This window comes from Nannobrachium achirus (assembly GCF_963921795.1).
Source record: "Nannobrachium achirus genome assembly, chromosome: 14".
Classification (NCBI taxonomy): Eukaryota; Metazoa; Chordata; class Actinopteri; order Myctophiformes; family Myctophidae; genus Nannobrachium; species Nannobrachium achirus.
Window position 1 is genome coordinate 31,347,483 of NC_137821.1, and position 55,758 is coordinate 31,403,240.

The 55,758-nt window shown below is 43.3% G+C and overlaps 2 protein-coding genes across 2 annotated transcripts; one reads left to right on the forward strand and one right to left on the reverse strand.

Annotated features, from left to right (window-relative positions):
- Nucleotides 1-16,563: 16,563 nt before the first annotated feature.
- Nucleotides 16,564-44,748, forward strand: LOC308298606 (active breakpoint cluster region-related protein; the record flags this gene model as incomplete). The annotated part of the gene is made up of 21 exons (XM_080742249.1): nt 16,564-16,650; nt 18,420-18,524; nt 19,677-19,982; nt 20,354-20,461; nt 20,701-20,755; nt 21,211-21,263; nt 21,771-21,908; nt 23,511-23,632; nt 24,572-24,734; nt 25,093-25,215; nt 25,324-25,399; nt 26,852-26,947; nt 27,195-27,230; nt 27,366-27,463; nt 28,045-28,155; nt 28,942-29,108; nt 29,895-30,034; nt 31,449-31,583; nt 32,837-32,942; nt 43,770-43,932; nt 44,641-44,748. The coding sequence occupies 21 exons, from the start codon at nt 16,564-16,566 to the stop codon at nt 44,746-44,748; spliced, it is 2,496 nt and encodes an 831-aa protein (XP_080598375.1).
- Nucleotides 41,647-42,522, reverse strand: LOC308298607 (E3 ubiquitin-protein ligase MARCHF5-like; the record flags this gene model as incomplete). Its single annotated transcript, XM_080742250.1, has 1 exon — nt 41,647-42,522. One exon carries the CDS (start codon nt 42,520-42,522, stop codon nt 41,647-41,649), a length of 876 nt encoding a protein of 291 aa, XP_080598376.1.
- Nucleotides 44,749-55,758: the final 11,010 nt, after the last annotated feature.

Below are 55,758 nucleotides of genomic sequence, written 5' to 3' on the forward strand. Positions count from 1 at the left end.
CGTGCGTGCGTGTGCACATTGTAGATCAACTTCATAGCAGTATTAAGTGGTCCATCTATGTTTTTTATTAATAATAAAATCTGCAAAGTAACAAGTAACTGAGGCTGTCAAATGCTGTATTTATAGTAGAGTATATGTAACAAAAATGGAAAGTAGAGTAAAAGTACCTCAAAATTGTACTGTAGGTACAAGTACTTGTATATACTTGAGTAAATGTACTTAGTTACTTTGCAGCACCACAGAACAGCCAATGACAGACAGGCCTTTAATCACAGCTGTCTCAATCAGTAGAGTGGAGAGGGACATTTATAGATATTTGTAGTTTTAACTCAGAATATATACATCACAAAGCTTAGATATTTGGATCAAATCAGAGAGCAGACCTGTGTGAACGCAATGATATAGATAGCATATCTGAAGTGTGAACACTGCAGCCACAGCGCCTTAACATAAACATGGGTCTATTATCCTTCTCTCCACTCACTAAACCCATTGGAAATGCATTGGGTGCTTAAAGTTAAACATTTTATTTTTTTATATTTATACTACAAAACATTTCAAAACCAAAAATACAAGCACACGTGTCCTCAGTAAGCTGAACACATAAAAATTTGAATGGTGTTGAAAGGTGTAAGCGTTTAAGAGATGAAGCGCGCCAAAGTTTTGAGGATACTGACTAGTATAGTATAGAAATAAATAAATAATGAAGATAACATACGTGTGCTCGCCTTCCAGGCGAGCCCACAATTAAGATAATAATCCAGAGGTCATGAGGAGAACCAATCTGATGACAGACTCCCCGTGCTGAGGATCACAGTGGCAGATGTCAGACTAAAACCTTAAAGGTGGTGCCATAGTTTGTACTTTCTATTTTGTATGTGTCTATGGAGTTAACATTACTCCAATAGACCCCCAGGTGTGGTTATAATATGCAAATATGTCTTCATTGTGTATGTTTGGTTATTTCCTGAAAGCTGAAAGCGTCCGAGTCTAAAGGCCCAACTGAAATGAACAGATAATGACATCATAACATCCCCTCCCATTTTTACCATTACACAACACTGTGGGTTAGCAAATCCTCAGCTGGGTCACCACCAGAGTTAAGGTCTGTTAATCAAAAGTACTACATTACACATTACTTTTGACACACACACACACACACACACACACACACACACACACACACACACACACACACACACACACACACACACACACACACACACACACACACACACACACACACACACACACACACACACACACACACACACACACAGCCGCGAGGCAGAGAGCGAGAGAAAAACAGAGAAATGGACACACACAGCTTGCGACTGCAAATATGCGCGATGGAGCTCTATATCCTATATGAGAGGTTTAACTTTTTAGCACGGCAACCAGCGCAAGGCATGCTGATGGGCTTTAACTGGACACAGCTTTAAGTTTAATCATGGACATTGCCTCGTGAAAGACAGCGTTAACACATTTCATCCGCGGTTATCTAATATTAATTAATAACTAGAAATACTGTTCCTTCGAAACAGTGTGGGCTCGGTTCCAACCCAACAAATAGGATACTTTAAGGTACTGTAAGGTACAGTACCTTACAGTATTGTACTGTACCTTACTATACTGTACTGCACCTTACTGTACTGTACTGTACTGTACTGTACTGTAACTTACTGTACTTTACTGTACTCTACTGTACTGTACTTTACTGTATTCTACTGTAACTTACTGTACTTTACTGTACTCTACTGTACCTTACTGTACTGTACTCTACTGTACCTTACTGTACTGTACTGTACCTTACTGTACTATACTATACTGTACTCTACTGTACCGTACTGTACCTTACTGTACTGTACTCTACTGTACCTTACTATACTGTACTTTACTGTACTCTACTGTACTTTACTGTACTCCACTGTACCTTACTGTACTTTATTCTACTTTACTGTACTTTATTGTACTTTACTGTACTCTACTGTACCTTACTGTACTGTATTGTACTTTACTGTACCTTACTGTACTGTACTCTACTGTACCTTTCTGTACTGTACCTTTCTGTACCTTACTGTACTTTACTGTACTCTACTGAACCTTACTGTACTTTTACTGTACTCTACTGAACCTTACTGTACTGTACATATTATATGTGTTCTAGATCTACATTTTTGATTCTGTGTTTGGGAACCAGCAACTGTCAAATGGACTCCAACTGTAGTGGAGTATATTGAGTGCATATACTGTAGGCTAACAATCCCAGATCACATATGTCCTCCACTATGTCTATAACCAAGGCGTTCTTCTATGTGGCCACTCCAGACTGAGGAGTGGAGCATGGCTTTTATTGTGTTTGTGGATCTGACTTGGAAATGCATTGGTTTTGATATCTCCCTGACAACCAACAACAACCACTAATATGGCTGACTGTCCCTGCGGGCTCTAGGATATATGGCTATGGGATTTACATCCCATCGCCCGGACTTGATTCTTGATCACAGCTGTGTAATCAGTAGAGTGGAGAGGGACATTTATTTATAGTTTTAACTATAACTATAGTTTTATACATCACACAGCTTAGACATTTGGATCAAATCAGAGAGCAGACCTGTGTGAACGCAATGATATAGATAGCATATCTGAAGTGTGAACACTGCAGCCACAGCGCCTTAACATAAACATGGGTCTATTATCCTTCTCTCCACTCTGGGGACCCATTGGAAATGCATTGGGTGCTTAAAGTTAAACATTTTTATTTTTTTATATTTATACTACAAAACATTTCAAAACCAAAAATACAAGCACACTTGTCCTCAGTAAGCTGAACACATAAAAATTTGAATGGTGTTGAAAGGTGTAAGCGTTTAAGAGATGAATCGCGCCAAAGTTTTGAGGATACTGACTGACTGATAGATAAATAATGAAGATAACATACGTGTGCTCGCCTTCCAGGCGAGCCCACAATTATATTTGATTGACCGTGGCTAAAACCGCCAACCGCGCACCTCTAACGCGCAACTATAATTGCCATTACCCTGTATTGCACCATTAACTTATGGGTACAGAAGTGTGGGTCATGACCGTAAGAATAAGGTTGCGGGTACAAGCGGACGAAACAAGTTCTCAGACAGGTGGCCCTTAGGGATGGGGTGAGAAGTTTATTCACCCGAGAGAGACTTTGAGTAGAACCACTGCTCCTTCGCTTGGAAAGGAGCCAGCTTATGTGGTTTAGTACGGATGCCTCCCAAGCGTCTCCCTAGGGAGGTCCTTGAAGCCCATCCCACTGGGAGCAGTACCCCTGGCTGACCAAGGACCAGATGGAGGATTACATCTCCACACTGGCCAGGCAACGCCTGAGGAACCCACGGGAGGAAGTGGCCAATGTTGCGCAGGAGAGGAACACTGGAAACCTGTTGGAACCGTTACCCCCTAGACTCGATTTCGGATAAGCAGTTGAAAATGGATGGATCTGCGCATCAGTGCGGCTGCCGAGTTCATTAGCAACCCCCTCCAGAGACCACGCTAATGAATTGGTGGAATATGTCAAAGTAAAGCAGAAAATGGGAAACATTTCAATGAGTTTATTGACGTTAAAGCAGTAATTCAGCTAAAAGCGTGGAATAAAATGCAACAATGAAAACTGTTCAAATGGTCAATACATGTAATATTACAGCATACAATTACGGATCCTGTACCTGTTGAGGATTCATACGTACCTGGTTGTGAAGATGTGCATGTTCCGTTGTCCACCTACCTCCTAAAATGGAGTCTGAATTGAAGACCTTACAGCTAGAGAGAAAGGAGAATTGTACAAACTTACCACCTTACAGCTAGAGAAAAAGAATTACAAACTTACCAGACCAACTGATAAAAATAGACTTTCTTAGAGATTGCTCATCTCGCATGACAAAACATGTGTTGCATAATTTGCAAAGCCTTGAAGATCAAAGCACGGCAGAGCTACCCAGTTCATATGTTAAGCAACTGACCAGTGTAGTTAGTTCACTTACCCCAAAACAAAAGACCAGGAAAAATTGCAAAGGGAGCTAGAAGCACCTGCTCTGCAGCAGAAGAAAAGTGAAATGAAGGAAAGTGAAATGCAGAGGCATGTGAACAAGTTGGCCCATACTCTGGACCACAACTCGCCACAAAAGAAATGGGGCACCAGCTCATTAAGATGATGCAACCTGGCACAAAAGGTGTTGGTATAAAATGCAAAACGAACTGTTCAAATGGTTGTTATACTTACCTATATAGAAATGAACTGGGGGTTCTGGAATGGAAGGTATGTTTACCCCACACTTACCCGTCTCTGTGATGGGTCCTGTACCTGTAATTATGATTCATACATACTTTTAAGTGAAGTAGCATAATGGTGGCACTGCTGAAATGATGCCACTTGTACAGCTATGCCAGCCACTCGATCAGCAGGGATATTTCCAGAGTGAGGCTGAAACTGAGAAACCTGTTGACAATTGGCAAACACAGCCGGAGGACATAGGTGACTGGGGGGGCAGTTGAATATTTTTAGATTACTTACCCGACAGTGGAAACCAAGTCACATACTTACCTGAGAACAATCAAATGGAGAACCTGTGGGAGAAGTTGGAGCAGAGATCTCGCCACACGTTTAGCTGTGCCGCTCATTCCACGAATGACCAATGCTTACAAGCTGTACCTCTTTGTAAATGTGACTAAACAATAAAGATAAAAGACCATCTTCCATCCATCCTCAACTGCTTATTCGGAATCGGGTCGCAAAGGTAACAGTGCCATTGATTTCCAGTGTTCCCTCTCCTGAGCAACATTATACACTTCTGCCTTGGGCAGTTGCTACCACCCATCAGAGAAAACTCATTTTGTCCGCTTGCAACCGCAACCTTATTATTTTGGTCATGACCCACACTTCATGTCACAAAGCCAGGTGACAGACACAGACTCGTACACACACAGCAAACTAACATACTTACAAAGCTATGAACACTGACATTGTTACACTGATAAAATAAAATAAAACATTTGTAGCATTTGTGGCATTGGTGTAATTTTTCGTAACTTGTGGCACTTGTAGAATGTATTTTGTGCCATGCTGTTATTTAGTGCTGTTCAACGATTAAATATTTTAAGCGCATGATTTAGCGATTAAATTGCTAAGTCATCAGCTTCTATCAGTTCAAAATGTAACCTAGAGGGAAATCTTTCAAGTATTTCGTGGCCCCATTAACTCGGGAGTGGAAAAATATGCTGGCTTTATGCAAAAGTGTGTTAATTATTAAAAAAATCTATAAAAAAAAGCTAAATAAAATAAATTATAACGGTATTGCATTGAACAGACTGCAGCTGATGGGTATAAGGATCTGCTACATTTTCTTAATGATTACTGTTGTGTCCACATTTTACGCTTTAATATATTGTAACAAAAGGGATGGACCTTGTAGCCAATATAGCTGATATTGTAGCCAATGTTTGGCCATTTTACTTTTGAGACAATTAGCCTACAGTAGAGGTATTCATAAAATAATGAAAATGTCACTTTAGAAATGTGCAGATACCCTGTATTCTGTATGTTGGTTTGTTTACTGTTGAGTGAAAAAATATTGCACATTAAGCTACGCATCTGGAGCCCTCCCCTCAAAGATTGTTGAGATAATAATGTAATTGTTGAGACAATAATGTTGAGAAAACAATGTCTTAAACTATGGGTAGGCCAAATGGCTATAATATATGCAATTAAAATAATTAATCGTGATTAACTGAGTTAATTGTGATTAAATTAGTTAACAAACAGCCCTAGTTTTATTTTTATTGTGCAGCATTTTGTGCATATTTATTTATACAGTGGGAGGTTGTCGACTCAAATCCAACACTTATTTCCTTTATCTACAGGTCATCTACCCCCCAGTCCTTAATAGAACAAAGATTTGATATATAGAATAGATATAGCTAAAGCTGCAGCAAAGCTATCCCCAAATAAATGTAGTTACTTACCTAAGCTACAAGCTACATTGCAAAAGTAGCTTGCCAAATCAACACTTTGTTTCCTGCTGTATTAAAATGTCTTAAGTCCTTAAATTGTCACTTCACTGTCATCTGGGGATCCCCCTGGGGAGGGGGGGGGGGGGAGGGGTCAGACGTCTTGAATGTCCCCTCAATATTGGGGACTCTATTGCAAATCACAGGTCTATTTATGTTTTTATTTTTCCAACCGTGATGGGCAAGCCATTTGGAAAATGTAGTAAGCTACATTACTAGTTACTCTGATTAAGCTAAACTACACTCCAAGCTCCCCCCCCCCAAAAAATGGCAAATCTCTGTAACGCTATACTTAGAAATGTAGTTAATCCATGTAGTTTAGCTACTTGTAGCTAGCTACTGCCCATCACATATTAAGTGGCAAATTACATGACAATGCCTCTCAGGCGAGTTTATGGAGTAAGGCAAAAGTAATTTAAGTAGTCCAACTAATTACTTTCTCCAGAGAGTAATCAAGTTAAGCAAGGCATTATTTTCAAAGGTAATGTGTAATGTATTACTTTTTTGAGTAACGGACCCCAACTCTGGTGGTGACCCAGCTGAAGTTAGCCACACCCACAGTGTTAACGGTAAAAATGGGAGGGGATGATATGATGTCATTATCTGTTCATTTCAATTGGGCATTTAGACTGAGGCCTTCAGCTTTCACAAAGTAACCACAAATACACAGGGAAGACATATTTGCATATTATAACCACACCTGGGGGTCTATTAGAGGAATGTTAACTCCATAGACACATACAAAACAGAAAAAGTACAAAACTAGGCACCACCTCCAAGGTTTTAGTCTGACATCTGGCACCCTGATCCTCAGCATGGGGAGCCTGTCATCAGATTGGCTTTCCTCATGGACCTGTGGATTATCATCTAATAATTTATTTTTAGGGTTTAACGATTAGATAAGACTACAGACCTACATAGAAAACTGTGGATTATAGTAAAGCATTACAGTGAAGCAACTTTTGAGGACTAATGGTTGAACTTTGACACTTGCCGATACCCTGCACCTTAATCTTCATGTGCATGCACTGGTACTCTTCTTGCGCCAATGTCTGGGAACGTATGCCAGCTGCTGTGCTCATTTACCCTTCTTGGAATGTCATGTACATAAATGTTAAATAAATGGATGAATATGCTATGTGTAAAAATGTATGTTGTGACCATGTTATATACAGATTTCTTCAAAATCAGCATTATTTATTTTCTAATCACCCCGTTTTTTAATTGAAACCAATTGTTTGAATCATCACAAGGCTTCTTCATCTCTATGGCGTTCTACATTCCGATTCGTCGGAGTGTATGCCTCAATGAAAGGCAAAAATATGACAGATTTATATTTAATACGATTTAATTCAGTTGGGTGTCCGTGAATGCTGATAAGTATGCCTGGGCTTGAGGTGCCAATCCTATCTAACTGCTCCACCTATATACCACCCGAAAGCTCCAGGCAAGTGTATTGGCTGAATCCTCAGGGCTTACGCCCTGAAAAACTCAGTACTTACGCGTCGCCGTGATATGCCCAAGATGCTCACTCCCGGGGTACGGAATTGGGGGACCGGTCATGAGACCACAGACATAACACAGAAACCAGATCAGTGTTTCCTGCAATCCCACCCCAAATCGACTAGTGATTTGCATGATACGCCTCATAGATCACCAATCTGGCCTAGTACCGGGAACAGGCACCGATTTGACCAGCGGTGATTTATGATATCATACAATGTAGTGCGGTGTAGTGCGCCTAAACACTCAATCCCTCACTTTCAAAACATCCACTAACTAGTCCACTAGTCTAATACTTACCTGAGGCTCCTCTTCAATACTATCTGAGTTCCACAGTTCCATCGCTCACACACACATTTGTTGCACACCCATCGGAGCACATCATCAGCATTTACAAAACACCAACTGAATTCAATCAGATTAAATAAAATCTGTAATGAGCTTTACAAAGGCCCATTCTTTCGACGCGGCTAACCTGCAGATGCGGGTGAGTAGCTAACCTGCCGACGCGGGTGAATGTTAACCTCTATGCCTAAACCTAACCCAAACCCTAACCTCAGTAACCGTGACGCGGGTGAGTAGCTAACCTTTCGACAACCACCGTCGGCGACGCCAGTTGCCGAAAGAATGACACATCGAAAGAGCAAGATTTCTAGGGCTGGGTGCAATAACCGCGGTTTTGTAATGCATTCCGCGCAGTGTTGAGTTCATAACCGTGAATATACTGTTATTTCTTTTTATATTTCTTGATTAAAATGCATTTAAATTTGAGGTGGGAGGGGTGAAATATACCTGTTTTGTATGCTTTTGAGTGTGTTGTGAAAATACCAATAAAGAAACTTTGAACAAAGTGTATTTAAATGTATTAACATTTCTTGTTTTCATTCAAAACAAATTTGGGGAGATACCACGATACTGTCGTTAAAAAGTGACTTATCACCACAATAACTAAAAATCCATACCGCTCCAGCCCTAGAGATTTCCCCTTACAAGATCGCCTATTTCCACTATTATTCAAGTTTCTTTTAGTATAAAGTTTTATACAATATTATATCTGCATCTACAATATATATGTATCATATCAGCCTTGTGCAGCTTTGATTTACAAAGCCGAAAGTTATCAGTTTTCCGGGGTTACATGATAGTCTGAGATGCTGTACCGCTCTGGCTTTCCCAATACGACAGGATTTTCCCAGGCCCACCTCTTGGGGCCTGCTTATGGCTGAGGACTCTCGTCTGGCTCAAGGTCCACTGTGGGGTCAGCTTACGGATGAGGACTCTGTCATCTGGCTCAAGGTCCACTGTCAACCGGAACCCCTGGAGAACCATCCGCCATAGAGGGCTGCCTTCCTCTGAGGTCAACCAGGACCCCAACAGGACCAGCCGCTGTGGAAGGCGGCCTTCCTCTGAGGTCAACCGGGACTTCAAGAGAACCAGCCACCCTAAAAGGCTGCCTTCCTCCGAGGTTAACAGGAACCAGCTGGAATGCTGCCTTTCTCCGTGGTCAACAGGAGGGGGCGCTGCAGTTTAAAAAAAAAAGAAATCCAAAAGTCACAAAAAATTAAACAGTTTGCACCTAATCAGCAAAAAAAGAATTCTAAGACCTAAAAAATGCTAACTAGCTTCATGTAAGGTAAATGAGTGTTATCGTAATGCTATGGGTTTAGGTGGAGTCTGAAAAGATGTGTCTTCAGTCCACGGCGGAAACAAACTTGCATGCTTTAACGCAAGCAAACAGTCTAGAGATGATCAGACAACTGAGGGCAGAGCTCATAGCATTGTGCCCACCTCACTCTCCTGTGTCTCAGAACAGACTGACTTCAAATATTCAAACTGGAGCCTCTCCTTAGTGGCACCACTCCTTATATTTATGACATATTCAATATTGAAAATGGGTGGTTCTCCCCTTTAAAGTAGGGTAAGTGATTTAATTTAAGTTTTCATGTAGGGTGACAGGCAGAGGCTTTCTTCCAATCATTCGTCCAACCAAGTGGGGGCAGACCTTGGTGAGTATAAGGCCCGCCCCACTCAACTATGATTGGAAGACCCCACTCTATCCAGATTGGAGGAAAACCTACCTGCTTTTTTCTCCTCATATGGGATAAGGCTATGGGCCAAACACTTAACTTGTACTAGTAGAACAGACTCATTGTGTTATTATTTGAATTAGATGAAATCACTTACACTACTTACCCCAACTTTAATAGCTTATCTACAAGCATTACATTCAAAGTAAATATTTTAGATTTAAACCCCAAAAAACAAACCAAACAAACACATTTCAATCAATCTGAACCACATGGTCACTTTTACAATTCACAAAGTCATTCTGTCACAACCATTAGGTTTGATCCTTGATCAGGTTAGGGGTCTAAAAAAACATTATAAATAATGTGGTTTAAGTATGAATTAAAGCTGTTACCCATTTGGAATATAGTAGTTTGTGTAAATGTGTTCCTTAGATGAGGGCTAGTAGGTGTACAGAAAATGACAAACCACAATATTGTAGATTTATTTTCTCTTCTTGCAAGTTTTTATAATTTTTTTATAAATGCAACACAGTGAAAATAGACCACGCCACCCTTTAGTCAATCGGAGTTCCCAGAAGTTTTTTTAGGCTGAGTTAAAGGGAACTCAATGTATAACTAGTAAACGGGGACTTTAAAGGAGTAGTTCACCCCCAAAATTTGGATGGGACCCAGATGCATTTGGGTACCCATTTGGAATCAATGGGAGTACACTTATTGTAATCAAATTTTTGTCTTATATAGGAATGTTACAAATACATTTTTTTATGGAACTCAATTCACCCTTTGTTAGCCTTCTGGTTGGTCCCTGACTGACCAACCAGAAGGCTCTATCTGCCTTGTCCCGCCCTGGTTCCACCTTTTTTATGTTGAATTACAAAGGGTGAATTGCCATGGCATAATAGGAAGAAAAAAATCATTTTGGGGGAGGTACTACTCCTTCAAAAGGTTTCCTCATCAGGGTGTCAAATGAATGACCAACAAGTGTATAAAATCATAGTACAATGGTACTGAATCTTTATTTAATACAAGGATTTAGGAGAGCATTAGAAATGGAGTAATATAGCTTTTATCGGAACACATTATCTTGACTTGGGCAGTCCAGAGGACTATACAAAATGAGTTGCCGCACAGCAAGTGGACAGGGTGTGCCAATATGTAGTTCTAGAGCGGCCATTTCTTGGGTCAACACAACCTTACACAGGTGTAAGGTGTTACACGAGTAGAGCATTACTTCTATGCCAATCAAACAATTCAAACACCTGTGTTTGACCTAGCTCTGGTCCATAGTGTTAGTGGAGTTCTCCCTAACGCTATGTTCCTCTACCTCCGTATTCCTTGGCAAAACGGAAAACCCAGCCGTCTGGTCCGAAAATAACAAAAACTGTTTCGCCCCTCACCAAACCAAAGGTATCAGTGGACAGTTGAAAGCTTACTCTACTTAGTGGATGCGGTCTGAGCCCCCCACCACACGATTAAAATACATTTCTAGGGCAAAATGAAAAATATTCTACCAGATGGAGACTCGATTTCTTCTAGTTTTTCACTATTTGTCGTCGCCATCAAGGTGCCAACTCACTACTGCCGCGCAGGTCAGAGGACCGAATTACACGGAGCATTAGTCCCACTGGGTGTTATTCAACTCTGCGACGTTGGAAGCGCTGTTTCGTCTTCAACCAGGAAGAGCGTCTCCATCTGGTGGAATATTTTTCATTTTGCCCTAGAAATGTATTTTAATCGTGTGGTGGGGGGCTCAGACCTCGTCCACTAAGTAGAGTAAGCTTTCATATGTCCAATGATACCTTTGGTTTGGTGAGGGGCGAAACAGTTTGTTATTTTTGGACCAGACGGCGGGGTTTTCCGGTTTTGCCAAGGAATACGGAGGTAGAGGAACATGGCGTTAGGGAGAACTCCACTAACGCTATGGACCAGAGCTATGTTTGACCCAAAATATGGCCGCTCTAGGCACACACTATAGATGTAATATGAATGAAACCCCGTTTAACACAAACTCATTTGGGAAGCAGCCAGAAAACAAAATACAATACAAATGAGTTTGATGTTATTTATACAAAAAAAATGTTTTGATGCATTGTAGCTAATGGAAGGTATTGTAACCCTAGCTCTGGTCCACTAACGCTATGGACCAGAGCAAAACTCCAGGCATACATAAACAAATGTCCCATTATGTGGATGCCATTTACAAACGCTGCAATATCAAGTAGATTAAAATGCACACCTATGAAATCTAAGGTTAAGAAATCGTACGTTTGCCTACCTGCAGTCCTTCCCTTGCCGCAAATTGCAACACTAGATGTATTTATAATTGGATGAATCTAGGGTTGCAATTCCTCCCATAGGCAGCCAAAGCATCAAAACGTTTTTTTTTGCTATCTGATTGTAATATACAACTTTAAATTCACCTATGTTGGGGCTCGGAGTATCTTCTTTCTATCTGCAAAGAGTTTATTTCATAAAACGCCACCGTAGACATGTTATGAGCTACTTTCTGTCAAGAAATCCGAGCAGACATGGTTTATTTTTTAAGTGATGAACTTCGGAAGCGCTCGTCTCCTATTACGCAGCGTCCTGCTGCCTCCTGCATTATGTAACATTTAGAACCAGCTGGTACACAGGACCGCTGAGTGACTTCCCACAAGCGCTTCCAAACTCCAGCACTTAGAAAAAATAATCACCTGAAGCCAATTTCTTGAAAGTAACTCCTAACATGTCTATGGTGGATTTTGATGAAAGAAACTCTTTGCCGATAGAAAGAGGATACTCCGAGCTTTCCATAGAGCCCCAGCCCCCAACATAGATGAATTTGAAGTTGTTTATTACAATCAGATAGCAAAAAACTGTTTTGATGCTTTGGCTGCCTATGGGAGGTATTGCAACCCTAGATTCATCCGGTTAAAATAAAATCTAGTGTTGCAATTTGCGGCTAGTCCGGCTTCCCCACTCCCCAGCCGTGCGTGTGTGCAGGTGCAGCAAACACTCAATCACCAACAACAATCAACGGTTGCAGCTGTGAACTGACGCTGGCTGAAGTGTTGTTTGTCTGTAGGCCTAGTTGTACTAGCCTGATAAATCAGTCCGCACATTACCACCCCCAAACGTAGTGAAGAGTCTGACGCTTGCAGTCAGGCTATTATTGTGCTGCTTTTACATTTCGTTCTAATGATGGGGCGGGGGATACCAAAATCAGAGGCATGGACGCCCAGGAAGGGTTATCATACAATTTCTCAGTAACAAAAAAATGTCTTTTCCGTTATAGTTTTCTTTATTTTGTTAGTTTTCGTTAACTATAATACCTTGGTAGAGACTGTCTCCTCGTCCACCATCACACACACCATCACAGCGGTAGAAGCAGCTGCCTGCACAGAGCGAGGCGAGCAGAGCGTGGCTGCACAGCTAGGAGAAAAGCCAGAACGAAGTGGCAGAGAGATTTAAATACCCGCCCTGATCAAGCGAGGAGATCATGTGACTGATCACCTGATCAGGGAGACACGTCACCTGCGTCTCATTTGTTGAATACATGAACCAAGTAAGTGGGTTAGCTGTTTCAATAAACCCTTTTGTAAATCCCGCCCCATTCTGCCCTGTTACTATGATGGGACATTAACCCTGGGCAGATTGTTTTTATAGTGGAAGTGGATGGGATTTTTTTTCCCTTCATAGCCTCATTACAGCTATATAAAGTACCAAAGGAAAAACACCTAGGTGATATTAATAAAAAGGGAAGACAAAGGTACAGTAGTTACATTGCAAAACAGGGGGTTTACCCGAAAATATATGTTTTAATTTGTTTAATCCCAGTGGGACAGAATCCTCTTTGCAGATTCTTTTATAGTGGTAGTGGATGGGATTTTTTTTCCCTTCATAGCCTCATTACAGCTATATAAAGTACCACAAAAAACACATCTACGTGATATTAATAAAAAGGGAAGAAAAAGGTACAGTAATTACATAGCAAAACAGTAGTTTTCCCCTGAAAAATAAATGTTTTAATTAGTTTAATCCTCTGGATCAGAGATAGAAAGAGAAGCGCATTGCATCTTGGGTACTAGGAAGAGGACAGAGAGAATGTTTCTCCTCACATAATAGGCTGGCTTTTCGTAATTCTGCCCATTTAAATTATATGTACCCAATCGTGACTCTTAGACCATTGATAAGGTACATGTGAACTAGTTTGTTGAAGCTTATTCGTTATGATGAGCGAGATCGCTTGACGCTTGCCGTCGCTATCACCGTACCGGCCGATCTCCGTGTCGCGCACTGCGGACAGTTGTTGAAAGCCACATTCAATATTCTCCACTGCACAAACTCCACCCCCGATAGCAAAAAGTGAATGTTTTTTTCTGGTTGGCCAGTCAGGGAGTCTCAGGGTCCAATCAGAAGGCTGACAAACGGTCTATTCAGAACCTCAACTCAGGTATTTATTTCAAAACCAAATTCCATATGATGAAAAATCTTTTTCGAGATATTATAATAAGTTATACATTTGCTGAGCCTTGCACGTTGCACCCCATTTTTTTTGGCTCGAAATACGCCCAAAATTGTGTAATTCTTTAGTGCTGGATGTGCTCTAATTTGTGCCGTTGAAATCATCATCATGTGTTTTTATATACCGTATTTATATACATATTTATATGGTTATGAATTAGCAGAATATAGCAGCATTACAGTGGTGTGGCCTACTGAGGGCGGTGTAGAGCAACAGTGCTTAGTACCAGCACAAATTATAACATTTATGGCACAATTCTGTACAAATCCAGCACTAAAGAATGACACCATGTTTTTTCATCATATGCGGTGCCAACTTCACAGAGGTCCCAAATTCCATGCAGTTAGCCAGTCCAGTACAGGAACACAACAGTACTGTCTGTAGCACCTCCATAGCAGTCAGGTGGTATTTTTCCCCACCATCCTCCTATGAGCATCATATCACCTGTAGGCCTACCCTCTTGGGGTCTGGTCATTGATCACTCCCTGGTCTCTCAAGAGAGAATAGTATCAGAGCCATGGAAGGCTAAATCATAAAAGATCAGTCAATGCAATATTATTCCATAAACACAAAGTTGTTTTGTCAAAATATGTTTTGCTTATAGAAGTCTGTAGTCTGTGTATACAGACAGTTTACCTTGTTATTTGTTTGACAGCTCTCCAACATGGATTCAATATTTCTGTCATGCTATTTCATCATTGATTCACAATTGTTTTGCTATCTCGGGAGACACTTGACTTTGACCTTGTGCAAGACATGTAGCCTACCAATTAAAAGAGTTAATAATAATAATAATAATAATAAGTGAACAACTTCTACAAGAAAGTATTAATAGTTATGAGATGCAAGTATTGTTTTTGTAGGATGCAGGACATGTATAATTATTAATTAAATCATGTAGGGCCTAAGGCCTTGGGTATGCTTAGGCCCTTATCATACCCAAGCCTCCAAGTTTATCCCACCATTCCAGAAATGTAAAACCTCCAAAAAGCTGTTTTTACAACACTAAAGGCCCATTCCCACTGGGCCAGATAACAGATAAAAAAAATCTCTTGCTCCAGATATTTTTTCCATTCAAAGTGGATGGTAGATACAGATAAAAAAAAATATTTGCCACAGATAAAAGTATCTGTGGCAAATATCTGTGGCAGATATTCTTTTTATCTGTATACCATCCACTTTGAATGGAAAACTATCTGGAGAAAGAGATTTTTTTTATCTGTTGTCTGGCCCAGTGGGAATGGGCCTTTAGGCCTACTTTCTTTTTTTATTGTAAATGTGTATACACAGTATAAAGGGCACAGGTGCCAGACCGTTTAATAATGCATGGGTGATGGGGAGATTGCATGTTTGTACAGTTTTCACACTTGTGTGCTATGCATGGGGAGGCAATGCTAGAAAGTTACTTTGCTGTGAAAAAAAAAGAAAGAAAAAGAACCGCAAGCCAAGTGGGTTGGTAGTCGCTGTATCAATTCAAAACCTCAACTGAACATATTTGGTATTTATTTCAAACCCGGAACACTCGAGTATTGTCTGTAGCACCTCCTTGTCCTAGCAGTCAGGTGGTATTTTGCCCATTCGTGTTATAACACATCACCCACAAGTGTCTGTACGGACAGGGGAACTATAAAGTGTATCAGAGAAGAAAGCAGTCAGGAGGATATAGCTGGCCACTGCCACCGACACCGATATGTTTTGAAATAGAAGTCTGTAGTTGCATACAGGTTACCCTACTCGTTGCTCAGCGTTTCACACAGACCACAGGATGTCATATTTTCCCTTTTTGTGTCATTACAGAAACAGGAAGTTTTCTAACAACTGTCGTGTAGTCTGCAGTGACATGCTGTCTGCCTCAAGTCCTCACACACCACATCGGAGGGAGCGCCTCTAAGCAATGGATGTGTATCAGGAGGCTGTCGATTATCTGTTATCACAGCAGATACCAGGTGAGTGTGTTTACGTTTGGGGTTGGAGAAAGACAAAGACACGTGTCAACACTTTCTTGTGTGTAGAATCACTAACTAACTATGTATATTTGACAAGCTTACCTCCAAAATGCTACACACATCCACTTGACATGACATTATTAGTTATCTCTAACTTCAAACCTCTGACATTGGAGCAAATTACTTTTCAGCTGTTGTTACTGTGTGTGTGTGTGTGTGTGTGTGTGTATGTAAATAATATGCATGCTCTGTGCAGACTATCTATTTAACTGAATGCAAAAATGGACCCAAAAGGAACCTTGTGGGTGCAATTCTACACTCTCAGAGTTACAGTAAAATCCTTGTGTGTGTGTGTGTGTGTGTGTGTGTGTGTGTGTGTGTGTGTGTGTGTGTGTGTGTGTGTGTGTGTGTGTGTGTGTGTGTGTGTGTGTGTGTGTGTGTGTGTGCGTGCGTGCGTGCGTGCGTGCGTGCGTGCGTGCGTGCGTGCGTGCGTATATGCATATGCATATGCATATCAGTTGAAGTTAATACAGGTTCTGATATGTTGGAGGATGTGTTCAGTGAAGATTCGGTGGCGTGTCTCCTGTCCCCTCTCCAAACAGGGAGCTTCAACTTCCCTGACAGCCCTGTGAGTCACCACAACATGGCGCGTCTTCCCTACAGCTGTCACAGTTGTTTAGAAACCCAGTCTGTTACTTATAGAGCCAGGGTCTTCAACAGGGGGTCCGGGACCACTAGGGGGTCCTCGGAGCTACTACAGGGGGTTCTCCAAAACTTTGTGTGACGGAAACTTATTTTCTCCTTTTTTTATATTAACCACTTGAACCCTAGCGTCCATATTCGGAGAACTTTAGCCAAAAATAGCAGATCTACAAGCGAGGCGTTGTGAGCTGGTAGATCAGCTATTTTCGGCAAAGGGTTTTGGTGTAGAGGGGAAAAAGAGCAGACTAAGTACAGAGTAAAAGGTCAAGTTTATTAGGTAATTACGGCTCAAGTGGTATATATCTGAAAACACAAATTGACATGAATCCAAAATACACGGATGATTGTGCTGTCAAACGATGAAACTATATGGAATATATGAAAAGGTTGTGGGGGTCCCTGCTTCATCTCTCTCAACTAAGGGGTGCTTGGCCTGAAAACATTGAAGACCCCTGTTATAGAGGGTATGCGCATGCATAAAGTGAATGGCAATTCGAGTGGCAAAGTGAGTTTGACGTCGTTTAAAGGGACTACACCATGAATTTTCATTTTTCCAATTTTTATGTATTTTCTTGGTGTCCCACCAGCAACTTCTATCCTCACAAAGTCCTATTTCTGACCATTGTGTCTTTCTCAGTTTATGGGCAGATCTATGTTAGCATGTCTCAGAACGGTCCTGATTGTGAAATGTCAGATTTGTGATGTCACAAGGCCTGAGAAGGAGGCAGGAGGAGCTGGGAGAGGGTTGGGGAGGGGTGGGCAGGCCTGAGAAGGAGGCAGGAGGAGCTGGGAGAGGGTTGGGGAGGGGTGGGCAGGCCTGCTGAGCAGGAGGTGGGGAGGAGTGTGGGGCCAAAACTGGCTCAATAGCGCAGTCCTCCCACTCAGGACAAGGTGGTACTGCAGCTGAAAATGCTCTGAAAGCCAGGCAGAAATGACAGGGGCTCTGTATTCAGGAGTGGTAATTTAGCCTCAAACCTTTTCAAAAACGTTTTTGGGACACAAACAGTGTTATATAAATTATTTTTAAATGCATGGTGTAGGACCTTTAACGTCGTTTAATGCAATCAGATAGGACTTTTCTGTTTGGACGTATGGGCTGTCATGGCCAGAAAGAAGTTTTTTTAGCCTCATTAGGCATGTGATGCGCGTACTCTTTTATCTGTCTTCTTATATTAAAACACATTCAACAACTTTTTTGCACCTTCACTGTTCACTTGTTCAAACGAAAAGGTACATTTACATTTCCTCCAAATCACCCATCAGTCTTTGTCTGTTTGCATCTTGCAAATGTCTTTTGAAATTCACCCAGTCCTAGCTTTCACAATGCCAATGGCTACCGTTGGTGCCTGTTGAGATTGGCACATCTTCTGGGGCAACCTGCCAAGATCACACATGTCACACATGTCTTCTTCTTCTTTTTTAGTTTTACTTAAAAAAAAAAGCCTGCTATGTAGTGCATTTGAAACTACATTGAAGTGCACATCATGGGGTGATCACTGCTTGCCTCCTGTGAATTGTTTTATTTATATTTTTGTTTATTTTCTTTTTATTTCGTTGCTGAGTGAGGTCAGCAGACAAAGTGACGTGAGTGAGATGAAAAAACCTGGTTGAAATCTGCAAATCTCAATAGGCACTAACGGTACATACAGCATTTCAACATATTGTCTTGTGTGTGGCGGTGAATGTCTGATGCAGACCTTGCGTAGCCCAGAGGAACTGCTGGAGAAGAGGCTGGAGGTTCTGAAGAGAATCCTGGAGAGTGAGGAGCTGTACCTGAATGAACTGGACATATTATTGATGGTAACATAACACGAGTAGTGCGTACACACACACACACACACACACACACACACACACACACACACACACACACACACACACACACACACACACACACACACACACACACACACACACACGCATACACACACACACACACACACACACACACACACACACACACACACACACACACACACACACACACACACACACACACACGTCTTGATATAATTTGTCACATTGTAAGGTTTTAAAACATTAAAACTGCTCTTTGGCGTAATATAGGAAAAATGCACTAAAGAATCATATTTGATTGATTTTTTTTGTCTAACACCTTGCACATGCATGAGTGTGTGGTCAGCATTGTGTCACGTAATGTGATTACAGGACTGCCTTCAATGACGCATCTGGTAAATCTCTAGTTCTCTATTGGGCTTAGTTCCTCATCTGTAAAAAACAATATCCTGTTCCAAACCCTCAAATAGCCCTAAACTCATTGCTTATACCATTTTAACTCATCATACTAGAAGCATGCTAGTTCACCCTCGTGTTTGCTTCTCATGAAGTTATTGAATAGAGTGAAATGACTTTAAATCAATTCAAGTCAATGTACGTTGAGGGAAGAACAGTTTTTTCAGGTTGGAACTGGACATGCAAGTAAAACAAAAAGTGCTATAATCATCAATTCTTTATGGCTCTGTGACTCATGGAATGATCTTGCATGGCTGTTATTGTGTGTTGCACAATGTGTTGCATGGTACTATATAGGTGTGTTGCATGGTACTATATAGGTATGTGTAAAGTCTACAAGGTCTCTACTGTGAGTATGCATGCCAAACATTGAGTGGCTTTTGAAGTTTATGAGTGAAGTGTCGATGTTGGTGCGAAATGAGAACTCTTTATTCAAAATGCTCCGTGCAACACTCACCACTCGACTCTCCTCCCTCACCCAGTTGTTCACCAGGGCTCATTTCTGTCTCTCATTTATGTTCTCAATTTCTCTAACTGGCTGTAGTTAGTAAACATTCTTCCCTCTCATCATCACCCATCACTTACCTTCCTCCCTAGAGAGCAATGCCAGTTTCTAATATACTTTTGTTGCCCAGTGAGTTATTGTAAAAGAAAATAAAAGATTTCTGATTCCATCTCCCTCGCTGTTTCCTTCTCCAGCCTCTGAAAGCGCTGCGGGCCTCAGCAGGGACCTCGCAGCCGGTTCTGTCCAGCCAAGACGTTCAGACAGTGTTCTATCAGGTACCAGAGCTCAGGGACCTGCACCAGTGCTTCTACGAAGGCCTAAGAGCCCGCCTGGAGGCCCACACACACGCAGAGCCCGGTCCTGGACCTGAGAGTACGACACACTCAGACATGGGACCTCCTGAGAACTCATGCCCGGGGAGAGAGACTGATTCTGGTGATTGTTTCCGAGTTGGGCATGGAGGTTTTGAGCTTACAGTGGGAGACCTGTATTTGAAAATGGTAAGTTATATGCTGTACTGTAGTATACTAAAAGGTAGTTTTTGAAAATGGCAAGTGTACTAGTATCAAACCCTTGCTGGAAAAAACAAGAAATAATCTGGTTTCAAGATGAACAAAAGCATTTTCGTTTCCTTTTAGAGAATCACAGTCCACTCAAATAAAAGGAACTGTGTGTAAATATAAAAATCCACTGTCACAGACATGGACATAACAGAATCAGTTTCGCCTGGACAAACCACTGACAGTATAAACAAATATTAGTATATGGGGAGGAGTTTTATTAGACTTGAGCCTCACCTCCCTTACATAATGTGAGCAGTTCACTCAACTATTCTGTACTTGACATGGGATGCTTTCATTTTGTTTCCCAGGTCAGCCAGATATGTGTGTATCGTGGCTTCATCGATAACTATGAGAAGGCGGTGGAGATTGTTCGTAATTGCACAAAGTGTGATGCTCGTTTCAGAATACTAGCCCAGGTAACATGAAGTCTAGACTAGAAGAATGAATGCTCATCATTTCACATGTCAATGGCCATTGACATATGAGCCTTATGTTATTTCATCTCACACATTGTTTACATACACACCCGCACGCACGGACGCACACACGCACGCACACACACACACACACACACACACACACACACACACACACACACACACACACACACACACACACACACCATTAGGACTCATGTTTCTATTTTCAATTTCAGAGCATGATGTCTAAAAACGGCCGCGACAAGGTTAAGTTGAAGTACACATTTGAAGGTATGTGCTGTTAACATGTTGTTTTTAGTTAAATACATTTTATGTATGAGGATTTAATCACAGTTACAGTCAAAGGGGTTTACGGATACGGGCACACATTCTGGGGTCAGAAAAGACATAGCCTTCCCTAACACAGGCTGATTTTGGTCTAGAGGGGGCGATTTCACCGGCTGAAAACAGCCGGTGGATCCTATTGGTTCACAATCTGTGCCATGGCCCGCCTCCCACTTCCTATGCCAGAAATTGCAGCAGGTTACCCCAGGCTTTTATTTTTAAGACAAGACAAGACAAGACAAGACAAGACAAGACAAACTAAATTACAAAACGTATCCACACCAGAATAGCGATAATAATAGTAATAAATGAAATAAGTAAATACATAAATAAATGAATACAAATGGGAAGGTCAATTGTCAAATAATTGCATTAAAATATGGTTTTCTGTGTTTCTCCAGCTCTCCTGTATAAGCCTTTGGAGAAAATCACCAAGACTACACTGGTGCTGCATGTGAGAACCCTCTTGATTCCACTGTTGAAGTCGACTGATAATCTGTGCATTTACTGTACCTCAAAGTCTCCAATGAATACACTCCTCCCTCCTTGGCTTTCCTTGTCTCTCTGCCTATTGCTTGATTTATGCCCCATTGTATATGACAGCGGTACTCACCAAATGTAAGTGAAGTTACAGCAAAAGAACTAATACACTTACTAAACACAGTATTAGTTATTATTGCATTTAGTTATTGCATCATTCATATGACCGAGTATGAGTTAAGCCTGAGTTATACTTGAGTTTTGTGCCCCAAAAACACCTCACATAGTAGGTCGGCTATTCTCAGTGCACAACAAGGTGCACAACCATGTATAAATCAGGCATCGGCCTAATCTCCCTTCTCTTTCGCCTCCATCTTTCCAGTCTCTGCAGACAGCGAGTGCTGCACTAGACCATTGCTTGTGTGTCGCCAATGTCACCATGTGCTCTGAGACCGATCTAAACTCTTCCTCCTCTCTCCAGGAACTTTTGAAGACAACACCTGAGGAACACAGCGATTACCCTCTGTTACAGGAGGTTCTGAGGCTGTCTCACGGCTTCCTTTCTGGGGTCAACGAAGGCTCACAATGCAAACGAGAGGTCACACTCAGACGCGGCATGGTGAGAGGACACGTGACGTCACACACACGCATACAGACATAATGAGCACAAATCACAACTCTACTGAACTTTCACAGGCTGACACATGTAAAAGGTTGTGTGAAATTCTGTCGTCTCCTTGTGGCGCTAGAAGAGGGGCATGTGAGAAATCAGGGGCGGAGGTTGTGGTTTGCCAGCTAAGGAGTTTGTGTGCAAAGTTTGGCATGGATGGGGCAACGGTGCCGGAGATAAAAGTAGGGCCAAAAGTGTGACGTGACGTGATGGACAGACGTAGGGACTGACAGACGGAGGGACTGACTGACGGAGGGACTAACTGACAGCCCAGCCGGTGGAGTTTTCATAGTAACTGCGACCTGACGGTCACAACAAGATCCATCATTGCAGTTTCAAGAATGGTGGAAAGACATGGAGAAAGAAACTGAACAGTGTGCAGTGTGAAATATAACTGCCTATCCTCCTATATTAAGTTTGACTACTGGGATGGCCGGCCGGCCGGCGGACCACAGCCACGTCACTCAGACATAACCATAAACAATCCCGATACGCCCACATATAGGCATGTCATTCACTATGACTCAGACATAACCATCTGTAGTTAAAACAAGAAATGACACAGTCCTTTTAACCGCAGCACTTCCGCCACTTCAGATATGCAGCCCACAGCGCATATTGTGGCCTATGTGGAGGTCTCTGTATCTGTCAGTATCAGTCACAATAGAACCGTGTTATACAAAATGTAATGCCTCAACTCTTAGTGCTCGTCAGGGTGGGGGGGGGGGGATCACCAGTTATAATATGATTATTTTGTGGGTCGTGGCCTGAAAGGTTGAGAACCACTGTTGTAGGACAGCAGACACACTGTTAGTTACCCTTTGTGATGTTGGACAGTTGGATATGTTAGTGCTTGTCAGGGTGGGGGTGGGGGGGGGGGGGGACTGGAGGACCCCCAGTTCAAATTATTATTGGGGGTCGCGGCCTGAAAGGGTTGAGAACCACTGCTCAGTACCTCCTGGTCTTGTTGAAATGTTGACAGCAGGTTGTTCTCCTGACACCAATGTGTCCATGATCTGACCGTGTCCCAGTATAGGTCTCGTCATCATTAACATTCCGGCCCATCACTGTTGGGTCGTCAGCATACAGTACTTGATGAAGTCATAATATGACTTGATCAAGGATCTGGTCAGAACAATCAGATCCTGTACACATTATGTGTACAGAATCTGCATATATCTGACCAGATCCGAACAGCACTTTCATTGACTGGCTCTTGTTTTAGCCTCTTGCCTGTAGAGAGGGAGCCCCTGGAAAGAGCTGTGATATGATCTGCCAAACGGTGGACAGAGGAGGGCCTTGAAGCCTTCCCGGAATGGCGTGTACTAACAGTGGTCAAGAGTCCTTTCAGGAATGTGTTATTGTTATTTTGGGAGAACTTTATTTGGGTTAGCCTAGCCTCATCAAAGTCTCCTATACAGCAATAAAACAGCCTCGGATGTACGGTTTCCTGCTCACTAACAGCCATGCACACACACCACAACAAAAGTGTGAGGTACAATTACCACTGTATTTGACTGTTGATAGCACAATGTGTTTTGTGCGACCCAGAGACGACAGTTGATGCGCGACGGCTTTGTGGTGGACGAGTGTGAGGGAGTGAGGAACTTGCGTCATCTCTTCCTTTACACAGACCTGCTGCTGTGTGCCAAGCTGAAGGCTGCAGCCAAAGGGTGAGTGACATGAAGCCATAATGAACGTTTTACTGTGGATATCATCTGCTATATTAAATGACCTGTAGTAGACAAATGAGAAATGTAAAGGGGCGATATTGTTCTACGCGACGCCTCTCAATGGGAGAGTACGCAAGGACACCACCTCCAACAACCACAGATTATTATTGTATTCACATACTTGTAGTGATGATGTTTTATTCAATTACAAAATGTATTTTGTATTAACCCATTAAGAGACTGTTTAAAAAAAAAAGAAAAAGAAAAACCACAAAGCACCAACCTTGACAATTTAAGAGCAACTTGAGAATTTAAGAAAATGTACTTACTTATTTACTTCATGTAATTTATCATACAAATGTTGAAGGTACAATGTAACTAACATACGCAATTTAATATCTGTATGTGAAAAAGTTGTGGAATAAAATGTATTTATATATAATTAAAAAAAGAGACTGGGAACGCATCTGTGCCACGTTAGACTTAAACCACTTGAACCATTATTTTATGCTTTAGCTATAAGCGAGTGCCACGCTGCGAACTTGAAGATCTTTTTACAAATCTTTGAATATATCCTTTTTTAAAGCCAACATTTGTAACTCAAATATTTGCTTCTGGGGGGTCTCTGATTCATAATATTTTGAGATGGGGGTCACTCGGCTGTCAAATACATATAATTCTAGGGCTCCTTGACATTAAAAACACGTAACCTACTTTTTCCACCACTGTTTGTCATTGCACACACTCCTTTGGGCTGGGACAGCTGCAGGTAGTGTGTGTGCGTGCAGGAATGTGTGTGGGGAGGAATCCATTGGCATAAGGACTAAATTGGGACAAAAAGGGTACAAATTTGCACGTTTATAGAATGAGAAATATTATAAAGAGCTTGATACACACTGACACTGTTTGTATATGTATTATTTTAATTTTCTTATGCAGTAAGCACAGCCAGTACAGGTTCTGCTGGTACATGCCACTGACCAACCTGCGAGTGAACTGGAGAACAGACCCCCGGCGATCCCCAGACACACAGCTCCGTTTGCTCGGCATCAGGTCCAAGATGCACCTGCTCCGACAGCAGCTACGACCACACATGGTGTCTGTGAGTTTTCTTCTTGTTTGTTTGTCTGTACTGAATCTGAAGAGACGAAGATGAATGACAAAAATGAGTCAAATTGTTTATATTGTGCGAGCAAGTCAAATATCAACCCCAGTTACACAAAATAGCAGATCTACAAAGCTCATAATGTGTGTTGTGAGCTTGTAGGTTGGCAAAGAGATTTGGTGTAGAGTGAAAAAATTACAGTTGCAACTCTTCATTTTGTTTTTACCAAGTATAGAAGGTTAAAGTTGTTGAAATCTGTGTGTGCACCTGTGCGTGTGTCCATGTCCGTATCTGTGTACGTGTCCGTGTGTGTGTGCGCGCGTGTGCGTGTGTGTGTGTGTGTGTGTGTGTGAAGGGAGGCGGCAGCAAGCGAGTTCGTCAGCTGGACCGCAGCAGGAAGAAACTGGAGCAGATGGAATTGTTACTTCTCACACACTCCCCTGTGCACCGTCTGGACCTGCACAGCCCCAGTGGCAAAGTACGTACGCGCACACGCTCACACATCAACTTATCATACTGTAACAAACATTTTGTTGATGGACATATAAGTAAAAAACAACATTTTTTCCCCTCTGTCTCACTCCAGAGTCACTCTTTCCTCCTCTCCTCCCTCTTTGAGCTGGAAGAGTGGAGAGAAACTATCCACAAGCTCACCAGAGACAGTAAGTGCCAGCTTATGATAAATAATGCATTTTAAATTGGTATTGCACTTTCACATTCGCAAAGAATATCTGAGTGCTACATAGTTACGAACAAAATAATTGCAAAAGGTTAGATCAGGGTAAAAAAAGGTAAAAAGGATCTTGCTGACAATAAATACACAAAAAGAAATGCAAATTATGGCGTGTTCTTTGTCTGCAGGATCAACCATGAGAAAGGAACTTAAGTTTAATATACACTATGAAACTGTACAGGGCATTGATCACAGAGTGTACAAATGGACCATTTAAGACGGACAGAATGATGATTTACAGCGCATAAAAGTTGAGAAAATTGGATTTAGTGAGGACTGTTTAGTCATTATTTTTACACAGTAAAAATGGATGGTGATATGATAACACGTCAGATCTCGCTGTACTTGAACTAAACAGTCTTTGTTGGGAACAGTGTTACCAGATGGGAAATGTTGAATTATCGTACCGGAGGCTCAGAATTATCGTATTTGACATGAAACTATCGTACACGGCCAAAAAAGAGAAATCACTCGCGTAAAAACGTAATTTCACCAAAAAATGCGTCTTTAGTGTAAGAAACGACCTCGTTTTAGACTCCTGCGTGACAAAAACGCATCAGATATGCTGTGTGGAGGCAGGCAACTTCTTGGAGCTTACACAAATAAAAGCCTGAAACTGATCTGGAAAGATGCAACCAGTGTTTTTAATGCCTCCAAGTACAGATCTAGGGTCAGATTGACTGATTTCCTGGCTTATTTTGAGAAGCCAAACCAGATCCCAGATCAGCAGCCAGGGAAAATAGTGAATTCACGCTCTTTTTGATGATATGACGAAATTATCGTACATTTGGGCATTTTTGGAATTATTGATCGTACATCGTACAGAGGGTCAAATTATCGTACAAATACGATAATTATCGTACGTCTGGCAACACTGGTTGGGAAACATGAGGGAAAATTCACAGATGTTAACCATAAAATCCAAGTTTTACTGTTTTGACTTACTTTTGTGTGACGCTGTAGTGTAGTATGATCAAGTGGGGCGTTAATTTAAGATTTTAAGGTTTCACAACAGCAATGGAAACATACATGCATATCGTCGTTGTCGGGTGGAAACCTCGTATCTCCAAGTTTCAAATTTGTACGTTCTTTCGCAAAGTAAAGCCCTGCTTCATCATACAAGGCCATCGCACAAAAGTAGTGAAAACAGCAGATCTACAAGCACACAACGCCTTGCGGTGCGAGGCGTTGTGTGCTTGTAGTTCGGCTGTTTTCACTAGTTTAAATCATTTTTAAAATGATAAATGCAAAACAAACGGTTTTGGACATACAAGGTTTCCACCCGACAACGACGATATATTTGCATACTATCAATCAAAACAATTGTGTATAAGTGTATAAGTGCTGCAACACGTTTTGCCATGTGCCGTTTGTCTGTCAGACGTAGAAATGATCCCCCCAGACCTGCTCACCCTCACCAACTCCTGTGTGAAACTGAGGATGACCCAGCAGCCACCGCTTAACAGCTCAAACACAGGTAACAGCCTCTCTCTCTCTCTCTCTCTCTCTCTCTGTCTCTCTCTGTCTCTATCTCTCTCTCTACACATTCACATCCTGTGTCTGGGACACTATGTGCTTCAAGCTGTGACATCACTTGACCACACTTATTTTCTTGTCCTCTCCACACACACACACACGCACGCACGCACGCACGCACACACGCACGCACACACACACACACACAGGTTCTGACGAGCAGACTTTGTGTGGGACTCTGACTGTAGCCATCCATTCTGCCTACGGGCTGCAACAACCAGCCTGTAAGTTTAAGTTTCTATTCTGAAAAAACAGCAAACTGAAATCACTACTTCTGTTTGTTTACTACTTCACAACCTCGGCTTTGCCCTCCCCCTCTTCTCTCTCTCTCTCTCTCTCTCTCTCTCTCTCTCTCTCAGGTGTGTATGTATGTGTGGAGGTGGATGGCTATGACTTCTATGAGAGAGAAGCTCAGACCCATTCCTCAGTCCAGAGCTTAAGACCCTGCTGGAATCAGGTCAGACAATCAAACAATCGGGTCAAAACCCAGCATAAGCCTGGACCATGTATGTAACGCTGGAGAGCCGTTACATTTGAAATTACGGATATAGGATGTGGAGACAATCGGCTGGTGTAACCATAGCTATAAAAACTCATTCGCCGCTGCAGTTAATTGGAGCGACCTGTAAAAACGGGAGGGCGGAAGTGCGGCAGGCACGCTGCCAGTTGAAGAGACATCTGGCCAATCACAGCTCGTCTTTTCAATAACAAAAAATATTGTAGTATAATAACTGCCCAAAGGATTCTATGGAGCTAACCAGATTGATATAATTCTGATATATAAATCTGGCATCGAAGTTGCAATGCCAACTCAGCCCATTCATTGAAACCGATTCGTATTAAACAATGTTAAACTCTCTGTCAAGTGTTTAAGTTTATGCTAGTTTATTCTTGTATGTTTGAAGAACAACTTTATTAATCCCGCTATGGCCAAATTATTTTAGCTGTATTTACAGTACTTAAAAAATGATCCATAATATTGTATTCATTGTTCCATTAAATACAGTTTTACTTACATAAGTATCTTCTTTTGTTCAGGACTTCTCCTTCCAGGTAGATGGAGCACAGAACCTGAGGGTGGTGTGTGTGAGGCAGGCGGAGAGCGGAGAGGGCGGAGAAGACATGATCCTGGGTAAAGCTTCTGTAAAGGTACAGTCCATTTAGGAACTCTAGCAGAGAGTGCACGTGCCGCAAATATTCACCTGTTTATTGCTTAACTGAAACTGGTAATGATTGACCTGTCAGCTGTGTGTGTGTGTGTGTGTGTGTGTGTGTGTGTGTGTGTGTGTGTGTGTGTGTGTGTGTGTGTGTGTGTGTGTGTGTGTGTGTGTGTGTGTGTGTGTGTGTGTGTGTGTGTGTATTGAACTGTACTGTGAATTGAATCTTAAACATCTACAATATTTTGTAATTTTGTCAACCTGACATGTTGACATGTTGGCTGTAATGTTTGATTGCGCTCAAGAATCAGTGATAATGGCAAAACTGAATAACTCTTGTTATAACATGTATACCGTTGCTGTCTGGCAGAAAGCTTGTATCTCTATATTTCATCTTTTTATTTTCATGCCCTACTTCATCGTACATGAGTGTCGCACAAAAGTAGCGACAATAGCTGATCTACAAGCTCATAATGTGTCACGACTCGCGATGCTTCTAGATCTGACATTCACTATTTTCAAAACATTTTGAAAGTGAAAGTGGTTAAGCGTGTCTGCGGGTTCTATCTATTTTTAAAAGTATTAACAAGAGATCGTGACTAAATAACTACATTGGACGGGGGACCCATTGGAACACAGGTTCTATTTATTTCCAATATACAGTATGGAAAGCATCCCAAACAAGTTATGCTGTACCCCACAAGTCCCTGTTTGTACTTTATACTTGTCCAAGTGTACTGTACCTCATCTTTCTAAGTATGCACACAATGTCCTTCAGCTGCAAGCCACAGACCTCAACAAGAGATGGAGAAAACAGACGCTATCCCTGGGCCAGGTGGAGGTGATGGTGTCCCTAAAGTTCTGTCCCCACCCATTAGAATCGCCCAGTTCCACACCCACACAGCAGCTACCCGTCTTTTCTATCCCCATCGAAGTCGTGGCACAGTAAGTTCCCTTTCAGACAGGACGATATCAACCACTTGAACCCTATTCTAGGCATGTCGTATTACTGTAGGTCAGTGTGGTTCTCAACCTCTTCAGGCCGCGACCCCCAAAATAATCATATTTAAATTTTGAGACGCTGTGAGATTGTAGATTGTACAGTTGTAGAAAGTATACAGACCCCTGGGGGACTGCAGTCAATGATGTGTACAGGGATTTAACTGTTTAAAATGTACATGGAACTGCTTGATTTCCTTCCCTTGTCTGTACAGAGAGTTTATGTTTGAGGATGTGATTTGTATAACAAAGGGGTGTGAAAATAGGAAGTGTGATGAGAATAGAGCAGAAATAGCCTAAACAGCCAGCACACTAAAGGTGCTTTCCCATGCTAAAAATAGGGACAATAGGGTCCATGTGGTTAACAGGTGTAATTGATTTCCCTGCTTGACCTTTGCATGTGTGTTTCTGTATCACTGTGGATCGACAACTATTGATTAGTGTTATTTTATACTTTGTCCCACCGCTGTGTTGTGCGAACGTAATGAAAATAACGATCTACAAGCTCACAACGTGTTGCAACCCACTGTGAGCTTGTCTAAATTGACCCATACAAGTGTGTAACTCTGACAGTGTAGTGAGTGTACACATTGAACCAAATGGACGCTAACGGGTCCATTTGGTTCCATTTGTACACTGTCGAGACCTTGAAATGTGAAAGTTTGAGAGGCTGAATTAAATTGATTAGTTTGACAAACTGTTGCACCCTTGCTGTGCATGGTCCTCCCCCAGCCAGGAGGGGGTGCTGGTTCCCCATGTGGTGCGGTGCTGTGCGGAGGAGGTGGAGAGGAGAGGCATGGAGGAGGTGGGCATCTACAGGCTCTCAGGAGCAGCCACTGACATCATCACCCTCAAGACCGCCTTCGACAGCAGTAAGGCCCCGTCTAGCACTTGGGAGATTCTGATTCGTGTTTGTGAGAGACACATAGGCCTACAAGTATTTGGGGAGGGGGTTCCTAATCTGCCATTGTCTGCCATTGTCTTGGAGGTACAAAAAAAAAAGAAAGAATCATGGATATTTGTTTTTTGTTTTTGTCGCATTCCTAAGACAATAATTTTAGGAGTTTAGGGAACAAATCAGGTTCTTTGTGTCTATAGGGAACCACTGCTGTTCTATGATTGTCTTGGAAATGCAACAAAAAACAAAAAGTATCCATAAATTCAAGTCTCCATGGAGTGAGTAAATCGATAGAAATAACCGTGTTGTTTCTTCTAACAACAAGGGTATTGTGATGCAAAGCTGTAGCTATCCATTATTTTCTTAGCAATACGTTGCTATGGAAAAATTATCAAAAAAATGACAGATCTTCAAGCTCACTATGCATCGTGGCACATTGTTAAAGGACAACTCCAGATTAAATAACTTTTTCCTACTTATATTGATCCCAAATGATTGTCCATGGGGTCTATTAATCAGAAATGAAATCAATATAAGTGAGCCGAGATGTTATTTAGTGCTGAGCTGTCCTTTAAGCTTGTAGATGGGTTTTTGGAACCGTTTTTTCCTATAATTGTGAAAAGGCTGGCAGCTGTGGCGTGTCAGTGTGTGTGCATGCAAAGGTCCTCATTACTGTCTATAGGGCATGGGTTGCCCCATGACAATAATGTCATGCCGAAATTGGAATCAGTTAGTCGATTATAGTACTAAATAATCCATTAGCGATGTTTTTTCACAATCGATTAAATAGATTAGTCCGATTAACTGTTGCACCCGTATTGTGATAGTTCTGAAATTCTGCCCGAACCCGACCAAACCCGAACCCGACCGACATTTAGGGTAGGGTAGGGCCTAAAATGTATTCTAATTAGGATGCCATGGCATTGGTCCGACATTTCATTGTTCCTACATTCCATTAGTCAGAATCTGGTGAATGTTAACCTGGTGAAAATACTATGCCTAAACCTAAACCTAAATCTAACCTCAGTAAAACTAGGCCTAAACCTAACCCAAAACCTAACCCTAACCTCAGTAAAGCTATGCCTAAACCTAACCCAAAACCTAACCCTAACCTCAGTAAAACTATGCCTAAACCTAACCCTAAAACCTAACCCTAACCAAATTAGGATTAATGAGATGTAGGACTAATGAGATGTAGGACTTTCCCCCTAATTAGTCATGTAGATCTGCTATTCTCACAATAGAACCGTGTTATACAAAATGTAATGCCTCAACTTAGTGCTCATCAGGGTGGGCGGGTCCCCAGTTAAAATATGATTATTTTGGGGGTCGTGGCCTGAAACGTTAAGAACCACTGGACTAAATGAATTGATCCATCCATCTTACAGACCTGCGGGACGCAGTGTCCAGGCTGAGAGGTGCCGAGGTGAACGCGGTCTCAGGTGTTCTCAAGCTGTACTTCAGAGAGCTGCCTGAACCTCTCATACCTGCTTCCCTGTTCCAGAGCCTGGCCACAGCACTGGGTAACACACACGCACACGCACACGCACATGCACACATACTCACACGCGACCTTCTGCATAATGAGTACTTTTACTTTTCGTACTTAAAGTACATTTTGACACCAATACTTTTGTACTTTTACTCAAGTCAATTCTTAATTCCGTACTTTTACTTGTAACAGGGTATTTATACATCACAATATTGATAATTTCACTTATAGGGGTATTTCACTTAAAAAATTACTTTTGGTCATTTTATCGTCCAATCAGACTTTTATGAACAGTTTTAATTTTTTTGCTTGATTCAATATTTAGATATTCGATGTAAATGTTCCCTTGGCCCTCCTCCTGCAGGACGCCTCCCCATACACACCCATTGTAACTTCAAACTCCATTTTAACCATGATAAAGTCATCAAAAACACCCATTATTTTTTCTGGTGTCTCATACTACCCTCCTAATACGCGAGCAGGCCGTGTTTTTATTTAAGAATTATTCAAAATAAATGAAAAAGTTATAAAAAAAACACGGCCTGCTCACATATTTGGAGGGTATTATGAGTCACCAGAAAAAATAATGGGTGTTTTTAATGAATCTATCAAGGTTAAATAAAATGGAGTTTGACGTTACAATGGGTGTGTATGGGGCCCTCCTCGTGGAGGAGGAGGAGTACTGATGGCATTTACATCAAACATCTAAATATTGAATCAGGCAAATTAAAAACCTTTCAGGGTGTTGTTACAAATGGCTCAGTTTGTAACAAAGAGGAAGCCACACAAACCCAGAACATTTTAAATTATTTTATTACTTAACCCTAAATAAACAAAGATAAGGATCAAATCATAACAAATCGTGGAAGTCAGTAGTATCAGTGATGTATGCGAGTGTGTGGATGAGTGTAGCATGTTGTGTGGGTGTGCAAATCATACTTAAACTGGAACAAAAAGAAAAAAGGTTTAATACCTGGCTCCATGCTGGAGCCAGGTAAGAGTGTGAGAATGGCCCTGCAGCCTCTTATATAGAGGGAGCACCAGGTGGGCCAGATCCTCACTGATGGCACACTCCGCACTCCAATCAGTCTCTGAAATACAAGCACCGGGTTGGAAACCATGACAACCATCTGGGTTACCCTGACGACCCCAGGGTTGTCACAGTGTTTATAAAAGCCTGATTAGACGATAGAATTACCAAAAGTTTTTTTGAAAGTGAAATATAGTATAACAAATGTGAGTCCCTTTACGACCACCACCGAACATGCATTCCCTCTGCTCCAGACATCCAGGACGTGGACTCCAGGCTGGACTCCATGCTGTGTCTGCTCCAGTCCTGTCCTCCAGTAAACCGACACACCTTCCTCTACCTCATGCACCACCTGCAACGGTCCGTTCAGCATCACTCACACTGCTTCTCAACCTGTGGGTCGGGACCCCCAGAGGGGGTCACCAAATTATTTCGGGGGTCCCCACTCCCCAGATGATTAACTTAATGAGCAACATTCTTTTCTCCCTCAACAGTAAACAAACCAGCATAAACTTTAAGTCTATGGAGGGTTTATGCACATTTCTAAAGTGACAGTTTAAGGACTTTTTAATACCTCTTAAATGACAAATTAAACATTGGCCAAACTGTCAAATACTCTTAAATTGACACTTTAGAAATGTGCAGATACCCTCTATAGTCTATACATTTAAACTGTATTTTGGTTTGTTTACTGTTGAGTGGGAATACAATGTTACACATTAAGCTAATCATCTGGGGATCCCCCAAAATCTTTTGGGGTCGACCCACAGGTTGAGAACCACTCAACTATATCACTGTTCATTATTATTTGTTATTATTTCATGGTCTGGACAGCATCACACTGCTGTATTACTGTCAGTGTTGGGTAGCGTTACTTTTTTTGGTAATAGATACTGATTACATATTACCTTGATTTTAAAGTAATACATTTCGTTACATATTACCCCCCGAGTAGGAGTAATATATTAATATTACTTTACTTATTACTTTTTGGTTAAAAAAAAAATTAAATGCTCAAATTGAACAAATAATTATCTAGATATTTTATTATTATATTTTATTATTTTATTTTATATTTTATTGTCTGTTTTTTCATATGAAACACAATAGACCTACCTTCTTAAATGTGGCCTATAATTGTGTGACACTGCTGCGTGCTGCTGGGGTGTTCTGTGTTTGTTACTTTGTGGGAGTGATAGCTCTTGTTTTGGGCATGTTTTATCTGACAGCCCGTGCGTCGGAGAAAACATCCACCAACACAGCGCTACAGTTCATGGGTGGGAGATATAAACCAGGCATTTGATAGTTCTCAGTAATGCATACATTTTAGCGTGTGTTTTCCCTTCAGTTATTGAAATGTTGTAGCTTACTAGGCTAATAATCATTCTAAACACCTGGGCACGCTGACTCGCTGTGCGCAATGGTTTCCAGGCACTCCAATCCTTGCCTGACTGCGAGCGCCAGACATCTCACACTACGTTCACTACGTTTCACTCCGGGAGAGTCTGAGATTACCAGGGCAGATTCTATTTCGGCGTGGGCGGGCTAAAGCCTATTGACGTCACACACACACACACACACATACACACACACACACGCGACGTGGCGTGACATTGCAAAAATATGTTATTTCTCATAACATATTATATGTCTGCATGTTTACGTTAGTGCAAAATGGTATTAAAACGTGAGGAAACGGCACTATTTCATAGTTTATTAATAATACGAGTCGAGTCTGACTCCGCCATGACAGTTTTCACGGACCAATCAGAGTCCACTAGACTCTCACGTGGGCAGAGGACACCAATCAGAGTCCACGAGCGAGTCTCACGTGAGCTCAAGAGCTCTGTTTGGAGGGGGCTGGGACCGGAGCATAGAGTTCACGTGCCCCAAGCATACAACCCTGATTGGCCCATTCAATGCGCCCGCTCTTCAGGCGCGTTTGAAATAGATTAAAATATGTGCAGCTTCAGTCCACACTACAAACCACCCACCAACAGGGGGGGGGTGATGTGCGGACTGAAGTGTCAGGCTACTCCAATCCACCCGACAGTGCCTGGCAGGCATGTACACACATAGACATCAAAGGGGGCTTGAGCCCTGCCTCAGCCCCTGCCTCTCTAACATGTCAGCCCCCTGCCTCTCTAACATTCCCTGCACGTCCCTGCGTTTGTGTGCCGTTCGGTGCGGGGCAGCAGCAGCGCGCAGCCACAGAACTTGATAGGAAGGCTGAAGGCACAGGAGGTATACTGGGTCCCACGACAAAAATCCGTACCATATTGGCTTAAAACGGGACGACGGGAGTCACGGGACCCTGGTTGGTAACGTGGAAGTAATGAAGTAATGAAGTTATCATTATAATAATATATTACCGATTTTTTTTCAGTAAAGCGGTATATTAGTCATTACCGCATTTCGGTAATATATTAGTAGTCTAATACGCGTTATATTACTAACGCGCGTTACCCAACACTGATTACTGTTCATTGTTACTGATTATAATTCACATTAAATCCTGTTACCCATTACAAGCTGAGGCTGATTCTACAAATGCCTTCTAAATGTAACTACTGTATGTCTGTTGTCAGTGGTTCTCAAAATGTCAAGAACCCCCAAATGTATATGTATTTGGCCACGGACCCCCATCTCAAAATATTTAGTTCCAGGGAACTATATAGGCCTATATATATATATATATATATATATATATATATATATATATATATATATATATATATATATATATATTCAAAGATTTGCAAAACCATTTGCAATTTCTCAAAAGATATTTATTATTATTATACTATAATTGCGACCGAAGATCACAGTTTACTCTGAGAAACCGCACATCATGTCCGTATCTGTCCGTCCGCCCGTGTACGCTTTTTTTTACAGTCTATGGGTTTGTCGCTCTGACATCACTGTGATGTCAGGGGAACCGAATCCCTTTTATGCCCATATATGGAGATCCCTGTGATGCCAGGGGAACCAAATCCCTTTTTTGCCCATATATGGAGAACCCTGATGTCAGGGATCTCCATATATGGGTAACTGGTCCGATATACATTAGGGATGGGACGATAAGCGATATTATCGTTTATCGCGATAAAACACACTCACGATAATCGTATTATGGAGATTTTGTTTATCGTGAAATCGGCCTCCGTCATGCCCTGGGATCAATTCACCTTTTATTTGCCGAGCTGCATCCGGTAACATTTAAACTCTCTATTGGTAAAACGTACGTATACATACTTATACAAATCTCTTTGGCAAAAAATAAGTGTAACGTTAGGCTCTCATGTTCCACAAGAACGAGGGAATCCGTACTGGTTTTAACAGCACCGCTTTATTGCCGCTTGCATGTTACATACAGCATCAACACTGGAATCTGAATGAACACTTCCTCACTTCCTAATGACGTCCTCTGAACTATGACGTCATGTCCTAGAACATAGGTTTACACCACATCTCCCTTTTTCAGAAAGAAATGTAACCACAATGATATTCAGATTCAAAACTCTTTTTCTTTTTCAATCAATGCATATAACAGACAATCACCGTACAACCAATCACCATCTTTTTTTTTTTTTTTTTACAATTTGCATCACCCAGTTCGACACCAATACCCACTTTTTTTTTCTTTTTTTCTTTTTGCCAGACCCATGAAATGGGTAGGCCTACATAAGCAAATGTCGGTCTGTCCTGTTTTTCTCCATAGATGGTCATGATGATGACATGATGATGACATGAGGGAGGGATAGACCGACAGACAAAGCCTTCATGTCATCACAATGACATGAGGGAGGGACAGACCGACAGACAAAGCAAAAGGCTTTGTCTGTCGGTCTGTCCCTCCCTCTTTTCTCCATATTTGGTCACAATGATGTCACAAATGATGATGACATGAGGGAGGGACAGACAGCCTATAAAGGGACAGACAGCCTATAAATGTACCATTAAATTTATAGGCCCAGAGGGTTGGCAGAACCGGGGTCTGGCACAACCAGGTTGACCTGGTCTAGTTTAAATAACATACTCTCAAAGCACCAGTCTGTCAGGCTTAACCACGGCTCTACCTGATTTTGTTCTCATAGTCCCACCAGGAGAGACACGTGAGCTCGCACGAGGCACAACAGTTTTTACAGGCCTTGTTTGTATAGGCCCAGTTTTAGTAGGCCCAGTTTGGATAGGCCCAGTTGGTGCAGGCCCAGTTTGTATAGGCCCGGTCTGAACTGGCCTGGTTTGAGTAGGCTCTGTCTCGGGAATGTCCTCCTCAGCTGGTGTCTTTTGAGTGTCTCCACTGCTTTCGGCTGCAGGCAGAGGCACTAGATGATGTCTGTTCCTTCGGACTGTGCCGTGTGGTCCTTCCACTAAGTAGGATCGAGGGGTGTGGTGGGCAGATGTCACAGTGCCCGGCATCTTAGCATCCGTAATCCACACATGATCACCTGATGACAGTTCAGGAAGATCTCTGACCCTATGTCTCTGATCAAAGTTTTTTGAGTCCATCCATCTTTTCTCCCTTTCTCTGTGTTGGACTTTTCTTAAGTCGGGAAGAGCTGGTTCCAACATTGCTGGAAAGGTAGGGACAGTGGTTCTCAGACGTCGCCCCATAAGTAGCTGTGCCGGACTGTACCCATTGCTCAGTGGGGTATTTCTGTAGGCAAGCAAAGCTAAATAGGGATCTGACGCTTTCTTTAGCAAGTTTTTGACAGTTTGAACGGCTCTTTCGGCCTCCCCATTACTCTGGCTGAACTTGGGGCTACTGGTCACATGTTTAAACCCATATTGTTCAGCGAACCTTTTCATGTCCTGCCCACTGAACTGAGGCCCATTGTCACTCCGAAATTTAACCGGAACGCCATGACGGGCAAACATAGACTTCAAATGTACAATTACATCAACAGAACGTGTTGGGCCTAGTTTGGCTATCTCCACATATGATGATGATATAGCTTTATTGTCAGTTCACACTGAAATTTGTCTTACGACACAGCAGTCATGTATTCAAAACATATATACAAACATTTGTAACACATCAAGGCATACGTGACACGCTGAGTCGCGGTGCAGCCCCTGTACCAGCGCACCAATCTCAATATCTTGAGAAATAGTCAACTACAAGTAGGTAATTGCTGCCTTTTAACATAAATAGGTCAGCGCCCAATTCCTCCCAAGGCCTGTTTGGTAACATTGTGGGCATTAAAGGCTCTTTTGGGTTGGCCCTTTCTTTGATACATGCCCTGCAATGTAAAACAAGCTCTGCGATTTGGTTGCTAAGCCCAGGCCACCACACTGTTTGGCGTGCCCTTTCCCTGCATTTAACAACCCCTTGGTGTCCTTCATGTATTTTCTCAAGAACACTGTTTCTCATAGTGGAAGGAATAACTAACCTTGTGCCCCTCAGTAGAAGTCCATCATGCACACTTAGAACGGCTCGTTCTGCCCAGTAGTGTTTTACTGTACCTTCCAACTTGTTTCTGTCAGGCCACCCCTGCATACAGTAGTGCATGACCTGTCTACACACACTGTCACTGCTCAGCTGAGCTTTGAGCTCCTCCAGGTAGTGGTCACTTGCTGGCAAACTGTCCATAACAGAGTCCACGTATATGTTGGTGTCCTCCATTAGCTCACCATCATGCTGTGTCCCTCCGTCCCTCAGAGGTGCACGTGACAGGGTGTCCGCTGTTGTGAGCGTCTTTCCTGGCACATGTGTGACATCATACGAATATCTCATGAGCCGCATGCGGAACCTCTGTATCCGTGGTGGAAGTGCATCGAGTGCTTGCCCCCCCAGCAGACTAACTAGTGGCTTATGGTCGGTCTCCAGCACAAAGTGTAGACCTAGAATAAAGTCACTGAAACGCTCGCACGCCCACGTTAAGGCTAGAGCTTCTTTTTCCACTTGTGCGTAGCGTTGCTCGGTGGGTGTAAGCGCTCTCGAAGCATATGCAACAGGTAACCATGCATTGTCACACTTTTGAAGCATCACTGCCCCCAAGCCATATGACGACGCATCCGCTGAGATCTTCAGTTCTCTGTTGGGATCATATAGCTGGAGAACAGGTGCACAGGACAGCTCCTGTTTTAGGTTGGTGAACGCTTTTTCCTGCTCATGTCCCCAGACCCACATGTTTTTCTTGGACAACAAGTCTCTCAGGGCCTTGTCCTTTTCAGAAAGGTTAGGGATGAACTTTCCAAGCTGTGTCACCATGCCAAGGAAACTTCTCAATTCACTGATGTTTTTAGGCTGCTCCATCTGCTGTACAGCTCTAGTTTTGTCAGGGTCCGGTCTCAACCCGTCCGCAGAGACTATGAACCCCAGGAATTTCACCTCACTTTTTGCCCACTCACACTTGTCCGTGTTGAGTGTGATGCCTGCTCTCTGAGCCTTCTCCAGGACAGCATGCACTCTGGCATTATGTTCCTCTTCAGTTGCTCCCCAGATGAGAACATCATCCATATGACAGACCACCCCTTCGAGCCCCTCAGTGACCTCCGTCACCATCCGGTTTTGGAAATGTTCTGGGGCCGAAGCAATGCCAAACGGCAGGCAGTTGAAATAATAACGGCCAAATGGGGTGATGAACGTTGTTAACAGTGCAGACTCCTTTGCCAGAGGAATCTGCCAAAACCCCATATTGGCGTCAAGCTTGGTGAAGATCCGTGCCCCCGACAGCATGCCAAGGGTCTGCTCCACAGAGGGAAGAATGTACTTCTCCCTGCAGACAGCTCCATTAAGAGGGGTTAAGTCCACACAGATGCGAACCTGACCGTTTTTCTTCGGTGCCACGACCATGCCGCAGCACCAGTCCGTTGGCTGTTCGATCCTGTTGATAACACCTAGCTGCACCATGCGTCCAAGCTCGGCCTTGACTTTTCCGAGCAGTGGCAGTGCAACTCTCCGTGGTGCCTTTAATGCAACTGGAACGGCACCTGGTTTCAGTTTTATCTTGTACTCCTTTTTCACAAGACCCAGCCCCTCACATAGCTTTGGGTAAGTCTTTTTCACAGAGTCTAGGTCTATGCTATCTAGTCTAACGACTAGCTTCAGCTTAACTGAGGCAGCCCTACTCAGTAAGGCTGTGTGTAGGTTTTGCACCACATAAATGTCCTCTGTAGCAGTCCTGTCACCATAGCACAGTACTTCGCTGGCGGCCCCCTTTACAATTAATGGTACCCGCCCCGGCCCATACAGTGGTTTACTCACTGGAGTTAACTTGTGCCGTGTGTCTGACTGTACTATCTGCTCATACACCTGCTCTGGTATGACAGTGACATCAGCCCCAGTATCAATCTTGAACCTGACTTTGGAGTTTCTAACGCTGACATCTACAGTCCATGGATCCTCTCCTGCATCCACAGCCCCTAGAAACAGGCTATCGTTGTCCTCTGTGACAGCATGCACTGCACTGGCTGATTTACATACCCTCCCATAATGTCCCCGCTTTCCACACTTGTGACACTCGGAACTTCTTGCGGGACACTGTTCTTTGGGATGAGATGGCACTTTCCCACATTTGAAACACGCTCTCTGGTGTTCCCCTTGTGGAGGCCCTTGCTTATATTTAGCATGCACAGGTGTCTGTCCTTTATTTTTAAATAGCACCTTCCTTCCCTTCTTTGCATGCACAGCATCCACAGTATTTTTTCAGATACCTTAGTTCAAATCGGAATTGGAGTTTGAAGTATGCTTGAGCGTGATGGTCTCATGAAGGTCGAAGGTCTTTGAAGGTACAGTCTAGAAGAGAGGAGATAGTCTTATACCGTTCCGCTGAGCTGGTCATCCTGGTGATGAGTGCGTACCTTATATGGATTATGTGATGTCAGACGTAGATGTGTCGGTCAGCTCCAGCCTTATATGGCTTGAACGGAATCCAGCAGTCAGTGAGTACATCGTAGTTAGTTGATATACTTGGTTGTTTTTGAATGAATATTATCTGGCTTCTTCGCTTGTTGGTGATCCAAGGCTAATGCCATGTAAGGCATGTAAATGAATGGAACTGTATTTTGGACCTCTCTTCTTCAAATCACACTTGATAGCAATATGTGCTTCAGCGTCCACTCCTAATGCCGGGTCCATGCGTCAGCTCATCAATGCGCTGGAGAGCCATCTTCTTCTTCTAGATCGATCTTGGATGGATGACCATTACTGCATCAAAAGTAATCAACAATATACCATAAATACCGGCCAAGGATTGGCCAAATTGTCAAATAATAAGAGGCAAACACTTTAAAAATAGCTGATCTACAATTTCACAACGCCTCACAAGCTTGTAGATCGGCTATTTTTCACAATATTTAAAATGTGATGCCTCAACTCTTACAATTCCAAATGATTGTCAAGATGGGGGTCCCCAGTTCAAATATGATTATTTTTGGGACTGAAAAGGTTGAGAACCACTGACCTAACTGACTGAAACTCTTGTCACACTTTACAGTGTTGTGACAAGTTTCAAGGTGCCTGGAAAATGAATTCACCTTACATTATGCTAATGAAACCATCGAACTGCCATAGGTTTCACAAAAAGGTAGCCCATCTCCATGATGTGCTATAAATTAAGCAGATAATAAACCCACAGAGCCCTCTATTGGTAAAACATACTTATACATACTTATACAAATCTCTTTGGCAAAAAATAGCTCACAAGCTCACAACGCTTGTAGATATGCTATTTTTGGGCAAATGTTCCGCCCCAGGATAATGGATGTTGGGGATATTTTCATTCGCAATAATATCGTAAATTGCGATTTCTTTGGCCACAATAATCGTGATATGACATTTTCATATCATCCCATCCCTAATATACATCACTGGCCAGATGGCCAAGACATGGCGCAACCTTGCTTTTCGCCCTTAGGCGTCTTACTGGTAAATATTTTTATCATGTCATGGTAGGCAGAAATCTATTTATAGTTATAGTTTATACAGCAAAAGTACAAAATTAGAATAGGCTACTGTAAATATCTTTGTAAACATCTATTGGAAAAAGGAATAGAACATTTATTTTTAGTGGCACCAGTAAACCAAGCCCACTGCTATGCACTGAGAGGCCGTCTTTCATTCCTCCTCCGGCACAGGGAAGTTGAGGATTTTGCGGTGGGCTTTCCGCAGGTACTTCTGCCTGTTGAGATACACATTTACTGCACCCTTTATGGCCACAAAGGCGATGCCTCCCAGGATGGTCCTCTTCAGGTTAGAGTTGACACTACTGAACATGAGCTTGCCCACGATGGTGGAAATGGTGGGAAGAGCGAGCGCGCCGCACAGGACACGGCACACATTTTCCATTTCCACACGGATTTCCAGAACTCCTCTGACCTCTGCCGGGATGCGAGGAACTGGACGGTCAAGCCCTGGGAAGATGCTATTGAGGATCTGCAGCTTGTTGGTGTGCTTCCTCCATTGCCGAAGCACATAGTCTTCCCAGCGGATCATATTGCCTAGAATCAGCATAACGGGGATGGTGGGAAGGCCAATGAGCCGTAACAAGGGGTTTGCATGCTCTATTACATCCAAACCCTCCGCGTGGCCCACCACCTGCATGACAGTGAAGGTTCCATAGCTCATAGCAGTCCAGTAGAATCCTAAGATGAATCCTAAGATGATCCCCGCCACGATGACATTGGGAGACAAAATGGTGAGCTTTCGGTCAATCAGGTCCAGGACATACGCCACAGCAGGACCCAGTTTGGGTAAGACGATGGGGTACTCTGCATTGCACTGTGGGCAGGCCACATGTGCCGTATCGTCGCCACGCTGCTTCTCGTCCACCCAGTACTGTAGGCACCTCTGGTGGACCCACTTAATGGAGCCACGACAGCGGCAGGGGTGTACCCACTCTGCTGTGCCGTCATCCTCGTCTGTGGCAAAGCACACCCAGCAGCTCCTGTCCAACTTCTGCTGCATTACCACTACTGCATCCCGTTCCGCCATTGTAAAATACTACTAAAGGAACTGTTAACTGGGATATATATAACCTGTGTGATTTGGAAGGTGGTCTATTAGGAAGCTTGTAGCGGTATCGGGGCTGTAAGGTCAGATGCCCTGGAGTATGGGTATGAGTTGTATATGGTGCAGAGTTATGTGGGCTGTAAGGCCAGATACCTTAGTTCAAATCGGAATTGGAGTTTGAAGTATGCTTGAGCATGATGGTCTCATGAAGGTCGAAGGTCTTTGAAGGTAGAGTCTAGGAGAGGAGATAGTCTTATACCGTTCCGCTGAGCTGGTCATCCTGGTGATGAGTGCGTACCTTATATGGATTATGTGATGTCAGACGTAGATGTGTCGGTCAGCTCCAGCCTTATATGGAGATGGATATAACCATACTGTATATGGAGTCCATGACACGGATGTTATAACCATGCCAACTGGTTGTTTTTGAATGAATATTATCTGGCTTCTTCGCTTGTTGGTGATCCAAGGCTAATGCCATGTAAGGCATGTAAATGAATGGAACTGTATTTTGGACCTCTCTTCTTCAAATCACACTTGATAGCAGTATGTGCTTCAGCGTCCACTCCTAATGCCGGGTCCATGCGTCAGCTCATCAATGCGCTGGAGAGCCATCTTCTTCTTCTAGATCGATCTTGGATGGATGACCATTACTGCATCAAAAGTAATCAACAATATACCATAAATACCGGCCATGGATTGGCCAAATTGTCAAATAATATAAGAGGCAAAGTTGGCCAAATTGTCAAATAATAAGAGGCAAACATTTTAAAAATAGCTGATCTACAATTTCACAACGCCTCACAAGCTTGTAGATTGGCTATTTTTCACAATATTTATCTGTGGCACTGAGTCAAACAAAATGTGATGCCTCAACTCTTACAATTCCAAATGATTGTCAAGATGGGGGTCCCCAGTTCAAATATGATTATTTTTGGGACTGAAAAGGTTGAGAACCACTGACCTAACTGACTGAAACTCTTGTCACACTTTACAGTGTTGTGACAAGTTTCAAGGTGCCTGGAAAATGAATTCACCTTACATTATGCTAATGAAACCATCGAACTGCCATAGGTTTCACAAAAAGGTAGCCCATCTCCATGTGCTATAAATTAAGCAGACAATCAACCCACAGAGCTGCTGAATTCACCATTTTCACAACCAGACATTTTACACAGTTTGTGATGTACCACTGCAGTTTGTGACCATGTGTTCAAAATGTGCTACAGGATCTCTACGAAAGCAGCGGTGAATAAGATGTCTCTGATGAACCTGGGCACCGTGTTTGGTCCAAGCCTTGTACGCCCTCCTGTGGTCAGCCTTGGTCATTGCGGCCCCGTTATGGACATTTCCCAGGAGGTGGTTCTGCAGGTAGGAGTGATATACCGTAGGGCCAGCCTAACTTGTACTTCATGGTACAGCCATGTGGCAAAAATAACACATTTTCATCTAGAAAACATCCAGTCTTAAGTCCATTATTTAAACTTGTGTAAACTCTAGGGTTTGATAATTCAATTCAATGTTATTAACGTGTCAAGTCAAGTTATCTCAAGTCACTTTGCATAGGCTACAGAGCGGAGACCCGAGCAGATACCTCATGCTAAGAGAGGCCCCCACCCTGAGCAAGCAATTTTGCGAAAGTGGTAACGATAAAACCCCCTCTTAAGGAGGAGGAAACGTCAGGACAGACCCAGGCTCTAGGGTGGGCGGTTGACTGCCTCAACCAAGTCGGGGGGACAGAAAGAGAGAGAGAGCAAAGGAGAGACAGAGTGACATACAGGCAAATACAAGTAGTAAAAGTAATAGAAAATATAATAGTGTAAAATAGTATAATATAATATTGTTTAACAATAATGTTAAACAGTATATAATGGTATAATATAAGAATGTTAAGATAATATACAATATAATAATGTACAATATAGTCGTATAATGTAATATAGTGGCAGCCGCAGTCCACAGGCATGCTCCATGGGGGCTCGGGCCGCAGTCACACTTTGATAGAGGAGCGGGGGTTTGATGAGTAAGTTATTGATGTTCTGTTATTCAAAGTTCGGCCTCTCGCTCTCTCGCTCTCTCACTCTCTCTCTCTCTCTCTAGGCCCGAGTGGTTCAATTCTTCTTGGAGTGTAAATGCCTACCGGCGGCGCAGACTTCACTCCTACACAACACAGACTCAGAGGACGAGGATGAGACCACCCACTTGTGAGACCACCGCCATGCAACCCCTTGGACGTAAATTATTATGCTTGGCCATAAAAACAGCTGTATGTAAAGAGCATGTAAAACATTCACTGTATGTATATATTTAGACAATAAAGACTCAACCTAGGTGTAGGCCTATCTGTGCTCTGACTGGCTGAGCCCCAATAAAGCTATTTATTGATGAAGTTCTGGACATAGTCATTTTTATCAACCTGTGTATCAGTTGTGATTATACATTTAACTGCTTTGATGAAGGTTTAGAAAAATAGCTGCGACTAACGGGCTAGGGTTAGGATGCTGACATCACTACAACAAAAGTTCCAAATCAAATTTCACTTCTCTAAAATAAGAATGATCATCCCCTGCATAGTTTGATTAACGTCATATTACAGGCTGAATGTGACATGGGAATTTCTACAGGGAATTGAGAAGAGGAACAAGATGTGCACTCTGCCGAGGTGCCAACTTGCGTCTTGTGCACAAGTTGGCCATGTATGGCCTACTTGTGCGCCAGCAGAGTGCGCCATGAGGTGCGCTCACCACTGGCATCACCAGGAATGCTGGTCCCTCATGGCTACCTACCTACCTACCTACCTACATACGCAGCCGAACGCAGTACTTGCGTGCTCTGCCGATGCAAGGAACAAGGAAACTCTACCCCTTTGGAGTTATTAAGCTAGCTCTTTCAAACAGTACATTCATTAATCGGACTTTCTCTGACTCAGTGTATCAACTATGAAATATAGCTGCAATTATAAAATAATTGACAGTGAAATATTTAAAATGTTTCTTGAACAACCTGTTTACCTGCTGCTGGAAGCTTTTGTTGACATTCAAGGAAATTGTGTGTGTAATCACCTGGTTCTAATGATATCAACGCACTTAATGCGAAATATTCACGTGCTTTCAGACTCTTCAATGCAGAAAGTATCCAGGATACTTGGATATTCAGTATCCAATAACTCACCAATGCAGAGATATTAGTAGTAAAATGTCGACATCTAGTGGTCAACCTCAGAGGAGCGCAAAAATAAAACCTGAGGTGACTCCCAGCCTCGAACCAGATGCCAAGTGTGCTCAGTTCCCCAGTGTAACGCTCCACGCCACTGACCCCGATGGAGCGGCGCGGTCGCGGCAACTCGGCTCGCTAGCGCTCGCCTCGGTGGCGACTCACGGGGGTCATCGGCGCCCAATCCCACTCAGCCGCGTTACCGAGTTATGTGCCGTTATGGACAGAATAGTAAATATTCAGTCCCTCACTATCCACGCCTACCCCACTATCCACGTCAAAGATAAATGCACAAAAAAGGAGTCACATCATCCGTTCATTAGCTCAGTCAGTAGAGCACGGATGCAACAAACCCACGGTTTGGGTTCGATTCCCCTGAGGGGAATAATATTCAAGGCGAGAGATATCGGCGCATGCGTACTTCAAAGTGCACGGAGAACAGGATACCGTGGATACTCCTCCGTGGATACCCAGTGCATACTCTCTGCATTCAAACGTCTGAGAAATGAGAAATTGAGCAACCTGTTTACCTGCTGCTGGAGGCTTTTGTTGACATTCAAGGAAATTGTGTGTGTAATGTTATACATTAGCCTGTTTCTTGAGCAACCTGTGAGTGAGGACTTGTTGATGAACTTGGACTTGGAGCAGAGGGCAGTGAGGGGGTTGGACTTGTGGAGGCCACAGATGTTGTAAGACCAAAAAAAACAGAAAAGGTCAGGGGTCACCCTGCCTACCCTGAAATCCAATCGGTTACGGTTCAAATCCAACTAGACGGGGTTCACCACGAAGCGTAGCAGCTCATAAAAGTCATACACGGATGACTGCATGTGCACACACAGACATCACCACTTCAAGAACCAACATAGGAACCGATATGCATGCACGCTGAACACACACCCGCACGCACGCACACACACAGACAGAGTTCGACCCATCGAGCCCACAGTTGGGGTCCCCAGTACCCTCTTTACCACAGCACCTGGGCAGGGTTGGCTTGTATTTCCTTCGATGTCTTCAAACATCGCCCCACACCCGTTTGATGGCTAATCCTGCATGGCCTCCCAGACACTCTCTCCCAGTGCCACACAACTCAAAAAAGACTGAGGGGGACTGTGTGTGTGTGTGTGTGTGTGTGTGTGTGTGTGTGTGTGTGTGTGTGTGTGTGTGTGTGTGTGTGTGTGTGTGTGTGTGTATCGATGCCCTAACAACATCCAGACCGGTCCACACACACCCGAGAATGGTGGAATCACCCTCTCACCCCTGCGTCGTAAATCACCTGTCCCCACTAACATGGCCACTGCAGGAATAAGGTTCCGCTTGCCGACTACAAAGAAAAAATGAGGTTCCCATTGCCGACTACAAAGGGAACGGGACCGAGGAAGGCCTGCTTTTATGAATGCAGAGACGTACCAGACATTCGTCACCAAAGTCCTTGACTAGACGACTGGTGGACATCTGGAGATGGTGGGAACATTTTACAGGGGGGGCTGGGACACCAGCGGAGCTGAGAAAACCATTTGATATCTGCATCCGTCACAAAGTGATAGTTTATACACATGTATGAGGGATAAATAATATTGATTGGAAAGTTCACCTCATGTACATTCTGTGTGCAAATGCTCTTGTGATTGTAAGATAATGTGTTTTTTAATTAATATAATTTCAACATGAAAAATATTTTTCGAAACCTTCAAAAAACCCAGCTTATATTATATTATTATAATAATTAATAATGGTGATATTGTAACATTTATTGCGACCGAAGGTCGCAGTATACCATGAGAAATGTTGCACCTTGTCCTTCCGTCCTTCCTTCCGTCCTTCCTTCCGTACAGGAAGTGATGTCACGTGACAACACGTCATCAAAGATCAAACCCTGGATATTCATACTGTCACTGTTACATCACAAGTGATATAAGTGTCCATATATGGGTATCCCCTTTTATGCCCATATATGAAGATCCCTGATGTCATTGATATATCACTGGCCAGATGGCAAAAGAATGGCCCATATCTGTGTGGCTGGTAGGGATCTCCATGTATGGGCATAAAATATATTGTATATATATGGATACATATTATTAACTCATGGGATGCCCACGAGGTGTCTACACGCCAATCTCTTTGATGTCGCTGGAGGCCCACAACGTTTTGACGTGTTTTCTGTATTTACAGTATTAACTTTAAATCTCACCGTTAGGTTGGGGCTACGCATGGATGTAGCCCATTAGCCGCTAGTCGTTATCTCTGATGTTTGTTTTATGATATAAAACTGTGGCGGGGTGCGGCAAAATGTCCAAATTTTGATCGGCAATGAACAGTTATGATCAACACTGGTCCATACAGAAAGTTACACAACAACATCCTGTCTGCGCTCATGTGACCAAGTGACGTCATGACGCATGCATTGACGCAGCAGGGCCGGATTCAATACAATGGTGGTGGGCCTGGGCAGCGAGAGGGGATAAATGGGGCTCAATCCAGGGTTAATAAAGGATAAAATAAAATAAAAAGTCCATATATGATCATTCCCAGAAACAAAATCCCTTTTATGCCCATATATGGAGATTTCTGATGTAATCAATCCCAGGCCGAAAACGTTAATATTAAGTCCATATATATTAATAAAGGATCAAATAAATAAAATGTCCATATACAGTATGGGCATTCCCAGATGATTACCCCCTTATGCCCATATACGGAGATCCCCAGGCATCAAACCCAGGCCCTAACTCGCCAAGGTCCTGCTTGGCTTTACTAATACGTTTTATGCCCATATATGGAGATTCCTATATTATCAATATTAACTCAATTAGCACCGATCCCGAGAATACTCGTGAAAAATACTAGAGTAGCACATGCTGCCGATCCCGAGTATACTCGTGAAAAGTACTCTATTACTGTAACGGCGGTACTCTATTACCTGTTGGTGCACGGAAGGTCCTGACACGATCGCCCTCGCCGATTCATCATCATCACGGATCCACGAGCACAAAATAGTAATCCCATAACATTGAGGCAGACGGGGAATCTCATCTTTAATGTCCATTATCTCGAAACTTTCAAAGGGAGGATGGCAGTAGATTCTCACTTATATAACACATGTTGAAAAGCACCGATCCGCCATTACACAACAGTATGTTGATGACGAGCGATTCCGGTGAAGGTCGTGATGACGTCAAACCGGAAGTGTTTACGCTATGGACTTCTGGCCTTCAAAATAAGACAACGGTCGTGGATGCAGCCTGCGGGAGGCACGCTGGACATTTTAATCCGTTAATTTCAGGAGCACTAAATGAGTTAAGGACATTATTGAGGATTATGTTATCAATATTAAGGACATATCTGGGAATGCCCATATTTGGTAATGCCCATATATTGGCATGTTTTGACATAATATTGTTGACTATCATGCAGGGGTCTCCATATAGTGAGTAACTGGTCCCATATCACTGGCCAGATGGCCATGAATTGGCACGGGCGAGGTCGCATGTCACCTGTCTTACTAGTATGGATATACATTAAGTTATATAGTTATAGTGCTTGGTGTGGCCCTTTAAATAGACTATTTGGGCAGGATTTCTGATTGCAAAATAATATTTGGGTGGAGGATTTTGTTGTTCTAGTGATTTGCATCATGTCTGTATGGAATATGGGATTGTTTAGAAGGACTTTCCATGAATGTAAAGTAAACTTTTCCTCAGTCACTATGGTCAAATATATTCTGCCATTGCGTACTGTCTATTTAGACTATAGCAGTGTTTACTATGGGACTCGTTTTGATCAAATGGGTTTCATAATTTTGTTTTTGTTGATTGATAGTTGGGTTGGATTTGTCAAGAAATTATATCAAGGTCCTGATTATTATACCACGACAGGCTAATTCTAGTCTGTTGAGCAACAGGACCAGTTGACTGAGGGGACTCCATCTTGATCTTTTGACTTTTCAGGAATGTGTAATGCCAGGATTCGAGGTCACTCATTTTAGGTACTCTCTCCTTTTCACCCCTCTCACACACTCGCCTGCAGTGTGTGTGCAGGCCCTGCACACACACTCTTGCTCGCACACTCATTCACTCATATACAATTTCTTATGTTCTTATCTTGATTAATGGTTGTTAGGTGAAATTAAATTAAACACCAAGTTAATTTGACCTTGTTGACACTTGATTTTCACTTTCTTCAGCAACAACTAGAATTTGAGTAGATTGTAATGTAGAACCTACATGGGCAACTGCTGGCCCGGGGGCCACATGCGGTCCCCGCCTTCACTTAATGCAGCCCACAGGTTAATATCGGAATACTGATATATTACTGATTTCAGCTGTTACAATTCCAAACATGCAAACGTGACCTGCTTTAATTATTTCAGTCTATATTAGTATAGCTTAAAGGGGAAGAACACCCATTTTCAATATTGAACTGTGTCATTAATATACCGTAGAGGAGTTGTGTGGAAATAGAAAAGAAGTTCCCCCCCTTCTGTGTTGCCTAGAACTGGAGGATTGATTTGAGGTTAGCAACCTCATGCACAGCACTCGCGAGAGGGCACCAACACAAGCTACAGACATTTATTCAGATACCCTCAGAGTCTCCCGAGAGGGGGGGAGTATGTGAGACTCAACAATACAAACATAGCGGTAACAGCCCTTAACTAATCACAGCTAACGAGATGGCTCACCTAAACAACATCAGCTGGGGAGAAATTGGAAGTAAAGTGTCACTGCGAGAACATCTGCAGGAACACAAAAGGTAAAAATACACCAAGCCAGGACCAAGTGTGGAGAAGAGGGGTCACAGGTGCAGCGCACAACTTGGTTGGTGAGTTGGTGAGACGAAGGAGAACTCCAGGCAGGAATAACCCCACAGTACTGGAGAACTCTACGCACCTGTGTCACATCAAGACCTCAGGAGGGACCCACCCAATACCTCCCCAGAGAAGCCTCTTGTTGGGAAAAAACAAATAGAGCAGGAGAGGGGAGTTTATTTAGCCTTGGTCAGGAGGAGGAGATGGGCAGTGATTTGGCCACCACTGCCGACCCGGCCATCAGGAGAGTGTTGTGGTTTGCGGGTCGAAACACCTTATGATCGATGGTTACCACCTGAAGACATCAAATTTTCCTGGCCAAGGCTACATTCACCAAACGTGAATGGAGGAGAAGCATCGTTAGATGTAATTATAATCATAGAACTCTGGGCAACCAGTGACTTCCAGGAAAGTCTGGATGGAAACCGAGGAAGATTGGTGACGCTGGAGAGACAGATGACCACCAGGAAGAGCCTGGCGTGGGTGTATGAGGTTAGCAACCTCATGCACAGCACTCGCGAGAGGGCACCAACACAAGCTACAGACATTTATTCAGATACCCTCAGAGTCTCCCGAGAGGGGGGGAGTATGTGAGACTCAACAATACAAACATAGCGGCAACAGCCCTTAACTAATCACAGCTAACGAGATGGCTCACCTAAACAACATCAGCTGGGGAGAAATTGGAAGTAAAGTGTCACTGCGAGAACATCTGCAGGAACACAAAAGGTAAAAATACATCAAGCCAGGACCAAGTGTGGAGAAGAGGGGTCACAGGTGCAGCGCACAACTTGGTTGGTGAGTTGGTGAGACAAAGGAGAACTCCAGGCAGGAATAACCCCACAGTACAGGAGAACTCTACGCACCTGTGTCACATCAAGACCTCAGGAGGGACCCACCCACCCAATACCTCCCCAGAGAAGCCTCTTGTTGGGAAAAAACAAATAGAGCAGGAGAGGGGAGTTTATTTAGCCTTGGTCAGGAGGAGGAGATGGGCAGTGATTTGGCCACCACTGCCGACCCGGCCATCAGGAGGGTGTTGTGATTTGCGGGTCGAAACACCTTATGATCGATGGTTACCACCTGAAGACATCAAATTTTCCTGGCCAAGGCTACATTCACCAAACGTGAATGGAGGAGAAGCATCGTTAGATGTAATTATAATCCGAGGGTTTGTATTGTAAAGTACAACTTGATGACATCACACATTGTAGCCTACTTTACAATACAAACCCCAAAATCAATCCTCCAGTTCTAGGCAACACAGAAGGGGGGGGAACTTTTTTTCTATTTCCACACAACTCCTCTAAGGTATATTAATGACATATTTCAATATTGAAAATGGGTGGTCTTCCCCTTTAATGGCTAGTAAATATTTTATAGTTTTTTTTTATGTCCAACTGTATTTAAAGTTAACATAAGTATAACTAAATCCATTTAAATTACATTCAAATGTTACTTTTCAGAATTCCAATACAAAAATAGCTATTATTATTCAGGATTCCAATTCAAAAATAGCAAAAATAGCAGATCTACAAGCAGTGTGACAAGTTATGAGCTGGTAGATTGTCTATCTTTTGTTACTGTTGTGTACGTGACAGAATGATGAAGTAGGGAATCATTTATGAAAATTAATAAAATACAGTAAGAGGTTTCTGTAAGACAGTATCTACAATGTGGCCCTCTCGGGTGAGTGTGGAAATAGTGGCCCTCTGTATCATCAAAGTTGCCCACCCCTGTAGAAGGTAGAAGCATTTAGTCCAAGCAGTATTTGTCATAAGAATATGATAATATACAGGAAAACTGGAATAATGAAATGTGGAATAAAACATAACCCTCTATTGCAGTGCAATACAAATTGTACATAGGCTACAGTAATGTATCAATTATTATTACAAAAAATGTTTTTTTTTTTTTTAAATAAAGTGAGAACTCATTATCTTAAAGTTGATAAAATATTCAAAATATTCAATATTAAACATATGTGGTTACACCATGTGACATTTTCAGGGGCATTCTGTAATTTTCATTGTACAAATGTAAAAATGGTGAAAATGTATATTTTCAAATGCATGAAACCAACATGACTACATAATGTACATCTTTCCAAACCAGATTTTTAAATTTGTCATCTTGCCAACCCCATTTGTCACTGTCATAGACAGAGAGACAGACAGACAGACAGACAGACAGACAGACAGACAGACAGACAGACAGACAGACAGACCTAGACATCATTTACAGCAGCTTATTGAGCGCAGGAAGTCATGACGTAGCTAGTTCAGGAGGGGCGAGTTAAGGGTTGACAGCGCGCCGGGGGGGGCGGGGGCCAGCGGCCTCAGCCCCCCCCCTTACCCAGAGTACATTAGACCTAGCTGCACAGCTATAGTCAGTTGCTAAGCTCAACGCTGCCACAGAGGTCGCTGCTACGAGAGCTAATCGCTACACATTTTGCCACGTCGTCGGGAGCTGCTACCAGGCTAGCCAGCCTGCGCGGTCGCTGATCAGTAGATCAATGAGGTTCGCTTTCTATCTTGTCTATTATTTATTACTTCTTAGTCTACTCACCATGTCGGGAAGTTCTCAGTCGGATCCGGAAGAGCCCCAGGGTGAGGGAGAGGAAGTCGAGATGATCCCGGACTCCGGGGTCCCACCAGCTCAGCAGGAGGAACCAGCTACTCCGCGCAGAAGCCCTAGGCTGCATCAGTCGCTGACGCTGAACCCATCGGAGTGGCCAGTTCACAGGATTCTGGACGAGCTGTATCTGAACGGGTGGTCACCCCCGATGGGGCTCGGCCACGAGGGGCTGTTTCAGTTTATGTGCGCGGCGCGCAAACCAGCCGGTGATCAAGAGCCCCCGGCGGCCAAGGGGAAAGGGCAAGGCAAGGGGAAGAGGCCCGCAAAAGCCGACACCCAGGCTCCACCGAAAAAGAAGAAAGGCGGTGTACCCAGCGGCGTACCCAGCGGCAGCAGCGTACCCAGCGGCAGCGGCGTACCCAGAGGCAGCGGCGCACCCAGCGGCAGCACTCCTGTCCCCGCCGGCGGCGAGGACGGCTTCGGGGGCAAAGGCGCGAGCATGGAGGTGCTTCTAGCGCTGGCGGACCTGAAGTCCACCTTGTCGGGGATGAACCAGCGCATCCAGCGGCTGGAATACAGCGGCGCAGGCCCGTCCAACGGAGGTCCAGGGCCAAGCGGGGCTCCACCGAGGGACAGCGAGGCTCCCTTCATCCCTCGCAGGAATCTAGGAACCGCAGTCGCGGCGCCAGCAGCGGGGTCTCCGTTCATCTCCCCGGCGGCTGCCATCCCCGAAGCGCTGAGAAGCCAGATTCTCGCAGGTAAATAGCACCGCTTGTTTGACCCTATTGCTGGCTGGGGTTAAACCGCCGCTAAATATTCTTTAAATGTGTTGGCAGGTCAGGATGTGAATCTGGTCAAGATTCTCTTATGCGCCGCTGAATCCTCGGCTGAGAGGTTCCTCGACTGCGGGGACTTTTCAGTTATTCTGAAGGACAACGATCCTAGATTGTCTAAGTCACTGACATTGGCGGAGTTTAACGTAGCCTTCGGGGTTTATCGCGATACTATGTGCGAGATCTATCAGGAGCGCAGGGCCGAGTTGGACAATTACATGTCCATTATTTCCGACTTAGCTTATACTTATGGGGGAGGACTCTTCTATGAGTATCACAAGAGTTTCTCCTCGAAGGCTGCGATGCACATCCAGCGCTTCAACCAGCGCATCGATTGGTCTGTTCAAGACCTTAGTTTGATTAGCCGACATTTCACGGCGCACCCGCCGCTGTCATGCTTGGTCTGTGACTCACATAGCCACAGGACCGACTTATGCCCCAAGACCGGTGCCCAGAATCCGGCAAGTAAGCCTAAATCCTTCCCGCCCGCTAATCAGCACCCGCAGATGGGGTACGGGCAGTCAGCGAACCCAAGACAGCAGGTGTCGTATGGTCCTACTCGCAATATTCCTTTGTGTATACAGTTTAATGAAAATGTCTGTACATTTCCTAAATGCAAATATATGCATGCTTGCAGTTGGTGCGGGGACAGCCACCCCAAATCTGTGTGTCCCAGGAGGACGAGGCCGGAGTCCAAGAATGGGAAAAAATAAAAAAGATGCATCCCTCAACTCCAGTGGACGTGCCGGCTCTCTCTGCTGCCCTATCAGATCACCCGAACAAATGCTGGGTTAAATATCTGATTACGGGTTTGACTCAGGGGTTTCTAGCGGGGCTTTGTTGGTTGCCTAATGTGTCGCATGTGTGCAATAATCTCAAGTCAGCTCTCGCGGAGCCATCCATAGTGGATTCTCTCCTGGCGAAAGAGAAGGGAAAGGGGCACTTAATAGGTCCGTTCGACGAAGCGCCGTTTGGCGTGTTCAGAGTTAGCCCCATAGGGCTAGCCACTCGGAAATACTCGGGGAAAAAACGCCTCATTTTCGACCTTTCCGCCCCGCATGGTGGCACCGTTCCTAGCATTAACAGTTTAATACCGCTGCCACCGTTTTCTCTCTTTTATGCTTCAGTAGATCAGGCCGCTCAGATGATAAAATCCGCGGGGCCAGGAGCCTGGCTGGCTAAAGCGGACATTGTGGACGCGTTCAAAGTTATGCCGTTACACCCTTCACAATGGCACTTGTTTGGCATTCAATGGCGTTCTAAACTATATTTTGCGGTAAAGCTAACGTTCGGGTGCCGCAGCAGCCCCCGCATTTTCGACACGCTGTCGGAAGCGCTATGCTGGATCTTGTATAACACGTTTAAACTCCCCTTCGTTCTCCACTTGTTAGACGATTTTCTAACTATTGATTTTGCTAATGCACCGCCCGCTAGAGGTATTGAGACAGTGCGCAAAGTGTTCAATAGTCTCGGAGTGCCGCTCTCCGAAGAAAAAACGGTCGGCCCCTTAACTAGGATCGAATTCTTAGGAATCATGCTGGATAGTGTTCTAATGCAGGCCGCCTTGCCGTTAGAGAAACTCCTAAGAATTAGAGAGATTATTAAGGAAACAGCGGAGGCGCCAGCAGTTTCAAAAAGGGCGCTGCTATCCTTGCTAGGTCACCTTAACTTTGCGATGCGCATTATTCCCCACGGCCGCTCGTTTGTGTCTAGATTAATCGACCTATCAAAGGGAAAAAAGGCTCTCTCAGATATTATTGAATTAGACGAGGGGAGCCGGTCAGATCT